The sequence below is a fragment of the Hylobates moloch genome, unplaced genomic scaffold, assembly GCF_009828535.3.
Source record: "Hylobates moloch isolate HMO894 unplaced genomic scaffold, HMol_V3 SCAFFOLD_9, whole genome shotgun sequence".
Classification (NCBI taxonomy): Eukaryota; Metazoa; Chordata; class Mammalia; order Primates; family Hylobatidae; genus Hylobates; species Hylobates moloch.
The window spans coordinates 102954868-103026956 of NW_026652284.1; the positions used below are offsets into that span (position 1 = coordinate 102954868).

Consider the following 72089-nt stretch of genomic DNA (forward strand, 5'->3'; position numbering starts at 1 on the left):
GCCACCAGAACAATAATTAAGGTCGAGCTACAACATGATAAATCCAGGGAAGCACTAGGCCTGCTATGAAAGGACCATAGGCCAAAGAAGATGCTAGTCCTCACCAAGATGCATCAACAGGAGCCAGGAAAGTCTGTATAGGACTGGATCCTGAGGTCCTGGGTCAAGGAGACAGAATATAAAGGTAGATACGAAAGTTTATTGATATAGGAAAATGATGTAACACTCTGGCAACAACCACAGGAGATGGTGTTGATATGCATCTTGGATGGCTCCTGAAAGCTTGAAGAAATTGATGGCTCACCCTAAGTGAGGTACAAATGCCAGAACTTCCTCCAGACAGTAGAGGAAGGGGTCCAAAGGCTCAGAGAAGGAAGTGTATAGCATTGTTATAGTACTTGTGGTGGGCACACTGTTACATGACCCTCAATGAGCCATGCCCTTGTATAATCCCCCTGCCTGAGTGCAGACAGAATCTGTGACTTGGTTCTAGGCAACAGTGTCTGGCAAAGGTAAAGGGACAGTCATTCTGTGATTATGTTACATTATACAATACTCTAGGTTGGCATCCTGGAATGAGAGATTCTCCTACTGGCTTGAAGAAGTGAGCTGCCATGTTGTGAGAGGCCCTGCAGGAAGGAACTGCAGATCACCTCTAGGAATTGAGAGCAGCACCCAGCTGATCATCAGCAAGAAAACAAGGACTTCAGTCCTACAACCACAAGGAACTGAATGCTGCCAATTAGCACATGAGTTTGAAAGAGGATCCTGAGCTCCAGTTAGGAGTGCAACCTGGCCAACACTTTGACTGTAGCCTTATAAGACCCCAAACAAAGAATTTCAGGTAAGCCATGTCCAGACTTCTGACCTCCAGACGCTGTGAGAAAATAATTGTATGTTATTTTAAACTGCTAATTTTGCGGTAAGTTGTTATGCAGCATAGATAACTAATATACCACTTAAGGCTGGAAAACCCACCAGCCAGTAATGTCCATGGGATGGCCCAGAGGGTGCTCATTTACCAAAGTAATGAGAAATATGTCCATGAGGTGGGGCATGAGCATCACTGGGATGTTCAGTGGTGGTCATCCTCTGTGGGTCACAGCTAACGCTATTACAGACCCCCTACTAGCAAAGGGACTGACTGGGTTTCAGAATAATGAAAGCCATGTAGCAAGGTTGAAGTATCAAAAGCAAAGTGGTCACAATTACTGTAATGAGTGACAAGGTTAAAATGTCAGCCATGGGCTGGGCGTGGTGGCTCACACCTGTAATCCCAGCACTTTGGGAGGCAGAGTCAGGCAGATCATGAAGTCAAGAGATTGAGACCATCCTGGCCAACATGGTGAAACCCCATCTCTACTAAAAATACAAAAATTACCTGGGCATGGTGGCATGCAACTGTAATCCCAGCTACTCAGGAGGCTGAGGCAGAAGAATCTCTTAAACCCAGGAGGTGGAGGTTGCAGTGAGCCAAGATCATGCCACTGCACTCCTTCCTGGCTACAGAGCAAGACTCCATCTCAACAACAACAACAAAAAAGTCAACCATGGGGCCTGATCCACAAAGTTCTAGAGGTATTTGGAGTGAAAAAAAAAATGTGTGTAGGGTTTATAAGAAAAATTACTGCATGAAAACTCTAGTGTTCTATGGCAATGGTCCCCAACCCTTTTGGCACCAGGGACCAGTTTGGCACCAGGGAATACAATTTTTCCATGAACAGGGACAGGGGATGGGGGAGGAGTGGGTATGGTTTCGAGATGAGACCGTTCCACCTCAGATCATCAGGCATTGGATTCTCATAAGGAGTGTGCAACTTAGATCCTTCACATGTGCAGTTCACAATACTTCATGCTCCTATGAGAGCCTAATGCTGCTACTGATCTAACAGGAGGCAGAGCTCAGGTGGTAATGCTCACTCGCCCACCACTCACCTCCTGCTGGGCAACCCAGTTCCTAACAGGCCATAGACTGGTACAGGTCCATGGCCCAGGGGTTGGCAACCCCTGTTCTATGGCAGTTCCAGGCTATTCACAGTAAAGAACAACATACCATGCAAAAAATAATCCCTCACATGCTAGTAAAGATGGAGCCTATAACCACGGACATCAAATGATCATGCAGCCATTATAAGCTGTGTTCCCATCGTGAGCTGGATTCCCATCATGAGCTGGGTTCTACCACACCCAAGAAGTTTTAAGGCAAGGCAACCCTGCAGCAATCCACTGCCACTTGGAGGCAGCACATCCATAATCAGGCACTGACAGGGTCAGAGGGCATAAATAAGCCACACAAGCAGTTGGCCCAGTCCCCAGCTACACAAAGGTGCATTAATAAATGGACTACAGCTGTGGGCAACTGGAGCTCAAGCTTCCTGGGTATCCTCTGAGAGCCTCTATAGAATACACCTCAGAAAGTTCCCATCGGGGTAAAGAAACTGGGGTATTTATCCACCAATTGCCTGCTTTCTTTGAAGATTTCTCCCAGGAGTTAACTCCCTGGCACTTCGGATCTCTTCCCCAACCCCAATACATGGGCTGAGCATGATGTTTCCACCAGAGAACTCTCTCAGGCAGCGAGACAAAGATGCCTGAGTTAGAATTCCCTTGGCCTGGATGAAAACTGTCCACCAAAGCTTCTGGTAATCTCCTTGGTGGATGACTGCTGATAACCAAAAAAAAAAAAAAAAAAACCTCTGTAAAATATTTAAGGAGGTTTATTCTGACCACGGCCTGGGAAACAGTCTCAGGAAAGCCTGAGAAAGTGTACCCAAGGTGACTGAATTACAGTTTAGTTTTATACATTTTAGGAAAACAGAAGTTACAGGCAAAGACATAAATGAATACATGTAAGGTATACATTGGTTTAGGCTGGAAAGGCAGGACATCTCGAAGAGGGGGCTTTCAGGTCATAAGTGGGAGATAGATAGATGATAGATGATGATAGATAGATAGATAGATAGATAGATAGATAGATAGATAGATAGATAGATAGATGATAGATAGATAGATAGATAGATAGATAGATAGATAGATAGATAGACAGATATCCCCCATATATTATACATATATTTCTCTCTGCTGTTTTTTTTTTCATATAGATATATGAGAAGGGAGGGAAAGATTTTTAAATCAAGTAGCAATCGGATATTACAGTCCATAAAAGGTAAAATTTACCAGTGTATACACTCTCTTAAAATGTTATCAAGATCGCCTCCTCACTAATATTAAAGGGGCACTTAAATATCAGCAGGGCAGCATTTCTTCTCATTTATCCAACATAAATAGCACTTGCTCTTGCTACTGAGCAATCAGCTTGTTGCAAGATCGTATCATAGCAACATTCAGCCAGAGAACTTTCCAGAGCATTGAAACATCCTTTTGGGTGGCTACAGTTGTCCTAGCAGCAAGATGGAACAGAACAAAAACTCCCAGCTGAGTGATTAGTGTACTGGGCCTTAGAGACCTAAATCTGCCACAAACTGGATGCATGACCAAGTAGCTTGGACTATATCCATTCCTTCATTTATTTAACAGATATTTACTGAGCATCTCCTAGGTGTCCAGGCTCAGAGCCGCTGTGCAGGGGATGATCTCCAAAGTCTTTTTCAAGTCAAACTGGAGACTCAGAATGGCACATTTGTAGAGATATGGAAACATTTATCAAAATCAACATCTCCCAACATAGCCAAACCCTTGATCCCCTTGTAAATGACCCCCTTGCACATCATCTTTCTTTGTAAAAAGAACGCAGTTGTTCTGAGTCCTCTCCTTGCCCACGGAGAAGAGTTCACAATGGAAATGGGAAAGGATGGAAGTGCGTTTGTCTGGGGCTGCTGAGTCAGCCAGACTCCTCCCAGCTCCTAGTCCAGTCTCTCCTCTCTTCTCCAGGGAGGCACGCCCTCTCTGCCACTTTGTGGGCTGTGGAAGCTGATGAGCATTTTGCACACTTCAGCAAACTGAGCTTTGGAATCTCACTTGTCCCCTCAGCAAAATATCAGGTGGAAGAGGAACAGATTTGAATGCAAAGGACAATTGCATAATTTGCCTAAGTCCCAGGACAGAAATGCCACATGACTTTGCTAGTCTGCTTCTTCTCTTTTGCCCTTTTCCCCAGCAAGCCTAGAAAAGTAATCCCACAGCCTAGCAACTAATCCCACACGTGGCCTTTTGGCAACTGAGGATGCTTTCTTCACATGCTGGAAAACTGCGACATGGCTCCAAATTAAAATGCCTTTGGCCTCTCATTACCATATTAAAGGGTTTGAAGTTGTGAAATGACAGTGCACTTAAATTGTCCAGGAAAAAGAAAAGGTCATTCTTTTAGATTCTGTACCTGACCTATGCTTCTTCATGAGCCTCATTTCACAGAGGAGCAAGGGAAAATAATAAACTCACCAACTGAAGGCCTCTCAACCTCTTCCAGTTTAAAACAGCCTCTTTCAAGCTGAGTTGCTGAGAAGCAAATGCTCAGTTTTTCAGGGTTTTTTCATGCCTGGGTGCAAAAGAAAGCTTTTATCTTGCAGTAGCTAGAGACGAGACCTCAGATGTAAGACCTCCTTCATGGAAGGCAAATCTTCCCTAGGAGGCAGCTGAGCTGGGCTGGTCCCTGGGACCAGGTATCTTCTCTGGCACAATGAGTGCCTCCCCATCCTTTGGGGCAATAAGCTGGCACCTGCTGCTGAAATGTGTGGTTCTTGCCCTTTCCTCCAGTTGAGATGTCTCTGTACAATCTATACTGAGCCAGGCCTCTGCTGACCCAGCAGTTATTTCAGGCTCCACATGTCCTCTGCTGGATTCTTTTCCCATGGCTGTCATAACAAATTACCACAAACTACATGGCTGAAAACAGCAGAAATGTATTCTTTCACAGTTCTGGAGGCCAGAAGTCCAAAATCAAGGTGTTGCTAGTGCCACTGTTCCTCCAAAGGCCCTGGAGAAGAATTCTTCCTGGTCACTTCCATCTTTGGATAGCTCCTGGCCTTCCCGGACTGTGGCAGCACCACTCCAATGTCTGCCTCCATCTCCACATGGCCTCCTTCCCTGTGTCTCTGTGCCTCAAATCTCCCTCTCTCTCTTTTTTTTTTCATAAAGACATTACTGCTTGGATACAGGACCCACCCCAAATTCAGAATGATTTGTCTCTGTGCCTCAAATCTCCCCCTCTTTTTTTTTTTCATACACTACTGATTGGATACAGGACCCACCCCAAATTCAGAATGATTTGTCTCTGTGCCTCAAATCTCCCCCCTTTTTTTTCCATAAAGACACTCCTCACTGGATACAAGACCCACCCTAAATTCAGAATGATTTTATTTCAAGATCCTTAATTACGTCTGTAAAGACTTATTTCCAAATAAGGTAACATTCACAGGTACAAAAGATTAGGACTTGGACATATCTTGTGGGGGGCCACGAGTCATCCCAGTATACCCTCCAAGGGCCATCTGGGAACTACTAATTCCTTTACCCCTCTTACCCTAAGTTTGCAGGCTGCAGAGAATCAGGAGTGCTGGTTCATCAATTGAGATGTGTCCCTCAGCTATTTCTTACCCACTGCTTAGGTGCCGTGGTGAGGCTGGACTTCTCTGTACATCCTGGGAAACCTGGACAAGAGTTGTTTCTGCTCTAAAATGCATTAAAATTTATCTGGAGTTTCAAGCAAACTCTCCAACTCCTTGCTTCTCTATCCTGCCTCATCCACCTTTCTCCCCTACATTCAGCCTCATCTTCCCGCTCCCTTGGAGGAATGTCTCGAAAGTAAAATGAACTCAAATTCAGAAAACTTGAGTTTGAACTCCAGGTCAGACATTTATTAACTATCTATCCTTAGGCAAATCAATGCCCCTATTTTGAATTATTCAATGCCAGGCTCCCACCATGACAGAGACACCCAGCCCTTCAATCCCTTCGTTCAAGTCAGTAAGCCCCTTTCCACCAAGGAGAAGTCGGCTGCCACATAATATTCAACGAGCCACGGCTCCAGCTGCCCTGACAGCTCCACCTAAGGGGAAACAGGGCATCCTCCAACCCTGCCTGCAAGGACCACAGCTTGTGAGCTGCCTAAAGGTGCCACCTGCCCAATTCTCATCACAGGACTAAGCAGCTTCCCAGTGGCCCCAGCTCAACACTGAGCCATAACCTTAGCTGATTATCCATCCTCTTCTAAGAGACATCCGAGGCCTTTTTCATCACACTTCGTATCCTCTGTTATCTCAGGCATCATAGGAAGTCCCATAATTATATGTTTTTTGCTTTTGTTTTGTAGAGATGGGGTTTTGTTATGTTGCCCAGGCTTGTCTCAAACTCTTGGACTCAAGTGATCCACCCACCTCAGCCTCCCAAAGTGCTGAGATTGCAGATGTGACCCACCATGCCTCCATCATCATATGGACACTTATTTTCATACTGCTGGTGCATCTGCTAATTAAAACCATCTCCCATCCCTCATCTCCCCTCAAAACCTTTCCACAGAGCCCTCTGGAATTCATGCTTTCACCAGCAAACTCCCCTTCCTCCTCAACCTCTTCTCTGAACATTCCAGTAACCTTCCTCCACTAACTAAAATCGAGCCAGTTCCTGATGGTCCCACAGTCTTCTCAAGCAGAAATTATTATTTTTCTCCCCTAACCCTTAAGCCTCAGGGTGTGGAGGTGGAGCAGTGATACACTTTGAGTGTTGTTCCCACCCAAATCCCATAATGAAATACTATCCCCAGTGTTGGAGATGGGACCTGGTGGGAGGTGATTGGATTATGGAGGCGGGTTTCTCATGAATGGGTTAGCACCCTCCCTTTGACACTGCCCTTGTGATAGTGAGTGGATTCTCAGGAGATCTGGTCATTTAAAAGTGTATGGCACCTCCCCCCTCACTCTTATGCTCCTGCTCTGGCCATCTCATGTGCCTGCTCCTGCTTCACCTTCTGCCATGAGTAAAAACTCCCTGAGGCCTCCCCAGAAGCTGAGCAGATGTCAGCATCATGCTTCCCATACAGCCTGCAGAACTGTGAGCCACTTAAACCTCTTTTCTTTATAAATTACACAGTCTCAGATATTTCTTTAGAGCAATGAGAGAACAAACTAATACAGGCAGGTGACCTCTTGTTTCTTCCAACCTATTTTTCCTCCTTGCTCCATCAAAAACAAAAGGAAACAAAACCCTCACCTCCTTTGAAGTCTACTTTACCCAGTTTTATCATCACTTCCTCTTATCTTCTCATGCCCCTCTTCATAATTCACTGATGACTTCAGTGTCTGACTGCTGGTCCACCACTTCACAATCCCCCTTATCATTCCCAGTGAGCTTAAAATCACATAAATGACACAGCCAACACATCTGTCTTTCAATTCCTTGGCTCCTTAACTCCAGCTATTTTTTTCTTCCACCCCATCCCAGCCATTCATGTGAAATAAATAAATGGTGGGAGAAGCTCATTTAAAAATAAATTAAACAGCCAGGCCTGGTGGCTCACACCCATAATCTCAGCACTTTGGGAGGCTGAGGCAGGCAGATCACCTAAGGCTGGGAGTTTGAGATCACCCTGGCCAACATGGCGAAACCTCATCTCTACTAAAAATACAAAAATTAGCTAGGTGTTGTGGCACATGCCTGTAATCCCAGCTACTCAGGAGGCCGAGGCACAAGAGTGACTTGAATCCAGGAGGCAGAGATTGCAGTGAGCCGAGATCACGCCACTGCACTCCAGCCAGGGCAACAGAGAGAGACTCTGTCTCAAAAAAAAAAGAAAGAAAGAAAGAAAAAAGAATTAAACAATATGGAGAGATGAAGCCTTTTCTTAAGTGAAGTTAGTGCACAGAAATGAGATGGAAGCAGAGTCAGGAAGACCTGTCAGAGGAGGCATCACTGAGGAGAATTTTTGTATGTAAGCCAGAGTTAGAAAGAGGTGGATGAAGGAAGGGGATTTTATTTGGAGATAGTAGATATGCAAAGACAAAAAGCTGGAATGAATTATGGCAAGAGGTTTATTTGATTACAGTGGAAACTTCAGGGAAGGGAGCACTGAGAAAAGAGGCTTGGAGAAACAGGCAGGGACTACATAATCATAGGCCTTGAATGCCAAGCCAAAGAATTTGGACACTAGTCTGAGAATGTTTGGAGCCACAAAGGTTTGTTTTGGGTAGATAGCTTCCAACAATGGTCACCAGTGATTCCTTCCCTCCCTGTGCACATATGATGCTCTACCTATCAAGAGGTAGGATCTTTTTCCATTCCCATTGGACCTTGCCTGGCCTCATGATTTGCGTTGTCCTGTACAGTATGACAGAAATGACACAGTGCAATTTCTGGGGTGAAACTTGAAGATACCAGGCAGCTTGCTATAAAGTAGCCCAGATTCCTGAATGATGTGACACCATGTTGGGAGAAAGGCCATGTAAAGGAGCAGTGAGGTGCCAGACATGTGTGTGAGGTCTTCCTGAACCTCTCAGCCCAGCCAAGCTGCCAGATGGATACAGCAGGATGAGTGATTCCCAGCATATACAAAGCAGAACAGAAGAACTGCCCAGCTGAGCCCTGCCTGCACTCTTGACCCAACGAATCATGAGCAATGGTGAATCATTGTTGCTTTCTGGATGATTTGTTATATAGTAGCAATAGACAACTGAAACACACTTCATTTTATCTTCAAAATAGTACAAGGATATAGTATTCCCTCCATTTAGATATGACGAAAATGAGGCTCAGCAAATCACAGAGCAATAAAGGATTCTAAGAGGCATTCAAGATTGAACTCAACCTTTACCAACTGTAGTACCCATGCTCTTTTCACTAGACATAGGGAATAAGCCTAGTATTTAGCTAAAATTTTGGATACAGTCAGCTTCCATTCTAACTGATCTGGAGGTCCTTCTAATTACTCAGGCCCTTTTCTTTACTTGTTATTAAGTATTTGGAATACTGCCCTTGCCTGGGAGCACAGAATTATGAGACAAGGACCATAACCATCTTTGGAAGATGTTGGAAGTCTTTCCAGTTTATAGAAAATATCCCCCAAGTCTTGTTTTCCTGGCCTTACCAAACTGGCTTATTTTGGATACAATCAGTACCTGAGGGTGAGACTCAGAAGTGCCATCTGGTCCTCCCATGTCTCCATGGCATCTCTCATACACAGCCAGAAATGGCTGTCAGCAGGAATGCCCTACAGGCCAAACAAAAATGCACCCAGTAATAGATGCATATTTATTTTCTTTTCCATTTCCCATCTTTCTCTCACTTTATTTCAGAGCTTTTGCTGTCTGTTTTACTACTTGGGAAAGCCCCTTGGAGAATCATTCTGAAGTAAAATTACTTCATTTAATCCAATGTATTGCTCTTGGAAAAAGGTTTTATTTCCTGTACTTGAAGCTGGACAGTAAACAGTAAGCTTCTATTTTTCCTAATCCTGATTTCCAACATTTTCTTGTGTCTTCATAGTTAAGGGAGCTAACAAATTTGTACCATGCCCCATCATTTAAGGAGACTTTGCCTAGAGCCTGGATGGAAAAACAGATATTTCTGTTCAAATGTTACTCAACACACTCCCAGAAGAAAAGGCAGTGAACCAGTTATGCTCAGGTATTTGCCTTCACATTTTTAGGGAGTTGTTCTCCCAGCTTGAGTGGTTCCAAGAATGAGGTACAAATTCTTTAGTTCTACATTTTCAGTGACTGCATCCTACACACGAGAACTTTCTATGCAGCTTAGCAAAACAAGGCAGGCACTGACTTTGGAATCAGAAGAACATTCAGGCTCTCCTCAACCCATTTCAATCAGACTTTTACCCCCACCATGTAACAAAGTCACCAATGGCCTGTCAAGGTCACTAGTGCCTGCATCTGACCAAGTCCAACAATGGATTTCAATCCTCATCTTACTCAATAGCAGGGACTGACACTGTTGATCCTTCTTTTCATGAAACACTTTTTTTACTGGGTTTCTAGGCAGTCCCACACTCTTTTTTCCCCTCTTCCCAATCTGTCTCTTCCATCTCTCCCTCACTGGATTCCCCTCTTCCTCCTGACCTATATAGACTGACAGGCCCCAGGCTTGCTTTCGGCCTTCTTGTTTCCTCTCTCTGCTCTCATTCTCCATGTGATCTCATCCAGTCCATGGCTTCAAAGTCAGTCTACATGCTGAGGATGCCCACATTTTATCTTTAAATCCATTGTTTCCCTTATTAGAAATGTCCAAAATGGAATTCCTAATTTTTCCCCTTAACCCTGCTCCTCCCTCAGACTTCTACAACTCAGCAAGTGGTACAAATCCTTCACCAAGGTGTTCAGACCAAAACCCTGGAGTCCATCTTAACTCTTCCATTTCTCATACCTCACATTTATTCAATCAGCAAGTCCTTTTACCACCTCAACTGTTTCCACTCTAGACCAAGCCAGCTTCATTATTTTTTATTGAGACAAGGTCTTACTCTGTCACCCAGGCTGGAGTGCAGTGGTAAGATCACAGCTCACTGCAGCCTTGAGCTCCTGGGTTCAAGTGATGCTCTTGCCTCAGCCCCACAAGTAGCTGGGACTACAGGTGTGTGCCACCATGCCTGGCTAATTTTTTTTTTTTTTTGTATTTTTTGTAGAGACAGGGTTTCACCATGTTGCCCAGGCTGGTCTTGAACTCCTAAGCTCAAGTGATCCACCTGCCTTGGCCTCCCAAAGTGCTAAGATTACAGGCATGAGCCACTGCACCCAGCCACTGGCTTCATTTTTGCCTTATTATTGCAATAACCTCCTGTGATTTCCAATAATTTGCTTCTCCTTCCCCACCCCACTGATACTAGGATTACACACATGACTTGCTTTGGTCAGTGAAATGTGGTGGAAATGATGTTTGTCACTTCCGGGCAGAAGAGTTCAGAAGCAGCATGTGATTCACTGTGATCTCTTTTGTCTCTTCCATGAGACCATCAATGGCTCCAGATGGAGCTGCTTCATCAACTTGGGTCCTAGAGTGAAGATAATGTGGAACAGACCTGTGAAACATGGAGCATTGTTCCTTTGGCATTACTCAGCCCATCCCGATGAATACACCTACCCACTTGGTTTTCTACTTCCATGTCACCGCCCTCCCCAACATCCACCCAGTAAATTCTCCACATAGTAGTCAGCGGGATATTTTGCAAGGGTAAATTAGATCATGTCACTTCTCCACTCCAAGTCCTCCAAAGACTTCCACTTAACTTAGAATAAGATCCAGTTTTCTCATCTTGTCTATAAACCCCTTTATGGCTGAGTTCTAGCTCACCACTCTGACCACATCTCTTGTTCCCTTCCTCTCGCTCTTTTCTGACACTGCGAAGTCCACACTGGCTTTCTCTGTTTCCTGAATATGCCAACCTCATTCCAACATCAGGGATCTTGCATTTGCTGAACCCTCTGACTGGGATGTTTGTCCTCTTGATACTTGTATGGCTGACTCCCTCACTTCCAACAGACACCTGCTCAAATGTTGCCCATCTGAGAAGATTTCCTGCATACCTGGTTTAAAATAGTCCATTCCCTCTTGCCACCTGGCTACCTGCTATCTCCTTCCTCTGCTTTATTTTACTTAATAGCACCTATCACTACCAATTAATATATTTTACAATTTTTTTTTATTTGTTGCCTGTCTCTCCTTCTGGAACATAAATTTCACAAGGACAGGAACTTTTTCCTACTTACTGTGAAAATTCACAGAACTTATAACACTGCCAGATACATGGTAGACTTCAAAAAAGTATATTTGTTTTGAATGAATGAATGAATAAATGATGCCTGAGATTTTCACACTTACTGTCTGCACGAATGTGGGCAAATTATTTTAATTTCTGAGTTCAGTTTCGTCATCTGTAAAATGGAGACAGCAGTCCCTGAATTTTCTACTTTACAGGGTTCTTCTGAGGACCAAATCAGATTGTGACTGCAAGTATGCCTTCCAAATGACAAAGAACTATGGAAATATTACATAGGATTATTGATACATTATCCTATTTCAGACACCAGGCAAATTTTTGGCCAAACTCTGAGAGAGAAAACTGTGTCTCTGGTGGACTTTACCTCTTTTTTCTATTACCATGTCCCCAAAATGTGGTATATGCTTTTCTCCTCTTGAATCCAGGCCCTTCCTCTTGTTTGTAGAATAGGAAGAGTAATACAAACATGGGTCATCTCCAAATCTGCCACAGCTGACCTTGGAGAAGTTCCTTAACCTTCTGAGGCTCAGATTCTTTGTCCATTAAATAGTGATTATGAAGAACGGATTTCATAAAGCTATTATGAGGCTGTAATGAGTCATGCATATGAAGAACTTTGAAGATTGGGTGGGATATAGTAATCTTGTAATAAGTGTTAGTTATTATTATTTACTTAACTATTGATTGCCTGTGCAAATGATACTTCATACATTTTTGTATATGAATCAGATGAGAGAAGGTATGCCCATTACTTAGAATGGTGCCGGAAGCCCCATAGGTGCTTAACAAATAGTAGCCACTATAAGTAGTAGCAGTGGTGGTGGTGGTGGTGGTGGTAGTGGTGGTAGCAGTAGTTCACAGCAGTTGTGAATTTCAACAAAATTTTTTTAATGATCCATGGTCTCTTGATATAATTTCGTTCTTCTCCTTTCCCAGCATTGTGGTGCTAATTAGGAAACTTTTATATCAACCTTTTTCCTAACCATTTCAGCAAGTCACAATTCATTACACCCGAAAGCGTCAGTCCAAATGCTAACATAATAAATTCCATGGCTACAGGCCCTACCCCACCCCATCCCTGAAAAAGAGATCAATGATCTGTGGGTGTTGGTTGCAAGGTAAAAGTCAAAACCTGACTACAGTTAAGTTTGTAGGGGCCTGGCATTGCTACCTGCCTAGAAATTGATGACCTATGGTGTTCAAGCTCTCCTATAAATATGAACTGGATTCTTGGCATAGAGTCGCCACAAAATCACCAGTGTACTACTTCCTAAACACAGATATCCCTCATTCTCTTTCTCTAAGTATGAAATGGAATCCAAACTTTGGTCAAGCTTTCAAAAGACATCCTTCTCACTAATTCTTCCCAAGGATCTCTGCTTTAATCTAAGAGAATGATAGGCAGCCATGCCAACTTCCTACATCTATTATCAATTCCGAAAATGCTGTTCCCATTTCCTTTGAGCCACATGCTAAAACATCTTCTCACCCTCACCATAAAATCTTTCAATGCTGTAAGAGGATATTATAGACTTCCACTTAGAAGTGGTGGATGGAACATAAACATTATTTCTGCTCCCTCCCAGAAATTCCAATAAATATTACAGCAAAGGAAATTTTTTTTTTTTTTTTTTTCTTGAGGTGGAGTCTCACTCTGTCACTCAGGCTGGAGGGCAATGGCCCGATCTCGGCTCACTGCAACCTCCACCTCCTGGGTTCAAGCAATTCTCCCGCCTCGGCTTCTCGAGCAGCAGAGATTACAGGCACCCGCCATCATGCCTAGCTAATTTTTGTATTTTTAGTAGAGACGGGGTTTCACTATGTTGACCAGGCTGTTCTCGAACTCCTGACCTCAGGTGATGCACCCGCCTTGGCCTCCCAAAGTGCTGGGATTACAGGTGTGAGCCACTGCGCCCGGCTGGAAAATTTTTTTAAAGCATTAAACGTCAATGAAAAAGATAACCAGAAAGAACATAAACGAATAAAATCTGGAGCTCTAGGAAGCAGATGAACCAGTGATAACTCACTTAGCAGACATGAGGAAGCTGATCCCCAAGCTGACAATAAGAACAAGCCTGATTTTCACTGCAGAATCCCAGGGTACCGCTGGACATAGGTGGGAAGTTGAGTCTGTTGACATGATGACTGGCTGGAAGTATGTTTAAGAAGTGGATAGACCCTCCCCAGGCCTCTCATCCTGCCCCTTCCCCAACCCAGAAAATTGAAGGCTTAATTCCTGGAAAGGATAAAGCATAGTGGGGCGTATACAGCATTGTTGAGGGCAGGGACAGGGTACTGAACACAGGAAGATTAAGTGAGAGGTTACGCACTGAATATGAGGACCTTAGCTCTCAGAGCATAAGAAGCCAGACTTAACAGTCTGCTCGCCAGAGACTGAAGCACGCCTCTCTAGGAAGTCTATATACTCCAAGATATAGCAGCGCTAACAACAGAACACCCCTGGAGAAGCAGATTGGCCAAATCACCTTACAAGTAGTGAGTTCAGAGTTAACAAGTTCCACCCTCACACACTGAGTTTCTAATTCGCTTTTAAGTGTCTCATTTCAAAATGTGAGCCCTTAGTCAATGACCCCCAAAACTCTGAGGAAATTCCCTAACTTGAAAAATACAATTGGCCCTTTAACAACATGGGGTTAAGGGTACCAACCCCCATGCAGTTGAAAATCTACATACAACCTTTGACTCTCCAGAAACTTAACTACTAATAGCCTACTCTTGACTGGAAGACTTACCAATAAGATAAACAATCACTAAACACTTTTTTTATCATGTATGTATTATATATTGTATTCTTACAATAAAGTAAGCCAGAGAAAAGAAAATCTTGTGAAGAAAATCATAAGGAGAAAAAAATATGTATTTTGTATTGAGTGGAAGTGGATCATCACAAAGGTCCTTACCTTAGTCATCTTCATGTTGAATAGGCTAAGGAAAAGAAGCAAGAGGAAGGGTTGGTCTTGCTGTCTCAGGGGTGGCAGAAGCAGAAGATAATCCACATATTAGCAGACTCGGGCAGTTCAAATTCATGTTGTTCAAGGGCCAACTGTAAAGGCCAAAATATTAGGAGGGGGAAAAAAAAGCAACTTATAGAAAACTCTGCAGGAAAATAAAAGCTTCAAAAGGAAACTATTATCAACATCCTCAGACAAATAGGAGAAGTTATTGTAATTTATTCAATAAAAACGATATTCTGGCAAAAGGAAAACAGTTGTAAAACAAGAGAGTAATTATAAACTCAAATTTCACAGCCAGAATGAAAATTTCAGTCAAATACTTAGAAGATAAATTTAGAGAAATCTCTTAGAAAGTAGAATGAAAAATCAAAAAGATGGAAGATATGATATAAAAGATAAGAAATATAGAAAATCATTCTAGGAGTTCATCAACTGAGTAACTAAAATTTTGGAAAAACAACTTGAAAAATAGAAGAAAAAAGACACAAGAAATAATCCAAGAAATTTATCAGTACTGAAGGGCATGAGTTTCTAGACTTAAAAGGTACAGTAAATATTCAGTACAATAGACAAAAATAAACTCACACTAAGTTCCATCATCTTAAACTTTCAGAACAATAGACATAAAAGAGGGAATTTTAATACTTTTCAGAAAAAGGTAAAAATGATTGCTCAAAATACCAAAATGACTGTGGATTTCTCAACAGCCCCACTAGAAGCAAAAAGATAATGTAACAATGACTTTAGAATTCTGCAGAAAAAAAAATTATTTCTAGCCTAGAATTCTACACCTATCAAAGTTAACAATTAAATATTTGGGTGGGATACAAACATTTCAGACATAAGACTCAAAACAATTACTTGCCGTGAGCCCAGACTGGAGATCCTTTTGTAGTTCATAAGCATGATGATTGGGTTTTCATGTCCGTGCGTGAGATGTGCCTCCCTCAAACCTTGTTGTGACGTTGGCACATTTCCCATCTGATGTGAAAAAGGAAAAAAAAAAAAGGAAGCTACTAGATAATTCCAAAATTAGGAGGCAAAGCAAGAAAGAGGAAGACATGGAGTCTGGGAAATGAAAACATCAATCTAAGAAAGAGCAAAGGCAATCCCAGAGATAAAGGCAAAGGGAGATCCAAGTACAGCCATGTACTCAGCCTAGGAATAAACCAGTCCACATTGGAGCAGCTCAGTAGGGCACAGGAAAGATGATCGAAAGATGGCTTTGTTAGAATACCTGATGTGAGCGAGTGTATTGAGAGGAAATTTAAACAACCGAGGAGAAAGTTTGGAGTGAATTAGTGATAGAAAACAAAACAAAGGAAGAGAAAACAGTCGGGAAAACCTAAAGATTGTGCAAGAAAATAAAAGTAAGCACGGTTCAGCTGTGAAGAGTATCTATAGGGACAGGAAAATACACACACTGAATATTAACCTAAGCAAAATTATGAAATAACAGTAGTGGGATAATGGGAGCATGGGGGTCCGGGGGTTCAGGAACCTTGCATGATGGGGCATGGTAGAAGTGGTAAAAGAGGGCTAAAATAATGAGAGGCTAACAGTTAATGCTTAAAGCATTAGGCAAAAAAGAAGGAGCACTATAAGCATATACCAGTGACATGGAGGCAATACCAGAACAACCAGCTGCAAGAGCTGAATATGTTGATTCTAGGAAGCAGGAAATGATGAGTCAAGAGAAGAGTCTATTGTTTTTCACTATGCCTTCTAAAATTATTTAACCCTGAAAATCATGTATGTGTATAAAGTTAATCAAAATTAAAACTAAATTTTAAAATAATCATGCATCAACGATAAATTAAAAGGATGATTTTAATTTGGCTTCTCTTTTTTATGTGCACACATAGACATACAGTGCCATTTGGGCAATACATTTTGCAAAGCATCTAAATGCATGAAAATATTCCAGAAAAGTGTTAATGATGGCCTAGGCCAATCTGTCTTTTGTAAATAATTTCTCAGGCAAGTATACTAATTAGAGCTAAGATAGGCAAATGATACAACAACCCACCAATCAAGAGCATTTGCTGCTCATCTATTGAATACATAGCAATAAATATTCAACATTCTGTGGGGTAAACAACCAAGTGTAAGATATGGTTTCTGGCATTATGGATTTTATGATCCAATTAAAGACATGAAACATAAACTTTGTAAAGTTAAATGACAGTACAAAATGTATGAATAAGGTTTTATTTAAAAAGTAAAAGATGCTGCAAGATAATACATGAGTTTTGCTAAGTCAATGCCACAAACGAAAGAAGTGTTATTGTTTAGAACAAAGAAAAGTCAGGATGCAGGGAAGGGATCTCAGAGAAAAGAGATTAGAAATAGGTCTTGAAAAAATGGGCTGGATTTGAATGAATGGAGGCATGGGGGAATTCCAAATGTGGATCCAGGAAAGGAAGATGTCATCTTGGCACTGTGAGGAGATTACAGGTTTCAGAGCCGAGGCGTTTGAGTGACAGCCTGCTCATCAGAATGGGACAGCAATTAGCCTTTGGCCTGAGGAAAGCAACTTGTTCAGAATAAAGTATTTCTATCCCCCACAGTGAGGCCAAGAATCCAGTCAGATATCCTGTTGGAATGTGTATCCGTCATTTTACGAGCTCAAAAAACCCCAGGAATGGCTTCGAATCCATGTTACAGGTCCGAGTTCCCTGAAAACAGCAATTGCCTCTTAGCAAAATCATTAATTAGGGCATTGCCTTAATTCCATTGTGAATAATAAAAACATGTGCACAGACTTCTGTACTTTGATGAAAGCATCAGGGTGTGATTTATGGGGGAAGATGCTCTCCGGGGAATATAAATATGTAAGACTTAAATACTTATAAAGTTCAAACACATTACCTCTTCAATGGCTTTCAAAACTAAAGTGATCTCAGTTCAGTCAAATAAATAGGACAGACATGTAAATTAGCAAAAGAAGTGCTCTGACATTTATGCAAGGCTTATATCCCACGATGAACAATATCTAGATCGGTGGGAAGTCGGAAGCATTCTATATGTAGCTATCGCCAGACAAATCTAAACACTTGGTAGGCATTCAGAAAAAATCTTACTGATTTTAAGTAATTAAAGGGGATCTGGTGGGCAGATACAAAAAGACAGAAGTCGCATCATGAGGCAAGGCTGCGACCCGAGTCTTTCTAGCCAGTTCCAGAAGAGCAGGTGGTTATATCCATCAGTACCCAGAAGAGGGCAGCCAAGAGCTGCTCAAACGGAACCTTCCTGGGAAGGACACCCACTTGGCACTAGCCAGGGTAAACTGTTCTCTCCCCTGCACAGAGAACAGAAACAGCCCAGAACTGATTGGTGAAGAAGTTTGGGGAGAAAAAAAGCAGGGGTGGGAAACATGGACTAAAGGTGTTCAAGACAGGTGAAGAACCAGACCAAGAAGAATCATGGAGAAGCCAGAGAATGGAAAAGAAAGACAGCAGCCAGGGGTCAAAGGAACAAGGCACAGGAGTGCAGCAGCCCTGACCTTGCCACTCCCCTGCTCAAAAGAGTTCAATGACTCCCTACTGTCCATCGCACAAACTTCGTAGCCTGACATTCAGGGTCCCACTCTAATCTAACCCTAACCCCACCTTAAGAATCTTGGGATTTGCTAGGTTTTTAAGCATACACTCAAGATTCCAAGCAAACCGAAGTCTTTCTTGTGACTTTCTTCCTCTGTGTCTTTGTTCCTCCTGTCCCTTCACTCACTGCTCTAAACAAGGAGTGGCCGCCACATGCTAGTGATGGGAGGAAGGGATACAGGATCGACCAGAAGTGCCCACCTTCAAAGCTGCCAGGAAGAGACCACTGTCTCATGTACTACCGTGAGGGAAGCAAGAGTGGATGAGGTGGAGAGAGAAGTGGCTAAGTCAGGCTGTCCGAAAAGGCTTCTTGGAGGAGGTGACCGTCCCCCTGAATCACCTTGCCTTTCCTCTCCACTCATGTAAACCTTCAGCGCCTGCTGAAGGACCATCTGTTGTTTTCATCTGCCTGCCTGCTTTTTCCCACTCCTGGTAAAATATTCCATCTCCTCCTTTAAGAAACTGCTCCCTACTCCATCTGCCAGGTAGGCTGATCTGATAATGTGGTTGATCATATTACCCCATCCTCTGATCCACAGAGGTTGGTTCAAGGAAGATCCTTCAAGACAGACTAATCAGATGTCTTCCCTGGAGTTTTCCTCTCCATTTTGGAATCAAAGGAATAGCTAGCTTTCTCTTTCCCCTGGATTGGAAGCTGACAAGATAGATTCCAGAGTTGCTGATGCTATGTCCCTTGCCTCATGGAGGATTCTGAGAGAATAAACTGGAAAGAGATGGGGAGAATTGACACTATACAAATGCCAGAATTCAGTTGCCCTGAATTAGGGCAAAGCCTCCACTCCACTGTGAGCAGCAAAAGCCCAATTCCAGAGCTTAGCCAAAGGAGTTTGTTTTTCTTGGGTAGCAGATATTTAAAAGGCCAGTGGACAAGCTCTGCTGCTCTGGCTCCATGATGACGTCAAAGACCACTTTCCCCCGCCATCCCCATCACATGACTCTCCTCATGCTCCAAGATGCGTGCTACATCTCTGGGGTTATATCCACATTCCACACTGGAAGGGCAGAAAGCAAAATTAATATATTCCCAGAAAACCCAACCTGTATCCTTCTGCTTACATCTCAATATTCAGCAGTGTCACATGGCCACCCCTCACTGCAAGGAAGTGCAAAGAGCTGAGTATTTTTAACTGGCATACTGAGACAACAGAGGAAATACACATTGTGTAAGTAACTGGTGGTATCTGCTACAAGTCCTAAATGTCTTTGTTTGCCTGCATAAACCCATAAATTCTCCTTTTTTGCTTAAGCTAGTTGGAGATGGGTGTTTGTAACTTTCAATCAAAAAGCCATGGCTAAGACACCTGCCAAATGCCACCACCACCATAGAGCCTCCCTGATCTCACTATATCAGAATAATCTTGATGTCTTCAACTTCCAGCAGGTCCTTTTCCCACCAGCAACCTGAGGAAGGGAAATCACAGGGACAAGGCCGTCGCACCTAGGCAGCCAAACCCCACCCCAGCAGCCAAAGCAGGCAGAAGAACCCTGCCAGCAGGATTCCTGGAATCTAGCTCTCTTCTCTCTCTCACTTCACCTGCGAAGGGCCACAAAAGAGCTGTTTCAAAGCCATCAGCATCATGAACCCAGCCACTGCTATTGACCCCATACCCTGAACCCAGCAATAAACACTATCCAGGGCTTGTTGCTGGCAAGAAAGTGGGAGACAGCAACAGCCCTGATTTGCCACTAAAACACTTAAACATAATAGGATACATCTACAGGATGAAGCACTAGAAAGGAATAAAAAGAGAATGAGGAAGCTCTGGATGCATTAATGTGAAACACTTCTAAAACCGTTACTAAGAGGAAAAAAGCTAATTGCAAAATGGTGCCCATATATATATATGAGATATATAGATAGGATACGTACATACACACATAAAATAATCATTTGTGATAAAAGAAAGAAAAATAATATCTGCACCAATATTTGTACCTGCAGAAAATATCTCTAGAAGGATATACAATGCAAGAGACTGGTACTTTTGGCTGCCTACAGGGTGAAGAACAGGAAGGCTACAAATAGGAGGGCAATGTTTCTCTGTACGCTCTTTAAACCTTTTGAATTTTGGACCCTAGGAGTTAACCACCTATTTGAAAAAGAATGAAAATATGTTTCTGTAAGTAAACACATTACAGTTTGTGCTGGTATGTCTGGTATGTTTTGTTTAGTTAAGGCAAAACAATAGGAAGGATGAAATTGGCAAACTGGGCTGGGAGGAGAAAAGGAAAACAGAAAAATTAGCATCCATTTAACAATAAAATAGAAATAGCGTTTTGGGTGAAGGGATGCTTTTCTCATATCTTGCTTGAAGCATTTACAGACATCAGCTCATTCATCCTGTCTTTTCTACAAGCTGTGGAAAAATTGATTCAATTCCTTCCAGCTTAGAGCTGAGGAAAGTCCTAAAGAGCTGAGTCTCCGACACCGCCCCATTTCCCCAATCCTCCAACCTGGCCAGGCCACTCCGTCCTTGCTCAGTCTGTTTCCTGTGTCTGGAATTGCTCCCCTTTCTACTCTCTCCATTCCAAGGAGCCGCTCCAACACCTACCCAGCTTCTCCATTGAAAATAGCTGTTCCATTAGACCAGGCATTGGCCTTTTCTGAAAAGAGTCAGGTGGTAAATATTTTAGGCTTTTTTTTCATGGCTGTTCTGTCTCTATCATAACCAGCCAACTCTGCTGTTGTAGCATGAAAGCAGTGATAGATAATACATAAACAAATGGGCATGGCTGTATTCCAATAAAACTTTATTTACAAAAACAAACAGGCTGTAATCCAGAACACTGACAACACCAAATGCTGGCAGGGATGTGGAGCAACAGGAACTCTCATTCATGGCTGGTTGAAATGCAACATGGTACAGCCACTTTGGAAGACAGCTTGGCGGTTTCTTACAACACTAAACATACTCTTGCCATATGATCCAGCAATTGCTGTCTTTGGTATTTACCCAAAACCGTTGAAAACTTATGTCCACACAAAAACCTGCACATGGATGTTTAGAGCAGCTTTATTCATAATTGCCAACACTTGGAAGCAACCAAGATGCCCTTCAGTAGGTGAATGAATAAATAAACTGGTCTATCCAGACAATGGAATAGTATTTAGCACTAAAAAGAAATGAGCTATCGAACCATGAAAAGACGTGGAGGAAACATAAATGCATATTACAAAATAAAGAAGCCAGTGTGAAAAGACTACATACTGTATGATTCCAGCTATGTGACACTCAAGAAAAGGCAAAACTATGGAGACAGTAAAAAGATCAGTGGTTGCCAGGGGTTGGTGGGGAGAAAGGGATGAAGAGGCAGAGCATAGAGGATTTTTAGGGCAGTGAAACCACCCTGATGAAACTACAATGGTGGATACACATCAGTATACATTTGTCCAAACCCATAGAATGTATATCATGAATGATCCAGAATGTAAACTATAGACTCCATGAGTGACAATCATGTGCCAATCATTTATGTTCCTCTGGGGAACATTTATTTATGTTCCTCTGGCTCCCAGGAGGGGGAGCAGCTGTTCCCTTTGTCGGCTCAAGGGGCCTCTGCACCCTGTAGGCATTCTCTGGGGTCCCTGGACCTAGGAGACTCTCCCCAGAGTACCAGTCCTCCCAGTCTCCCTGGCAAAATCAGTGCTGCCCAAACCTCCCACTCAGTGTTGCTGTGAACCTAAAACTCCTCTAAAAATAAAGTCTATTAAAAAAACAAACAAATAGGTGGTGGCCCTATTTGGCCTGTGGGCCATTGTTTGCTGACCCTTCCTTTGGACTCCAGGGAAATTTGCCATCAGCGACCATCATTCTTTGCATTACTTTATAGTAGGTGGATTTGTTGCCATTTGTTGCCCTCAGATGCAAACGCTTTGAAGATAAAAACTGTCTCTTCTTATCCCATCCACTAGCCTGAATGTTGGTTGGATTAAATTGGCCTAAAGTGATGTAACCCAGCTGCCAAAGACAGAACACAGCTCATAGCTTTCTCTTTCCTGGGGCAGGTCTGTCGCATCCAAGACTAGCCCTTTCACCACTTGCCCGCCATAGGCCCTGAAAAATAATGTCCCTGCCTGCCCGACTACCCTGGGCACCCTGTTTCCAGAAGCTTCCAGATGGGCACAATCAGAGAGCCTTCTCTAAGTGTTTGGTAGAGGGTGTGGATTAAATAACTTTTAAAGCAAAATTCAAAAACAACAGCAATCAAAAGCACCAAATTCCAAAGCAGCATTGCTCAACCTGGCTGCCACATCTCCGTTTCTCACACATGGCCCCACTGGTTTGCAGTTTAATTGAATATTTATGTTGCTGTTAGTTTTTTGGTCCACCTACAACATTCGAATGTAGCAAACTAGCATTTATTGAGCAGCTACTATCTGCTGGTTGCTCTGAACATTTTAAAGAGATGTCCAGGGGAGGAAGAGGGGATGTTTACTTTCCATTGCATAACTTACGGTGTGCTTTGAATTTTTACTATGTACATTATTGTACTATGTACATAATTTCAGCTTATAGAGTAAGTGACTGGAGGATTTGATATGTCATTTCTGAAAATGTATATTTTCACATGTGAAGTCTTTCTGAAGGTGATTGCAGATTCCTAACAGAATCTGGAGAAAAATAATTTTTGTTTAGTACTTGAAAATTGCCAAACTGCATTAAATAATCTTACTCTCTAAGATTCCTTTCTGTACTCATGTCATTGTACTTCCAAAGTCAAGGGCCTCTGTGTTCTGAGACTTGGAAGTTCAAAAAAGATGCAGCTTTTCCTCAGCCCTTTGTCCACCCGCCTCCACCCTGGAACAGGCTGCCTTCAGCCCTGCTATGATCACTTGCAGCCCGGCAGGACTGGTGTTCCTCTGGCTCCCAGGAGGGGGAGCAGCTGTTCCCCTTGTCCGCTCAAGGGCCTCCACACCCTGCAGGCATTCTCTGGGGTCCCTGGACCCAGGAGACTCTCCCCAGAGTACGAATCCTCCCAGTCTCCCTGGCAAAATCAGTGCTGCCCAAACTTCCCCGTGCTGCTGAAAATGCGGAGCCGTGAAAGCCCACTGAAGACTGTGCTGGAAGCTAGCCCAGCCTTCACCATGACAGCGACCGGCCTTCAATCCCTAAAACTTTGAGGAAAATAAGTGAGACGTGTATTTTAAGACACCAAAACAATGAGCGAAGCTGCCCCCACCCCTGAGGGCCATTGGGCTTTCTCCCCTGATGATATGTGTCCCGTCAAAATCTCATGTTGAGATGTAAATCCCCAGTGTTGGAGGTGGGAGCTGGTGGAAGGTGAATGGATGACGGCGGGTGGATCCCTCAAGGCTTGGTGCTGTCCTTGCACCTAGGACAATAATGAGTGAGTTCTCAATAAGATCTGGTTGTTTGAGGGTGTGGCACTCCCCCCAACACACACTGTCTCTTGCTCCCGCTCCTGCCATGTGAGACGCCTGCTCCCCCTTTGCCTTCCACCCTGATTGAAAGCTTCCCGAGGCCTCCCAGAAGCCAAGCAGATGCAGGCACCATGCTTCCTAAACAGCCTGCAGAACCGCGAGCCAATTAAACCTCTTTCCTTTATAAATTACCCAGTCTTGTATGGGCACGGTGGCTCACGCCTATAATCCTAGCACTTTGGGAGGCCGAGGCAGGTGGATCACTTGATGTCAGGAGTTCGAGACCAGCCTGACCATCATGGCAAAACCCAGTCTCTATTAAAAATACAAAAATTAGCTTGGCGCAGTGGGGCACACCTGTAATTCCAGCTACTCCAGAGGCTGAGGCACAAGGATCATTTGAACCCAGGAGGCAGAGGTTGCAGTGAGCCAAGATTATGCCACTGAACTCCAGCCTAGGTGACAGAGCAAGACTCTGTCTCAAAAACAAACAAACAAAAAGCAAACAAACAACCCTGGTCTCAGGTATTTCTTTATAATGGTGCAAGAACAGCCTAACACACCTGATTCAGTCACGTTCTGACAGAGCTCCCTCCGCACCTTCTTGAGCCTGTGTTTGACCCTCAAGAAGTGACCAGTGTGACTGAGGAACTGCCTTTTTAAATTTTTACTTTAATTAATGTAAATGTAAATTTTTAAATAGACAAGTCAGTTATTGAAAAAACTTTATGTTTAGAACAATGCAGAGAGATGGCTCTATTGTTTCAATTGTAAGTTTTATGAAATTGAAATGCAGATCAAATATTTTCTATGAAAATTTAGAGTTCAGATTGAGATGTGCCATAAGTATAAAATACATACCAGATTTTGAACACTCAATATAAAAAATGCAAAGTATCTCATTCATAATTATTTATATTGATTACATGCAGAAATGATGTTTTAGATATCTTAGGTTAAATAGAATATGTTATTAAACTCAATTTCACCTGTGTCTTTTTTCTTTGTTTAATGTGGCTACTAGAAAGTTTTTAATTAATGTATAGTTTACATTACATTTCTATTGGACAGCACTGTTCTAGGCCATTTCCCAGTTGTCCTTTGCATTGGGAAATGGGCCAGAAATTTTGCTGCTCCTGGCAGGCTGCCCTCCTAGAATGAACAGGATGGTATCCTCCACAGAAACTGCTCAGCTTTCTGAGGTTCAGGAGATGAAAGGAGAGAGAAAGGAAGCGCATTGGCAGGAAGAGCTGGGCCTGACTTCTTTGGAAAAGCCAGCCCTGGTGCCAGTGCCCCACCCACCCTGGGATCCCTGTGGGCCCACAATGGGCCCTCTCTTGGTAATCCAGGGATGATAAACACATGGTGCGGGCTCTCCAGGGACACGTGGCTCACAGAGGGATACATGCAGAGGCAGGATGTGCAGAAGCATCTATTATAATTTACCCGAGAAGGCCGGGAGCTCTCCGAAGTTGAGGTGGCACTGAACAAGGTTGGCAGGGATTCAGACCCCTCTCCAGCTGGCCTCTGTAGTGGCTCTGCAGAGTCTAGTGGTGACTGAATCTACTGCTAAGCCAGATGCATAAACTTGGGCATCAGAACCCCTCTCTGAGCCTTGGTTTCCACCCATAAAATGAGAGAGTTTACAGCCTCTACTTTGAAATGCGGTAACTCAACACAACTGCCTTTTTCTCTACATAGCATTGGCAGAGTCGTGGGGCTCCAATCAGGCCCAAGGCCAGGCCTTTATTTTTCTCCTAGAGAGCTCACTCAGGAGTTCATTTCCATACCCCATGCCCAAGGCCAGGTCTCCTTGAAACACAGCCAAAAGCTCATTAAATGTACACAGAAGGGAGGGCCACTGGGACGGGAGGGCCTGCTCTGCTCAGCATGACCAGCGCCGGCTGTGTAGCTTTCTGTGACCCTTCTCCTCCGGCTGCATTTTCCCCACCTCTGGGGAGCACCTCCGTTCCAGAAGGCTCTGAGTTGGAAATGCACAGGACGAATTTGGGCACATGTCCTCAGTCACAAATGCCAATAGAATTGGAATATCCAGCAAAGTGCTTTCCAGCCTCCTGGTGCACAGAGACCTGGGAAGCCAGAGATTGGAGAGTCCAGGGGAGGAGATAGAAAGAGCTGTGCAGTGGAAACCCAGAAACCCAGCTCCAACCCTGACTCAGCCAACCGCTAACTCAGTGCTGTGGACAAAAGAATAATATCAACGTGCTCATGTGCATGTGTGTGCATGTGTGTGCGTGTGTGTGTGTGCGTATGCATGTGCACGTGTGTGCGTGCGTGCATGTGTGCGCGTGTGTGTGTGCGTGTGCACATGCATGTGTGTGTGCGTGTGCTTGTGTGTGTGTGCATGTATGTGTGTGTCCCCATGTGCCAGGCCCAGAGAAGAAATATCACTGTGAGTAAAGAAAGAAGCCCTTGTCCTTCTGAGGCTTCCACTCAATTATAAGACAAGATGCACAAAAGGAGTGTAAAGTGCAATGGCAAAAAGTAGATGACAACTTTACCTCCAACTACAGGGACTGGGACTGATTTCCTGGCAAGGAGGCATTTGGGAGAACAAACAAGTGCAAATTGCCCAGGAGGAGAGGCCAAGGAGGTTTAAAGTTGTCCTCTCAGAACACCAAGTTTAGTTGACATCTACCTCCTCTCAGCAACTTTCTACAGCAGTGAGTTGACTCCTCCCTATTCTCTGAGACATAAAGCTCGTTCCAAACGGTTCAAGGCTTGACTGTTCATACTTATTGTTATTGCATTTATATTACCATCAAGAGCATTTGTGATGGTCTGCTACCAGGGTGCTTAGTGCATGTCTTATCTAATAGCACAGTCAGGGAACATGTCCAGTGCTTTCTCTTTTTCCCTGCCAGCCTGCCATACAATCTCTGGGTTGGAAGGAACCCTGGAAATCATGCTATCCAGTTCCCCATCTTCTCTTTCCCGGACGCCTCTGCAAGACTGACAGGCATATCGCCTGCCTCTTCATTCTGTGTTTGTGCAAAACAGGGTGTTAAAACAGGTTCTGTTTTAGTATCAGCCAAGGCTCCAAGACACCAAGAATGACTGCACCCCATTTCTAAGGAAAGGTGAAAGACCACAAAGACTTACATAGGAGGTAGTCAGAAACAGGTTTTAGGACCCCAATCTATCCACGACCCGAACTTCAAAGATTTTGGAGGCCGGGTGTGGTGACTTATGCATGTAATCCCAGCACTTTGGGAGGCCGAGGCGGGCGGATCACGAGGTCAGGAGATCGAGACCATCCTGGCTAACATGGTGAAACCCCGTCTCTACTAAAAAAAAATACAAAAAAATTAGCCGGGCGTGGTGGTGGACGTCTGTCGTCCCAGCTACTTGGGAGGGTGAGGCAGGAGAATAGCGTGAACCCAGGAGGCGGAGCTTGAAGTGAGCCGAGATTGCGCCACTGCACTCCAGCCTGGGCAACAGAGCAAGACTCCGTCTCAAAAAAAAAAAAAAAAAAAGAATTTGGAGCTGGGCTGGGATTAGACAAGGATTTGGAGAGAGAGCTGCCAATCCTTACACTCCCCAACCTCCTGAGGAGAGGCTGTTTCTTCCCACCTCAAGCCTAGGTGAAGGGGCTTCCATGAGACCTCCTGGAAGGCTTGCAGCATGTTCCCTGGATCATGGGAGACTCCATAGATTGATGTCTGGCTCACTCTGAGAAATCTAAAGGGCGAGAGATGGCGGCAGGCCAGTTGCGCTGAAGGTGGAGTGGGACGAGGTGATTGTGTTGAGGGAGACTTGCTTTTCCCGAGTTTGTCAGGGCAAAGCAAGTGTGAGTTTCCCATGGAGCAGGACTGGCCTGGGAGGTGTGGCGCCAGATGCTAGGGGGTGAGGGAGAAGCAGTGGAGGAACGATCAGAAGAGGTGCATGCTCCCAGCCAAGCAAAAGGCAGAAAGAGGCGGTTGCTGCAAATTACCCATGAAGGAACCCATGAGGTGAGTCATCTGTCAACCCCAGATGGCTGGACCACCACCAGCGGAGTGAGTCTCTTCCCACCCGCTTCCCTCCTCTCTTCCCCTCTTGCCCTGGCCAATCCTGGAGAAGCCAAGGGGTGGGGGGAGTATGGAGGGAAAATGGAAGCACCAGGTGAAGCAGATAAGAGGCGCACAGCCCCACAACCCCTTCTCACTGCAGGCGCCAGCCTGATGCAGCAAAGCTGGGAGAGGGAGGAAATTTTCATTTGCAGTGTCGATGGGAGGATTTGGGTCCTTATCCTGAAATGGGCATATGAATTACCAGTGGAGACTGGGTTTTCGTGGAAGAAGTAACTGGATCATGTTTTCTTAGATAAGAGCGACAAAAGACGTCGTAGAACTTGCCCCACTTTTATCAAGGAGCAGAATAAATACTGCAGAACAAGCTTGACAAGACAGTGGGAGACCAAAAATACGATTCGTTTCTGTTGCATCCTACAAGTCCCTGCTTGTTCAATATGATGGTGTAATATATACACAATTTCCAAAATTGGGATCATATGCTACATGGTATTCGAATCTTTTTTTTTCCTCAAAGAATAATATATCATGAAGTTTTTCCCTTGGAAGAAAATATTCATCTACAAGTCGAACATACCACCATCTGGACATGCTGTAATTTATTTGCCCAATATCGTATTCAATGTTTGCTCTTGCAAATCACACTAAAATCAAATATCCTATGCATAACTCTTTGTTTGATTTGACATATTTGATTCCTTCCTAAGGATAAATTCCAAGAAGTGGAATTGCTAGACTAATGGGTAGAAACCCTTTTAAGGCTTTTTATCTCTATCATCAAAGAGGTGCAGGATCTCGAAACACGTTTTCACTAAGTAGGACTGAGTTGTTCAGAAAAGGCCTGAAGAGGCTGGATACGTCCCGCAGTCTGTGTAGCCCCACTCAGGTAGGCAGGGAAGCACGACAGTGACTATCGAGGTTATTCCACAGCTATGTAAGGGGAGCGAGAATCGCAGCTGAACAAGCCCACACTGTTTTTGCTACTATAAGACACACATACAGAATTCAAGTGATATTCACAAGAGTAACACTTGTGTCGATGCATCTTTTCCTGACTCACTCAAGGGGTTAGTTTCTGGGGGAGGCAGTATGGAGTATGGTCAAGAGCATGAATCCTGGAGTCCGGCAGCTTGGCCTTAGCTCCACCATGGACTAAACGTGTTACTGGAGCAAGTTACTTCTCTCGGTCCTGAGCTTCCTCATTCATAAACCTTCCAACTTCAATTAATCCCTGAAAATGCTTAACCAAGTGCCTGGAATTCATTACATGCTCAATAAGTGGTGTCATTAGTTATCATTTTCTGGTCATATCAGAAGAACTGACGCCGGATCAGCTAAATCTGTGGTTCTCAGCTGGGAGTGATTTTGCCACACGGGGTATATTTGGCAATGTCTGGAGACATTTTTGATTGTCACAGCATAGGAGGGAGGAGGTGCCACTGGTATCTAGTGGGTGGAGGCCAGGGACACTTCTTAACTTCCATGCACCAGACAGACCCCCACAGCAGAATGTCAGTAGTGCTGAGTTTGAGAGTCCCTGAGCTAAACCATCCCTGGTGCTCACCTGAGTGCCAGCTGTCACATGCACATGAGCACTGCATTTCTCTTTTGTGCAATGACATTTCTGTATGGCACATCCCTCCCACAATCTCTGAGGTCACCTGGTATACCGAACAGGCAGGACTGGCCACATCCCCTGTCTAGCACTCACAGTATGAGAGAATAGAGAGGAATCTAGTTACCAGGGGCATTCGCAGGCTTCTGCTACAATGATGCTGTATATCAATTACAAATCTCTGAGGCACACAAAATTAGCATTTATTTGTTGCTCATAGCTTTAAGAGATGGTTTGGACAGTTTGGCTTCAGGTGATGGGTCAAGTTCAGATCTGCCCCATCTTCATGTTCAGAATGCATCTCATTCTGGAACCCAGGCTGAAAAAGGCCCCAAGACTGTGGGTTCTTCCCATGGTGAAAGTCCCAGAAGGGCAAGAAGAAACAGCAGTGCCTCCTGAGGCTCAGAACTGGCACAGTCCCTTCAGCCATGTTCCATTAGCCACAACCTATCTGTGGCCCCTGTTACCCACAGGATAACATGCACATGCCTTAGGCTGCACTCAATCCTTTATTAAAATCAGGTAGACTATAAATACATACTTTTTTTTCTTTTTGTCTTTAGCAGAACATAAAAAGCAGGACAAAAAAGCCTCATTGTTCATCTCTGCCAAGTTCTGGCCAGTGATCAATAAGCAGAGATGTTGTATGGAACATGCTGAATGGCATTGTCTCAGGGACAGGACAGGTCTTCTTCCATTTCTCCTTCCTGCTGCCTGGGATCCAGATGTAGTGGCAGGAATTTTAGCAGCCATTTTGGACCTTGAGGATGGAAAGTACATATGGCGAAGCAGAAAGCGTAAGGCTCTTGGATCTCTGATAATGCATGGAGCTGCCTTAGCAGCCTTGTACTTACTACCCATCTCCAAAATATTTTATATGAGACAACAGACTCTTGTATGTTTAAGGCTTTGGAGTTGAACCTCTCATTTATAAACAAACTTGATTTTAAAACATACCTCAAGGATTCCCTGAGTTCACTGGCTGAACACACCTTCATTTCAGTGTGTTATACATTCACTTCCTATCAGCAATGCTGATGTTCCCTACCCAGCCTAAAAGGACCGAATAAAAAACCTCTCACATCCAGGTCAGTCTTTGCATTATGGCTGCCAGTCTCTTTCTTCTGAAAACTTGGGGGGTGGGGGAGGGAGAGATAAAGTTTTACCACCAAAGAAGTCACTAACAAAGTGCCAGGAAATTTTTATACATTCAGTAACCAATCACCAGTAACAGGTGAATTCTAGCATTTTTCTTCTGGGCAATATTAATATTTTGCATTTTGAAACTGAAGTCCTTGAGCACAGCTGTTATCCTCCACTGCCTCTGGAAACTCCTCTCTGGTTCACACAGAAGGCTACCCTTTACCTCCCACTCCCTCCCCAAAACTTAGCGCTCACAGCCATCCTTTGTCCATTTCTGTCTGTTTGATATATGCCAGTTCCTCTGGCTGCTGTCCAACTGCAGGGCTTCTGAGCTTAGCGTGAAAAGCCCCCAAATGATCCTGCCCCACCCTCTCTACCAGAGTCCATGCTTCAAGTCCTTTAATCACTTACTCTAATTCCCCTTATCTACACCTGCCTCACACTAATCCAGTATCTCAGTGGAACAATGAGGCTTCCAAATAGAGGTAATTTCTTCCACTGCCCATTCTCTGCATGGCCAGTGAACTGAGAGAGTCATAAAACAGGGCAGAGATCACAGAGTGCCTCCGGGGCAGTGGTTTCCAGAGTGTTTTTCTTTTAAACCTGGAACTCTTTGTTCACATGAAATCGTAGGTAAAGCCAAATATGCAAAGCGGTTAAAGACAGAGCCTTCCAAATGGAAGGGAGATGGTGGGAGCAAGTTGGAAGGGACCCAGCCCCACTGCCGCCCCTCAGCAGTTTTGAAGGGAACCCGGAGAAACCCAAGTCTCTGAGTGGATGAATGCTCTTCCTTCTTCCCTCTGCTGTAAACGCTCCTCCCCCCAGGGGTTTGCTCTGATCATTTCCTCATTCCAATCAAGTCTCTAGACGATGTCACCTTCCCTGGCCACTTATCTAAAGTAGCCCCCACTCCATATCACTCTCTATTCTTGCAGGCTGCATTAGTCTTGTGTCAGCTTGAGAATGGAATAAGAAATGTAAACTTTGCTGGGTGCGGTGGCTCACGCCTGTAATCTCAGCACTTTAAGAAGCCAAGGCAGGCAGATCACCTGACATCAGGAGTTCGAGACCAGCCTGGTCAACATGGTGAAACCCTGTCTCTATTAAAAACACAAAAAATTAGCCAGGCATGGTGGCAGGTGCCTGTAGTCCCAGCTACTTGGGAGGCTGTGGCAGGAGAATCTCTTGAACCCAGGAGGCAGAGGCTTCAGTGAACTGAGATCATGACACTGCACTCCAGCCTGGGTGGCAGAGTGAAACTCCATCTCAAAAAAAAAAAAAATATGTAAACTTTTATTAGAGTTTCTCATATGTGAGAAAACGAAGGGAGTGAACTGGGACTGGTTGGGAGAGCTGCCAAACTGCAGTGAAGATCTGCCCCTAAGTGAAGGAGAGAGGGAAGGAAAGGAGGGTGGGAGAGAGGAAGGATTTCAGACTAGAATACACTTCTACAAAAATTCCAGCAAGGCCTTCAGAGAGTACTCAAGCCAAACTTTCCCATCAAGAAATCCCAAGTCTGCCTCAGTGTCCCTGCCACACTGGGACATTGAGGGGAACCAGTCCCAGTGCAAACACAGTGGTGCATTCCCAAATGCAGCTGCCGAGGTTCTCAGTTGCTTTCACGCTCTGCAGCATGAGATCCCAGAGGCTCGTTCTCGCGGCCACCACAATTTTCCTTCATATTGCTTTCACTATCTGACATTATATTTAGTATTTATTTATTATTGTCCCCAAGCTAAAATGTAAACTCTATGCCGACAGGGGTGTGCCTGGCTTGTTCCCTACGGTATCCTCAGCTCCTAGAACAATATCTGGCAAATAAAAAGCAAATATCTGTTGGATGAATGGGCAGGCAGAGGGATGTTTAATGGGCTGCAAAGGAGTTATAACATGAAGAAAACAGTGTAAAGATCTCAGAGTTGTATTGTTCATCAAAAAGGAAAACGACAGCATCTTTTCATCTTGGGAAACATCTTGGAGAAAGAACAGACTGCAGTTGAGAGGGCTTCAGGAACGCTGCTGCCCGGGGGAAGAGATAGGATTCACAAAAGTGAGGGCAATTCGGCCAAGAACTTGAGTATATCAGGTAGTTCGTTGGTCAGGGTTGCAATTCATCCAGGCTGAGAGACTAAAATTTACTTTCCTGAAGCTAAAGGGAAGCCAGTGGCCATGAAAAACTGAAAATACAATCTAATCTCCTCCTCTTTAGAAAACAGAGAGACAGAGACAGAGAGAGACTGGCCTTCTTTTGTGTGTGATCATTAGTGATCTAGGTATGATGCTATCCCCATAACATCCTTCACCCCGCCCCACACAAACTCTCCACCCTGAGAGCACCTGTTCTTTCAAACTCTGAGATCTAGATCATGTGAAGGTCTGATTCCACTACCTAAATTTCAGAGTCAGAAGATCTGAGAAGACTCAGACTTATGTTAACAATGTGTAGAAATGTGAAAGAGGAATGTCTTCTCTGTGAGTCCATATTGGAACCTCAAGTGATTTTTTCCCCTTTATTAAGAACAAAAGAGGTCAGGCACAGTGACTCATGCCTGTAATCCCAGCATTTGGGGAGGCCAAGGTGGGAGAATGGCTTGAAGCTAGGAATTTGAGACCAGCCTGAGCAACATAGTGAAACCCACCCCCCATCTCCAAAAAAATTTTTTTTTAATTAGCTGGGTGTGGTGGTGCACACCTGTAGTCCCAGCTACTCTGGAGGCTGAGGTGGGAGGACCGCTTGAACCAGGAGTTGAAGGCTGCAGTGGGCCATGTTAGCACCACTGCACTCTACCCTGGATGACAGAGCAAGACCCTGTCTCAAAAAAAAAAAGAACAAAAGAGCCCAAATGCCATATAAGAATGTCTGCTCTTAGTTTACAGAGCTTTCCAAAATACGAAGACTTCCTTTGGTATGAAAAATTCAACAAATTTGTGGAACAAACCATAAAATTAAATGTATATACTTGAAGGACTGGGACTGCCAAATGGAGTCTTCGAAATGGCTTTGCCTTTTTGATTTGCTGCACCAGTTTTAGCCAAAGCTGGTTCAGTTCTCTAAATATCCCAATAAAATTGGAATCTCATAGACCTCCAAAAGGCTAATGGTGACCTCCAACTTTTAATAAAAGAGCTGAAGACCAAGGGAAAACCAAGGGGTTTGATGGATTCGAGATCATAAAAGCAGCATTAACTGTCTGCCCACTGACCCAGGGGAGGAGGTCAGAAAAGGGGCTGCAAGGATCACACCAAGAAAGGAGACAGGCCCAGCATGGATGAGGGGGACTGTAAGCACCTCATCATCCCTTCCCTTCTCTAACCAATGCACCACACTTTTATCTGACATACACGCTGGGCTTGGTAGTAAGCTTTCACATAAAGAAAAGTCTGAGTAAACAATTTGAGTAGCACTAGTCGATTCTACTGAGATGATGTAACACTTGTATCAGATTCTTCATTCCCATAAATCCTGGGGTGTTAGTCATGTAACATTCCCTGACATATTTTCCACTCACCAACACTCAGGGGCTATCACCAAAATGGGACAGATGTTATCTGGCACTCACCCTTTACTGGAGCTCTCAGTGGAAAAATTATGCAAAAAAAAAGTATTTCTGTGAACATTTACTGACTTCTGACTCTATGCTAGACCAGAGATTATAAGATCATCTATCCCCACAAATAACTTACAGAATAATGGAAGAGAAAGTGCACAGGCAATGTGAACATTGCTGAATGCTGAATCATTTAGAATGTGTTTGCCTGCAAGTAAGAGAATACCACCCCCTCTCCCCACCCACACACACACACAAAATGTGACTTAGGCATCGGGGGTTATTACTATATCTCACATATCCAAAAATCTGGGGGAGAATGTTCCCAGGTTGGTTTGGCAGTTCAGGAATGGCAGGGATCCAGTGCACCACCTCTATGATTCTCTTGGCTTTCCCCTCATAGCTTCAAGGTGGCTGCCGTAGCTCCAACCATCACATCCTCACAAAACTACATCTAATGGCAGACATGAAAAAGATCACTCCTTTGTAGTCATGGAGGAAACTTCCCCAAGAATTCCTTGGCAGATTTCCCATCATATCTCTTTGAGAAGAATTAAATCACATCCCCAGACTTTAGCTATAAGGCAGGTTGGGAAAGAAAATATCAGGTGTTTTCAGCTTTGGTTGAGAGAGGCAAATTCTGCCAGCAAGTAAGCAGGAGGAGGAATGGTTGTAGGTGAGTAATCAACATGGTCTGCCATGTATGTCAGAGGCAATGACAGAGAGGCATAAAGCAGGCCATGAGAGCATGGAGGAGGGGCACCTGTCTCATCAAGAGGAGGCTTCCTGGAGCTGGTGACACCTGAGATGAATATTAAAGAACAGATAGGATTTAGTGAGATGAAGATCATGATAGAAAGGATGGAGTGGGCCAAGGTCCCAGGTAAGGGGCCAACATGAGCAAAAGCATAGGACTGTAAAAGAACACGATGTGGGCACCAACTTAGTGTCACTACAGCATCTAATGACAGGAAACGAATATTGTGAAGTGTTAGAGGCCTGGTCACAAAGGCCTCCAGGGCTGTCTGCAGGAGCTTAAACTTGCAACATAAGCCAAAGCTTGCAAACTTGGAGGCTGGAGGCCAAATCCAACCTCCAGACATGTTCTGATTGGCAGGCACTTGGGGTTTGCATTCTGAGTATGAATGACTGGAGGCAGGGCATACTCCAGGGCTGAACACTGGATCTCCCCCTTTCTATTATCTTACACATGGACTGTTTCCCTCAGTTATGCCATCAGCCTGCTCCCTCAAGGCTTTTGAGTTCACGCTCCTGAATAGGCTCCAGAGAGCCATTGAAAGGTCTTACACAGGGCAATGGCACTACCTGTTCTGTATCTCATATCATTCCTTCTGGCAGCATCAAGTTGGAGTTACGAGATTGGAAATAGGAAGACTGAGTAGAGGTATCTTTTTCAGGACTGTTGGTTGCAAGTGTCAGAAACTTTACTCAAACCTGCTTAAATTATTTAAAAAGATATGTTAGTTCCATATCTTTAGAGTCCAGGAAAGTTTAAGCCTCAAATATGGCTAGATCCAGGGGTAACATGATGACAGTGTGTCTCTCCATCCTGCTTTCCCATGTTTTGACTTTATTCTCAGCCAGGCTCTCTGCTAATGGAGAACATGGTCCCTGGCAGCCCCAGACTACTGTGACCCTAAAAGTCAACTGTTGCCAAGAAAGAAGAATGTCTTTCCTGATAATTCTGACAAAAGTCCCAGGTTAAATGAGATGGCATGTGGAAGAATAAATAAATTAATAAATAAACAAACAAAAGTCTCATGGAAGACTTTGATTGGCCTGGATAGGTCATGTGACCATTCATAAGCTAAAACACAATGCTCATATAAGGAGAATGTATGGAACAGGACAATCACCAGAGGATGGAACTCCAAGGATGTGAAAGGCTGAACAAAGGAAGAGAAATCTACGAAGAAAGGGTGGTCAGAGAATTAGGAATAGAATCAGAATCGAATGATATCCCAGACACAAGGAAAGAAATATTTAACACAAGTAGGCAACTCTTTCAAATTCAACTAAAGTATATTTCTTAAGTTTTTTATAAAAAACTGTGATGGATTGGTAAAATGTTAGAATTACTTTTGGTGGAGTTGTGGGGACTTGGGGCAGGTTGAGGAGTTGGCAATGGATTGAGGCATGCATAGAAAAAGTAGAAACAAAATTGTAGATGACCTAAGAAATTTGATTGAAAGAAACAGAAATAAAGAGGTTATAGAGAAAGAAACAGGATCAAGGTAAGATATTTTTGGCTGTAAACTGTTTGAATTAGCAGGTGGGAAGGAAGCCTGAAAATAAAGAAAAGGGAGTTACTTTTTAATTTTTTTATTATTTATTTAATTTTTTAGAGACAGGGTCTTTCTCTGTCACCCAGGCTGGAGTGCAGAGATGCAATCAAAGCTCACTACAGCCCCAACCTCCCAGGCTCAAGCGATCCTCCACCTCAGCCTCTAGAGTAGCTGGGACCACAGGTGGGCACTACCACACCCAGCTAATTTTTTTTTTTTAAGAGATGAGGTCTCACTATGTTGCCCAAGCTGGTCTCAAATTCCTGGGCTCAGGTGATCCTTCTGCCTCAACCTCCCAAAGTGCTGGGACTACATGCATGAGCCACCACACTTGGTCAACTATTTAAAAAGAAAGATTGAATTACAAATAAATACTAGAAGCATCAAGTCAAGATATATGGCAGCTGAAAATTTCTGAGGATTGCCTAAATTCCTGTTTATGATGTCTTTCACCTTTATGGTGATGGAAGAAATAGGAAGCCCTGCCAGCATCTGCTACAGCTGTTCATTCATTCATTCTTTGATTCACTCAACAAATGATTATCAAGCCACCACCTGGCCAGGCACCAGTCCAGGTGTTAGTGATCCAGCAGTGAACGGAATTGACAAAAACCTGCTTCCATGGGTAATAAATGTCCCCTGACACCTGATTCCTGGCTCGCCCACCTTCCTACAGACCTGATCCATGCACTTGGCTTCCAGCTCTTTCTGGGCCCTACAGGTAGATGTACCCAGGATACCAGGTGCCATCTCTGGCAGCTGAAAGTTTGGTTCTCTGGATTGTTCCAAACTTCATTGCTTTTGCAAGCTGCTTACTCATCACCCGACAAAGGGTGAATAGTGAATACAGTCACATCTTTCTACGCTCACCATCTTTTTTCCCTTTCTTTTAGAACATAGAGGAGGATAGAAAATAACAAAATTTTCCCCACCTGAAGCTGCCAGTAGAATTCCCAAAATAATATTAACTTCTCTAGATGACTCACCTAAAAATCTCTCCATACTTCTCTTGTGCTGCTGAGAAAACAACCAAAAGTAGCTATTATTCTGGAATGTAGGTGAAGATCAAAAGTGGACATCAAACTTGCCAGAAGCAGAGAGCAGGAAGACTTGAAAATAGAGATTCTGGACTCAGACTACCCAGGTTCCAATCCTGGTGTCCTCACTTACCAGCTTTCGACACTGAAAAGGAGACACAGATGGAAATCCACCCTGCCCAAGAAGCAGCTTCCCACTGGAAAATGGTAATAAGAGTAATAATAGCAGGTGCATCAAATAGCTGTGAAAATGAGGTGCAGTCATTCATTAAAGTGCTCAGCAAGGGGACCACATGGGCGGAGGGCTGAGGTGAGGGTGCATTGCCACGTGAAAGTTGGGGACTACAGCCAGAATGCCAAAGGACAAATCCAGTGTTCAATAAATAATACTGATAAATTTTCTTACCTAATACACTCTCCTTCTGACCCACTCAGCCTGAACATAGAGAGGCAGGAAGGTAAGATTTCCCTGTCCACTTCAGAAACTGAGGTTAGTACAATTAGTTCTTCATTCTTCATATCTGAGGCCAATTGGCTTCAAGAAAATCTATCTTTCTCTTAAAAACAACTCAGTGTAACCATTAGGTCAAAATTACAGCTAAAGATTGAGTTTCTGCAAAATGTCAAATAAAATGTCTTACCATTTGTGACAAACAGCTGTTGCCTTCTTCTCCACGATGGGATCAAAGGATCTTATTACCTTAAAGGAAAATGACTAAAGCAGAATTATTTTCCTTTTAATCTTTTTTCCCCTCCATGGAAATTTACATAAGAAGGAGCTATAATCCATTCCTTTCCATGTGTCAGAAAATCTCCACTCTTGCGGTCTCCATGGCAGCAACTCCCAACCTGAGGCAGAGGCTGTTTCACCCCACAGAGTGCATTGAACTTTTATCTGGTGAATGCAGTCAATGTAGACAAGCACATTAGATGACTCAAATTTGGAGTTATTTCTGATTTTGAATTCCATATGTGTTTTGGCTCCCTGTGTTGGTCAACGGCGCCAGATGAATTCAAGTCTGCCTGTTACTTTACGTTGTGGTGAAATGGCCTGATAAGCCCCCTGGCGTTTTGAATGCTGGCTCTCGCTCTACACCGATGATGATGCATTTTCCAGGTTTCTAAGGGGGTGATGCAACTGACTCACTTTCTGGGTCAGTGGGGACTTGCCCCTCAAGCTGTTCTGGCAGCAGTGCGCCACTCTTTCTCAGCTTATCTTTTTGTGATGTCCTGAAACACACTCACCTGTGGCCACTGAAAAGCGTTAAGCCCATGGTGGGTGAGCTATTGTGAAGCTGAATTAGCGCACCCAAATGGGATTTAAACCCGTGATCTGCCCTCGTGAGCAGGAACCAGTGGAGTGACGGTGTCCGATGCTCTCAAGCCTAGGTCAGGCTTTTCTGAAATGGCCATTTAAAGCCTCCATTTGTTTCATGCTGTGAAAGACTCTGTTTAGAGGGTGAAAAGACAACCTGCAGACTGGGAGAAAATATTTGCAAGCCACATATCTGACAAATGTTTTGCATCTTCTAGAATATATAAAGAACTCTCAAAACTCAACAGTAAAAAAAAAAAATCCAATTTAAAAAATGGCTGAAAGACATGAACTGATAGTTCGCCAAAAAGGATAGGCAGATGGCAAATAAGCAAGAAAAGTTGTTCAATATCATTAGTCATTAGGAAACTGCAAATTAAAACCACAAAAATATATGCCTACGCACCACTTAGAATAGCAAAAATGTAAATAGTGATAATATCAAATGGTGGTAAGGATGCAGAGAAACTAGATCTCTTATACATTGCCTGTGGACATGGAAAATGGTACAGCCACCATGGAAAACAATTTGGCAGTTTCTTACAAAATTAAACACTTACCGTATGACCCAACAGTCATACTCCTGGCATTGATCCCAGAGAAATCAAAACTTATATTTACACAAAAACCTGCATATAAATATTCGTAGTGGCTTTATTCATAATGGCAAAATACTCGAGAAAAAAAAAGCAAATGTCCAACAGGCAAAGGATGGAACAAACTGTGGTACCTCCATACAATGGAATACTACTTAGCAACAAAAGCAAATGAACTCTTGGTACATGCAACAACCTGGACGGACCTCAGGCATTATGCTGAGTGAAGAAAGCCAGTCTCAAAAGGTTACATACCTTTTGGATCTGTTTCCACTTATCGAACATTCTCGAAACGATGACAGAAAGAGCATCAAAAGCATTTTCAAGTCTCTGACCTATCACTCATGAACATATCTGACCCATCACTCTTGACCCATCACTCATGAACATATCCAAATTCTTAAAGGATTTTATATTTTCAAACAGTGCTACTTCTAAAGGTAATAAATTCCATGCCAGGTACTCAGAGTGCTAATTCTAGCACTCTGAGAAGCTGAGGTGGGGGGATTACTTGAGGCCTGGAGTTCAAAATGAGCCTAGCAACATAGTAAGACCCCTGTCTGTACAAAAAAAAAAAAAAACATTTTAATTAGCCAAGTGTGATGGTACACACCTGAAGTCCCAGCTACTTGGGAGGCTGAGACAGAAGGATTCCTTGAGCCCAGGAGTTTGAGGTTACAGTGAATCGCGATCATGCCACTGCACTCACAGCCCGGGCAACAGAGAAAGACCCTGTCTCAAAAATAAATAGATAAACGAGACAAGCCTGGCCAACATGGTGAAACCCAGTCTTTACTAAAAACACAAAAATTAGCCTGGTGTGGTGGCGCATGCCTGTAATCTCAGCTACTCAAGAGGCTGAGACAGAAGAATCGCTTGAACTGGGAGACGAAGGTTGCAGTGAGCCAAAATCGTGCCTGGGCAACAAGAACGAAACTTTGTCTCCAAAAAATAAATAAATATATAAAGCATAGTATAGTATAGTATAGTATAGTATAGTATAGTATAGTATAGTACAGTACAGTATAGTATAGTATAATATAGTAAATACTAGACAATAGGAACTTTTCAGCTCCATTATAATCTTAGGAGACCACCGTCGAGATATGCAATCCATTGTTGACTGAAAGGTCATTATGCAGTGCATGACTGTATTGTGCTACAATTGCTCTGTCATTCTCTCTTACATATTTATAGATGTTTTTTTCTAATTCATTTGAAAATCAGCTACAAAATCCAGCCATGTTTCCCCCAACATTTCACCGTGCATCTTGAATGAATATGGACATTCTCCTAAATAAGCACAACACCACCGTCATACCTAAGAAAGCTAACATTTATTCGGTTAAATGGTGCCGTTTAATATGTGACTTACCTGTAAATTCTACCAATTGTCCCCAATATACCTTTTAAAGCTCTTTTTATTAAGTCCAAGATTGTGTCTCTAAAACATAAAAATTAGTTTGAATTTCATGTTTGCCACCATCGCTTAAAGCCACTTACACTTAATATTTGTACAACTTTGACCCTTTTGAAACCCCATGGGTGCCCCTCTTATTTGATTCTATTGAAATTTGGTGAATAAGTTTATTTACAGGCATCTTTTCTATGCCCTTCATGAATTCATGGCATGTACTTATTTCTTCTTAAAGCTTTGGTCTCTCCATGCTGGAGTCCACCTCCTTTGAGCTCATGCTCAAATGTAGGTTCCAATTAATAATTTAGTTTGCCTCTTTCTATGTATCCTTTATAGGTCCTTCCTCAAGCAGTGTAATGACTAAAATTGCATACATCCCTCCAAGTGCCAACCCACATAGGCTTCATACAAGATATACAGAGCCACACTTTTAGGATTTAGGACCAACGAAAGGTTCTTTTACATGCTAACAATTTTAGGAGCTATAAATTTTCTTCCAGACTTTTTCCTTGCCTTAAACTTTTTTACCAGTTGAGAGCTGCATAAAATGAACATCAAGGGCAGAACATCAAAGGAACTAAGAGTCTATGTCCAAGAACACCAGACAACAGGGAGAAGTGTTTCCCAGGTGCCTACAGCAGGCTGCAACAGAGACCATGGAGGGCTGAGGGTGGCAGATATTTACATAATGACATCGACATATTTTAGCTGCCAGCTGTGAGCTGTCTCCATTTCTTCTTTCACTTGCTCCTCAAAGTGTGAGGCCCAGAGTGACCCTGGTTTGTTGACACCCCCCAGGGACAACTCCGAAATGAACTGCAACTTCAGATTTTGTGTCTAATGTTTCTCTGAATAATGAGCAGGATTTTCTTGGCCTGATATGAAACACACTGGACAAATATTTTTAGCAAGTCATCTATAGTGAATATTATGTCTCTTTTTGGATTGGCAACTGAGAGCTAGCATTTCATTGTTTGATTTACTTGGATTTGTCCCCTTTTCATGTGTTTTTACACATTTGCCTTTCATGAACTTTCTCTCTCTGTGGTTTATTTACTGTTGTTCACTCGTTTGATGTCACTTCTCATGTGCTTATTATGGACAAGCCCTTGGGTTATGCTTTGTGGACACATCACAAACATAACTGTGACATAGTCCTGGCACTCAAAAAGAGACCTGCATTCTGTTTTTGAAAGAATGCCCAGGCTGAAGTGCAGCGGCGTCATCTTGGTTCACTGCAACATCCGCCTCCCAGGTTCAAGCGATTCTCCTGCCTCAGACTCCTGAGTAGCTGGGATCACAGGCACCCAGCATCACACCTGGCTAATGTTTGTATTTTTAGTAAAGACAGGGTTTCACCATGTTGGCCAGACTGGTCTCGAACCCCTGACCTCAGGCAATCCGCCTGCCTTGGCTGGGATTACAGGCGTGAGCCACCACGCCTGGCCTGAGGCTTGCATTCTTTAAGTGGGGCACATGACCCAGCACATCGCGTACTCTTGGCTACAATGATTGGCTCACAGATTACACATGGCCAAAAACAGTCACGTCAGAGCCCAAGAAGACTCAAGTAAGCTCCATGATGACAGGAACCTCTTCTCTCTGTCCACTTCAGTATCCCCGGCATGTAGAAGAATATCTGGTGCATACTAGGACCTCAATAAATATTTTTGCATTAATTAATTCCATGACTTTCATTTGTGTTATTGAGAAACAGGCTACCTCTTTCCTGCTGCACCAGAGAATTCAGAAGCTGAAGCTGCCATCTTGCTACCAAATAGAGTCTGAGACTGGAGTCAACAGATTGCAAAGCAAGCAGAAAGGAGAAACACGTGATTGCATCATGTGAGCCCTGAATCTTACTATGCCTGCAGCCAGGGCTGCCTTGGTCTTGTTACAAGAGCCAAGTTTGCAGTTTGCTTATGCCACATTTGATCAGGTTTGTCCCTGTTTGCTGACCAAGTCCTAACTAAGAACATTAAAAGAAGTATCCTGCCTACCCTTAAACCAGAGCATTTCAACCCCTTGACAAGGGAAACACAGGGCCCAGACACAGACAATCAGAGTTTAATGGGGCTGATTTTCACGATGGTTTGCTCCTGATAGGAAGGAAGAGCAGGCTCAGATAGTGGGGCTGTCCTTAGCCCAGCCTCCAGGGCTGATGGGCTGGGATGAAGTCATGTGGGCCAATAGAAAGAAAGAAAATGTGAGGCCAAAAAATAGGATCTTTGGACTTAGTTTTCTGTTTAAGAGCTCCATAGGCTTGAATAAGTCAGTTGACCTCTCTGAACTTCAGTTTCCTCCAGTACAAAATTAATAACTTTGTGTAAGTGATCAGTTCTACAATGGGTGTGACTGCCTATGTCTCTCTATTGGCATGGGGCTCACTGCTGCTGCAGCTGCTGCCATTACAGTTGCCCCTGTGATAACTGTGGTGGGTGCAGTCACAATCCTGGAGGCCAGAGATCCGAGTGTTGGCAGTGTTGGTTTCCCTGAGGCTTCCTTCCTTGGCTGGTAAGATGGCTGTCCTCTCCCTGTGTCTATCCCCGGATTGCTGCAGGGATAGAGAAGGCAGGGGTGATGATAAGGCTTGTGATGGTGGTGGTGGGTCCTGTGGTGCTAGTGAGGTTCCTAATGGGAAGAATTGGGGAAATAGGGGAAGGCTTATAAGAAAATAATATTCAGACATGGACAGTAACAAAGGAAAGACCATCTGAAGATACAAGGAGAGGACGGCCATCTACAAATCAAGGAAAGAGGCCTCAGGAGAAACCAACACTGCCAACACTTTGATCTCTAGCCTCCAGCATTGTGAGAAAATTAATTTCTGTTGCTTAAGTCACCGATTCTATGGTACTTTGTTATGGCAGCCTCAGTAGATGAATACAGGGTCGCATTCATATTTCTTAAATCTTACCAGTTTAGGCCAGGCGCGGTGGCTCACACTTGTAATCCCAGCACTTTGGGAGGCCAAGGCGGGCGGATCACGAGGTCAGGAGATCGAGACCATGGTGAAACCCCGTCTCTACTAAAAATACAAAAAATTAGCCGGGCGTGGTGGCGGGCGCCTGTAGTCCCAGCTACTCGGAGAGGCTGAGGCAGGAGAATGGCGTGAACCCGGGAGGCGGAGCTTGCAGTGAGCCGAGATCGCGCCACCGCACTCCAGCCTGGGTGAAAGAGCAAGACTCCGTCTCAAAAAAAAAAAAAAAATCTTACCAGTTTATTCTAACGTTCAGCTTCAAGAATGATTGCTCTATAAGGTAAACCTACACTGCCCAGCCCCCATTCAAGACTCTGGCCACATTCCACCTGTCTAACCAGAGACCCCACTTTCCCATAAAGGTTCCCAACTGCAGTGGGACGCTTCAACCCATGACTCTTTTTTTTTTTTTTTTTTTTTATTTTTTGAGACTGAGTCTTGCTCTGTCGCCCAGACTGGAGTGCAGTGGCACAATCTCGGCTCACTGCAAGCTCCGCTTCCTGGGTTCAAGCGATTCTCCTGCCTCAGCCTCCTGAGTAGTTGGGATTACAGGCAAGTGCCACCACACCTGGCTAATTTTTGTATTTTTAGTAGAGACGGGGTTTCACCATGTTGGTTAGGCTGGTCTCAGACTCCTGACCTTGTGAGCCGCCCACCTCAGCTTCCCAAAGTGCTGGGATTACAGGCGTGAGTCACCGCACCCAGCCTGCATGACTCTTAAGAATGCCATGCTGGTTCCTGACACAACTCACTCATTTGTCCCTCCTGACTTTTCTCACTCCCAAAGTCTACTTTGCCCTTCCACCAAACCAAATGCAATGCAAACCTTTTTCAAGCATTTACTAGGCAAGGTGTTTTGATGTCTCACCAAGTAACATAGTTTTAAAGAAGGGACTGTCAAGGCCATTTACTCTTGAGCAGGGAAGGGAACAGTTGTGGGGAGGTGAATTTTAGCTTCCCACCCCAGCCTTCAAGTTACTCCAACCAGGAACTTATCTAAACCACCTACTAAAAGCTTGGCTCTAAGTTTTCAGAGAGCTAGTGTAGGAATTTCCATGTTAAGGAGGGAGAAGGTTCTTTCTGTGGTCCTCTGTTTGGGGGAAGCACCATGAAGGAGTTGGTGAATCAAACTGGCAACCTTTCTTTTAATTATTATTCTTTAGAGACAGGGTCTTGCTCTGTCACCCAGGCTAGAGTGCAATCATAGCTCACTATAACCTTGAACACTTGGACTCACGAAATCCTCCCACCTCCACCTCCTGAGTAGCTAGGACTACAGGCACACACCACCACACTTCGCTATTTTTTTTTTATTTGTTGTAAAGATGGAGATCTCATCCTGTTGCCCAGGCTGCTCTTGAACTCCTAGCCTCAAGCAATCCTCCCACCTCAGCCTCCCAAAACACTGGAATTAAAGGTGTGAGCCACCAGGCCCAAACCTGGCAATCTTTAAGCTGTGTTCTCAGTTTCCATGGACAATCTTCTTTGCCACTGATTGTCCTGCTAGTCTATGAAATAATGCTAATAAAAAAATATGTTCCTTAGTGACTAAGAGCACAGATTCTGGACTTAGAAGAGCCTGGTTCAAATCTCAGCGCTTTGACCTCCTCACTATCCAAAAGAGTATTCTAAACTTGGGAAAGTGCAGAAGAGATTATTGAGTGACCTGCCAGTGCAGAGCTGGGCTTTCTACTGACTAGTCAATTTTCATCTCCGTAACGGTAGAGGTTTACTTGTAAATTTTGGTCCCGCAAAGAAGCAAATAATTTAACTCTGGTAGAAGAATTAGCTCCAAGGTTTATAGTTGATAGCCCTGTTGGACATTAACTAGCTTTCTATCTCACTCAGTAATCTTTTGGTATTAAATTTCTACTGCCGATATAACAATGTAACACATTTTAGGGTGTAAAAATCATGTAAATTTATTATCTTACAGTACTAGATGTCAGAAGTTCAAAATCAGTTTCACTGGGCTAAAATCAAGGTGTAAGCAGAGCCCTTTTCTTCTGGAGGCTCTAGAAAAGGATTCGTTTTCTTGTCTTTTCCAGCTTCTAGGGATAACCTATATTCCTTGGCTTATGGTCTCTTCCTCCATCTTCAAAGCACATCATTCCAACCTCCGCTTTCGTTCTTATATCTTCTCTCTCAGCTGACACTCCTGTCTCCCTCTTATAAGAATGCATATGATTACACTGGACCTACCCAGATAATCCAGAATAATCTCCCCATCTCAAAACCCATAATTTAATCACATCTGTAAAGTCCTTTCTACTTATAAAGTAACATAAGTAACATATTCAGAAATTCCAGGGATCAGGATAGATTTTTTTTCCAGAGGGAACATTATTTAGCCTATCATACTTGCCTTATTTTTTTTGTTGTTAAATTGCCTGTATATATCTAAATTCTCTAATGCTCTTTGAATAAGTTTAAACTTCTTATTGTTTCTCTCATTGATTATTGAGTTAAATAAAATCTTTTACGTGGTATCATTTTATATTTTCCTGAGAATTGTGATTTACATTTTTGAAAATTACACTTAACATAGCTCTGTGGCCCTAAGCAAGTTGCTTACTTAATCTCTCTAAGTTTCAGTTTACATATCTGTAAATGAGGATGTTAACAATAATAATACTTAACTTTGGGGGCTGTCATTGTTAGAAACAAGTGAGACAATGCATGTAAAGAAATCAGCCCAGTGCCTTGTGCATTTGAAGCCCTCAAAAAATGTTAGATGGTGATCCTGCTGCTGATAATGGTGGTGATGCTGCTGATGATGCTGATGTTACTGATGATGATGAGGGTGGTGATGCTGATGATGCTGATGCCGATAATGCTGATTATGGTGACAATGATGCTGATGCTGATGATGATGCTGATGAGAACAAGTGCTCTGGCCCTCAGTGCCTTAACATCCCTAAAATGAAAATATTGTGTTCAGTGCTCTCTATTTTCCTTTGTAGCTCTTTCTAGCTTTATGATCAAGGCCATCAAACATCAGGTACTTTTATTCAGTTTGCTACATGAAAAAGGCAATGCAACCCCAACCAGAGCACTTGTCTTGGCAAAGGGGTGCTTGCTAGTTTGGGGTCTTGTTGGCCCAACTGGACTTTTTTGTGGCACACACAAACCAAACAAACTCTACAGGGAGGCCCTGACTATGATTTTTAAACAAACTGATGACAGTGACGATCACTCCACACTGTTCTCTAGACCAAAGCAGAGTGATATAACAATAATCTGAAAAGAAAGGCAAAACTTGCCTTTGCACTGATTTCATGCCAAAACATGGCTAATTGCATCAGGCAATTGCTAGGAAACTTATTAGCATCAACAATCATATTCTTACACACATATACACACATGCACAGAAAACCTAATTCTGCCCAGAACAAATGGACAGTCATCATTTAACAGCCTAACTAGACAACAGTTCCTCCATGGCATACAGTGATGGATGAAGCTCTCCATGCAAATGTTGTAACCTGCAGATATAGAAGCACTTACCACACAATTACTTGAACTCAGGGTCATATTTACACTGTAAATATGTAAATGTTCTATGTAAATATTTATTCTCACTCTATTTAAAAAAGAAAGGAGAAGACAATGAGGCTTAAGATGACCAAAGCAGACTTGCTATTCAAAACACATTCTGAATCAACAGCATCTGAATCACCTGGGAGCTTGTCAGAACTGCAGAATCTCAGGCCCCACCCCAGCCCTGCTAAACCATCATCTGCCTATAGCAAAATCCCTAGGTGATTCAAATGCACATTGAAGTGTGAGGAGCATTGCACTAAGAACTTCTGAATAAGAGCAGTGGGTAGTAATATCATTTGGAATAGCTGTTCATTTGGAAAAATCACACCATTGCAGCAAACCATAAGGAATATCAGAAAAGGGAAGTCACTGAATGGTTCTTTCAACAAACATTTATTGAGGGCCTATTATGTGCCAGATAGTATTCTAGATGCTGGGGTTACAGCAATAAGAACGAAAATGAAAGACCCCTCCCCTTGAGGATCAAATGAATAAATAAAACAGAGTATATAGAGTGTCAGATGTTGGAAGCTCCTATGAAGAAAAATGAAATAGGACAGGGAGGAGGGAAATTTTGCAATTTTAAATAATATAGTTAGGAGGTGATATTGATACAGAGACTCAAAGGAAGTGAAGAGACAAGCTATGTGGATATTTCTTGGAACAGCATGACAGGTAAAGGGAACAGCAAAATCAAAGCCCTGAGGAGGAGAAATTACAGCATGTCTATGTTGAGGAGAAGGATCCATTGAGGATTGCTTGAAGGAGAAGACAGAATTGCCAGTGATGTTCTTGACAGGTGGAAAGGGATGAGATGTAGCACAAAAGAGGAGAGGCCAGCCCAGAAAAGGAGCATGGAGAGTATGACCATTATCATGTGAGAGAAAGCAATGCCTATTGTGTCCAAATGTGAGTAAGCTGATGGATAAAGTGGTGGGAGCACCTGGAAGTCTCCTCTATTGTTTGAGATTTTTCCCTGAAATAGGAATCCATTGAGGGAGAGGAAAGGAAGGTTATTAAAAGTACGGGAAGAGAAGATAAGGTTTAAAATAGCTGTCTAAAAGAGGGAACAACTATCAAAATGTGTGCTTGTTGGGCAGCCTTGAGTCCGCCTTTGTGATATGTCAGCATCCCTTTGTTTTTCTCCAGCCATGTTCACTTTCAAGCCTGGAGATGGGGAAAGAGAGGAGAGTTGGATTTAACAAGGGTTGAGGTTTTGCCAGGCACCTACAATGAAGTAAGATGGGGGAAAATATGTTGAGGCTGCATGTAAGGAAGTCATTTATAATGAAAGGTCATGGAATTAAGGCTAGATTTTAAAAAGACATGAGGGCTCAAACAAAATAAGGGACGATGAATACATAACAGGATCATTGGATGGCAGGTCCCAGTAAAGTCAAGCAAACATCGAGGTCAGGGAACTGGAAGAATTAAACTGGAAAGTTAGAAGATGACAGAGAATGGGATTCTTGAAACTGGGATTGTGAAGGTGATACAATTAGCCGTCATTCCATGATCCAGGCTGCGCAATTCATTATGGCAGCCACTAGCCACCTGAGGCTATTTAAAATTTATTAAAATTAAAGAAAGTTAAAACTCCAGTTCTCAACTGAACTAGCCTCATTTTGGGTATTCAATGGCTCCATGTGGCTAGTGGCTACTCTATTGGACAGTGGAAGTAAAGGCCGTCTCCATTGTCACAGAAGGTTCTGCTGGGCAGTGCTATTCTAGGGTTTAACTATGGGGATTCATTGCTGAGGTAAGGCGATGGGTGAGGTCATCAGAGGGCCCTGGATTATCTATACAGATATGGAAATCATCAAAAATTGGAACAGGAACAATTTTGGAAAGAGTGCCAGTGGTGCAGGAGCTAAAATCTTCAAGGTGTCAGGAGAGTGAGGTCAGCAGACAATTACTACTGGGATGATTTAAAACTTCATTTTTAGTGAGAATAGGGGTCATGAGAGAGCATGTCTAGGCCTATTAGTCAATCAGGATAGTAGGTCAGGGCTACAGGGAAAATGATGTCCCCATCATTTTGATGATGATGAAAGAGAGTGAAGAGGACATTCAAAGATGGTTGAGGAAAGAAGAGATTTTGCTCATGGCTAACCACGTGTCCCAGAGTGACAGCGGAAGGGTTTGAGGAGACAGGGAACAGTGAGCAATCAGTTCATGGAAGGGGCTGTGCAGAGCTGCATGGGAAGGCGATCCAGGAGATGAGCAGTCCTAAGAAGCAGCGCTTTGTGTATAAGCTGGGGTAAACAGCAATAAAGGGCACAGGGAGATGGATCCTCACAGCCCCAAAGCATGAACTAGGGAAGCTGTGAGTGTTCAAGGAGAAACAAGACTCTTGCCAGGAGCACAAAGAATTCTAGAACACCCTCTTCATTTCTGTTCAAGGTAGCATGGAGGCTAGAAAATGACCCAGAGCTCTGGATATCGTGGCTGCCGGCAGGGGAGGATAGAGGCCTGGGAGGGGTGATGTTCCCCAGAGAACATGGAGCTCCCTCTTGACTCCTTAAACCTGCCCCAGACTAGAAATGTCTTTGTGTTGGAGTTTTCCTGGAGAAGGGGTTGCTGTAAGCCAGAAGGCAACCTTCCAAGTCCCTGCACTGGAGACCTACACAAGCTCAAAGCCTGACTCTGATATGCACTTCTCTAAGTCTCCATGCCCAGATCCTCAGGCTTTCCATGTTCTGTCACCTCTACCTAGAAGTCTCCTCTCCCTTTTCCGAGCCAAGGGAACAGTCACAGTCTGCTACTTGAAGATATTCTCTTCAAACATTCAAACAACTGATTTTGTTCATGCATTCATTCATTTGTTCAATAAATACTAATTGAATACAAAATACTAGTTATCAGTATTTATTAATACTCAAGAAATACTGATAACTAGTATTAAGAAAACAAATCTCATAAACTAGGGCTCAAAAACAAGTTCTACCACTTATCATTTACATGAGGTCCTTAGATGTTTCTTTAACCTCTCTGAGGCTGTTTTCTCTCCTGCAAAATTTAGACATAAAACCTTCCTTATAGGGCTAAGGGAGAAGTAAGTAAAATCATCAAACTAATTCATGAAAGTACTTAGTGCAATGCCTGGCACAGATAAGAATTCATTGTGTTTGTCATTATTAGTCATAAATGTTTTGCCTGTGCTGCGCTAAGTGCCAAGGATGCAAAGACTCATATTCTAGCTTAGGAGATAGGATCAAAACCAATAAATTTTCATTATAATGTGATTTCTTAAGAGCCACTCAAAAGAGATATATACAAATATTATTGGAGTGTCATGAAGTGAAGGATTCCCAGGAGTGATACCTGGAAAGGTCTTCCAATGACTAGGAGTCTTAATCAGCTTGGGTTGCTATCACAGAATACCATTGACTGAGTGGCTTATAAACAACAGATATTTATTTCTCACAATTCTGGAGGCTGTAAAATCCAAGTTCAAGGCACCAGCAGAATCAGTATCTGGTAAGGACCCACTTCTTCGTTCTTAGATGGCCGTCTTCTCATTGTGTCCTCACGTGGCAGAAGGGATGAGGGAGCTCTCAGGTTCCTTTTATAAGAACATTAGTCCCATTCGTGAGAGCCCTGCCCTTGTGACCTAATCACCTCCCAAAGGCCCCACTTTGGGGGTTAGGACTTCAGCATATGAATTTTGGAAAACACAAGCATTCAGTCTACAGCAGAGTCGTTCTCCAGATGGAGAAGGGGAAAGCATCCCAGGTTGAAAGAAGAGTATGGTGCCTTGAAAGGGCCTGGTGTGTCCACAAACCTGTGAGAAGCCATGGAGTGGAGAGTGCATAGAACAGAATAACAGGAGGTGAAGCTTGAGAAGCAAAGGGTCCCTTATAGTGCAGGGTACATTTGTTTTCCCAGCCCTTCTGACTTGATCTTGTGAGCAATGGCAGTTTTTAAGCAGAAGAGCACCATGATCAGGATATTGGCATTAGAGTGGAAGACAGGTCGGGGGAGGAATGAGACTGGAGGCAGGGAGACTTTTAAGAGGCTGCCGAAATAATGCAGGTGAGACATGGTAAGAACCTGGACAAGGGCATTGGCAGAGGAACTGGAAAACCATGGATAGGAGAGACAGTTCTGAAGTAAAACCCACAGGACTCAGGGATGTGTTGGGCTGGATGCAGGGACAGGAAGTTAAGGGAGTCATTCACCACCAGCCCATGAACTCACATAGTTGCAGGTTGCTGAGACACAACTTCAAAATGTCTTAGTGAGTGAGAGCCCCAAGTCCAAGGAAGCTTGAAAGTTACTTGGAATATATCTTGACTCCCTACTGAACACTTGAGCATTTCCTGACAATCATGTAATGATTAAGCAAATAGTCATTCCTCGTTCTCAGAAAAGACTGTAAGACTATGTATCTCTAACGCAAATATAACATTATATTGTTATAATATTAACCATTATGCAATTTGCATGCTGCAAGAAATATAAAGCAAAGAGTATGATGAGACTTAGCCGAAGAAAAGGTCTACTTCATGGAGGAGCTTATCCTTGCACAAAGCCTTAAAGGATGAGCAAATTTTTGATGTATAAAAATGGGCACTCCAAAATGAGGGAGAGCTGCCTGAGCTGAGACAGGTGAGCAGGAAAGCATTTCTCAGGTGGGTTCTGAAAGCCCCTCATCTTGTAAGATGCTCCAGGATGAAAGGATCCATGATCAAATAAACCTGGGGTAATAACCCGCTATGCAGCCCCTCCCTTGAAGCATCGCAATACTTTTGACATATTAAAGATCTTTAGAAGTCCTGTAATTAAAAGTAATTTGCCTAGTGACAAAAAGCAAATCATCGGTTGCCCGGGGCTGGAGGTGGGAATAGGAGGATTGGTGGCAAAGGGGCACAAGGAAACACTCTAGGTAATGGCCATATTCTATATGATAATTGTGATGGTAGGTTACAAGGGTATATACATATGCCAAAACCCATCAAACTGTACACATAAGATATGTACATTATGCCTCATTTAACATGATTAAAAATAAAAATTGTTTTTTATTTGACTTTGGATAATTTTTTTTATTTTTCTCATTAGCATTCCCTCAAAAGGCCTATCTATTGAAACAGCATCTGGAGAAACACCACTGCTTTAGTTTCCTGTTGCTGCTCTAACATATGATCACAAACTTAGTGGCTTAAAGCAACACATATTTATTATCTTACAGCTCTGGAGGTCAGAAATCTGCAATGGGTCTCACTGTGCTAAAATCAAATGTCAAAAGAGCAGTGTTCTTTCCGTAGGGGATAACCTGTTTCCTTGCCTTTCCATCTTTCAGAGGCCACCTGCACTTCTTGGCTCACGGCCTCTTCCTCCATATTCTAAGTCTGCCATCACATCACTCCAACTTTTACTCCCATCCTCCAATCTTCCTTTTTTTTCCTTTTTTGAGATAGAGTCTTGCTCCCTGCCCAGGCTGGAGTACAGTAGCATGATCTCAGCTCACTGCAACCTCCACCTCCTGGGTTCAAGTGATTCTCATGCCTCAGCCTTCAGAGTAGGCATTCTTGTGCCTCAGCCTCCAGATCCCATGCCTGGGATCACAGATGTGTGCCACTATGCCCAGCTAATTTTTTGTTGTTGTTGTATTTTTGGCAGAGACAGGGTTTCACCATGTTGGCCAGGCTTGTCTCGAACTCCTGACCTCAAGTGATCTGCCCACCTCAGCCTCCCAAAATGTTGGGATTACAGGCTTGAGCCACTGCACCTGGCCCCATTCTCCTTTTCTGACTCTGACTCTTCTACTTCCCTCTTTTACTTATTAGGACACTTATGATTTCACTAGTCCCACTCAGAAAATCCAGGACAATCTCCTCATCTCAAGATCCTTAGCTTAATCACATCTGCAAAGTCCTTTTTTCTGTGTAAGGTAACACTCACAGGTTCCAAGAATTAGGATGTGGCCATCTTTGAGGGCCATTACTCTGCTTATTACAACTATTTTTTAGTATAAAGTATGAGAAATGAATATTAAGCCTGGAAATGAAGACTGAGGCCATATCAAGATAAATGACCTGGACTTTTCCAGTTAAGAAACAGGCAGAATTTATTTACTTTTGAACTGGTACATTCACATGTCTTAACATTTGAAAGCTGTCTTAAGGTATTAAGTAGAAATTTTCCCCTGTTCTCCAGACCTCCAGTTTCCCTCTCTGGAGCCAACAAATGTTACTTACCACTGTTTAATGTATTACTTCAGACGTTATTCATATCTATATATTTTTACTTTTTTACACAAATGGTAGCATAGTATTAAAAAAATTTGTAACTTTCTATTTTGGCCTCAACAATATAAACTTGTAGATCATCCCACAGCAGAACTAAAAGACCTTCTTTATTCATCTCTGTGGATACATAGCATTTGATTTTATAGACTACTGGTTCTCAACATGGTTGTTCATTAGAATGACATGGGAGAATCTTGGAAAATCCCCAGGAGTTCCAGTTATCTATTTTTCTGTAATAAACCACCCCAAAACTTAGAAGCATAAAACCATAATCATTTTATTATGCTTGCAATTTCTGGAGTCAATAATTTGGTCAGGGTATAGTAGGGACAAATTGTCTCTGCTCCACAGTGACTGAGGCCCTCAGCTATGGTAGTTGAGATGGCAGATGGCAGGAATGGCTCAGTTAGAGCTATATATATGGGGCCCTGGTTCTACAGCAGCTGAAGTCCTTGGTGACTCTCTATATCATGTCGGCTGTGGGTGCAATGTCCAAGAACGCTTCTGATATGGTTTGGCTGCGTCCCCATCCAAATCTCAACTTGAACTGTATCTCCCAGAGTTCCTACGTGTTGTGGGGGGGACCCAGGAAGAGATACTTGAATCATGAGGGCCAGTCTTTCTCATGCTGTTCTAATGACAGTTAGTAAGTCTCATGAGATCTGATGGGTTTATCAGGAGTTTCTGCTTTTGCTTCTTCCACATTTTGTCTTGCCACCACCATGTAAGAAGTGCCTTTCATCTCCCGACATGATTCCGAGGCTTCTCCAGTCATGTGGAAATGTAAGTCCCATTAAACCATTTTTCCTTTCCAGTCTTGGGTATGTCTTTATCAGTAGCATGAAAATAGACTACTACAGTAAATTGGTACCAGTAGAATGGGGTGTTGCTGAAAAGATACCCAAAAATGTGGAAGCGACTTTGGAACTGAGTAACAGGCAAAGTTTGGAACAGTTTGGAAGGCTCAGAAGGAGACAGGAAAATGTGGGAAAGTTTGGAACCTCCTAGAGACTTGTTGAATGGCTTTGCCCAAAATGCTAATGGCGATATGGACAATAAGGTCCAGGCCAAAGTGGTCTCAGATGGACATAAAAAACTAGTTGGGAACTGGAGTAAAGGTAACTCTTGCTATGTTTTAGCAAAGAGACTGATGGCATTTTGCCTCTGCCCTAGAGATTTGTGGAACTTTGAAAGATAATTTAGGGTATCTGGTGGAAGAAATTTCTTTTTCTTTCTTTTTTTTTTTTTTTTGAGATGGACTTTTGCTCTTGTTGCCCAGGCTGTAGTGCAATGGCACAATCTAGGCTCACCTCTAGAGTTCAAGTGATTCTTCTGCCTCAGCCGCCCAAGTAGCTGAGATTACAGGTATGCACCACCAAGCCCAGCTAATTTTGTATTTTTAGTACAGATGGGGTTTCTCCATGTTGGTCAGGCTGGTCTCAAACTCCCGACCTCAGGTGATCCACCCACCTCAGCCTTCCAAAGTGCTGGGATCACAGGCATGAGCCACTGTGCCCAGTCAGGTGGAAGAAATTTCTAAGCAGCAAAGCATTCAAGAGGTGACTTGGGTTCTGTTAAAGGCATTCTGTTTTATAAGGAAAGCAGAACATAAAAGTTTGGAAAATTTGCAGCCTGACTATGCGATAAAAAAGAAAAACCCATTTTCTGGAGAGAAATTCAAGCCAGCTGCAGAAATTTGCTAAGTAGCAAGGAGCCTAATGTTAATCCCCAAGACCGTGGGGAAATGTCTTCAGGCCATGTCAGAGACCTTCATGGCAGCCCCTCCCATCACAGAGGACTCCTCCTCCCAGAGGCCCAGGGGAAAAAGTGCTTTCATGAGCCGGGCCCAGGGTCCCAGTGCTGTGTGCAGCCTAGAGACCTGTGTCCCAGCCGCTCCATCCATGGCTGAAAGGAGCCAGCGTAGAACTCAGGCTGCGGCTTCAGAGGGTGGAAGCCCCTAGCCTTGGCAGCTTCCACTTGGTGTTGAGACTGTGGGTGCACAAAAGTAGAGAATTGAGGTTTAGGAACCTCTGCCTAGATTTCAGAGGATGTATGGAAATGCCTGGATGCCCAAGCAAAAGTTTGCTGCAGGGATGGGGCCCTCATGGATAGCCTCTGCTAGGGCAGTGCAGAAGGGAAACGGGGGGTCGGAGCCCCCACACAGAGTCCCTACTGGGGCACTGCCTAATGGAGCTGTGAGAAGACGGCCACCATCCTCCAGACCCCAGAATGGTAGATCCACTGACAGTTTGCACTGTATGCCTGGAAAAGCTGCAGATACTAAATGCCAGCCTGTGAAAGCAGCCGGGAGGGAGGCTGTACCCTGCAAGGCCACAGGGGCAGAGCTGCCCAAGACCATGGGAACCAGCCTCTTGCATCAGTGTGATCTGGATGTGAGACCTGGAGTCAAAGGAGATCATTTTGGAGCCTTAAAATGTGACTGCCCCACTGGATTTTGGACTTGCATGGGCCCTGTAACCCCTTTGTTGTGGCCAATTTCTCCCATTTGGAATGGCTGCATTTACCCAATACCTGTACCCCTATTGTATCTAGGAAGTAACTAGCTTGATTTTGATATTACAGGCTCATAGGAAGAAGGGACTTGCCTTGTCTCAGATGAGATTTTGGACTGTGGACTTTTGGGTTAATGCTCAAATGAATTAAGACTTTGGGGGGCTGTTGGGAAGGCATGATTGGTTTTGAAATGTGAGGACATGAGATTTGGAGGGGCCACGGCAGAATGATATGGTTTGGCTGTGTCCCCATCCAAATCTCAACTTTAATTGTATCTCCCAGAATTCCCAGGTGTTGTGGAAGGGACCCAGGGGTAGGTAATTGAATCATGGGGGCCAGTCTTTCCCGTGCTATTCTGGTGATAGTTAAGAAGCCTCACAAGATCCGATGGGTTTATCAGGGGTTTCTGCTTTTGCTTCTTCCTCATTTTCTCTTGCTGCCATCATGTAAGAAGTGCCTTTCACCTCCTGCCATGATTCTGAGGCCTCCCCAGTCATATGGAACTGTAAGTCCTATGAAACCGTTTTTACTTCCCAGTCTTGGGTATGTCTTTATCAGCAGCATGTAAACAGACTAATACAGCTTCCTTACTCACTTGCCTGCTGCCTGGACCACTGGGCTATGTGGGCTGTAACAGCTGGGGATAGATGGGTCTCTCTTTTCTCTTTATCTCTCTCTGTCTCTCTCTCTCTCTCTGTCTCTCTCTCTCTGTGTCTCTGTGTGTGTGTGTGTGTGTTTCTCTGTGTGTGTGTGTGTGTGTGTGTGTCTCCCTCTCCCTCGGCAGCTAACTTGGGCTTCCTCACAGCGTGGTGGTCTCAGGGTAGTTGAATTTATTACATAGCAGCTGACTCACCCCAGAGCTAAAGTTTCGAGAGGCCAGTGCAGAAGCTACAAAGCTTCTTATGCCTTAGCCTTGGAGGTCCCAGACCATCTCTTCAACCACATTCTGTTAGTCAAGCAAATCCCTAAACAAGCCCAGATTCGAGGGAAAGGAAATTAGACTACACTTCCGAATAGGAGGAAAATCTGTAATCATCTTAATGTACCACACCCAGGTGACCTGAATGTGCAGCCAGGCTTGAAAACCACAGTTATAGATCCACCATAACTTATTGTCCATCAAGACACCATTGATGGATATGCAGGCTGCTTCAGGTTTTTTGCTATTGTAAGCAACACAGCACTCAACAAGTACTCCAATCATCACTTCACACATGAGCAAGTAGGTCTGGAGGGTACATTGGGAGAAGTGAAATTGGTGGATTAAAGACTTGGTACTGGAAGTTTCTGAGCTGTAAAGTGGCACAATCAGGGCTGAACTTTAGGAATTCCAATCTGTCTGCACCACCCAGGGCTGAGCAGTGGGACGGGGTGGCTGCTGGCAGACAGACCAGGCTTCATGTTGTCAGTCTAGTTGGGATAGAGATCATAAAGTGGAAGCACAGATAGGAAGGGACAGATGGAAGGGATCGTCAAAATGCAGTCATCCTCATTAGCAAGTGGTGGAAGACAGAAGTTAATTTGGTGATGAACTTGATGATACTGATATGTATCATGACCACTGCAGTGGTCATGACAGGTTTCTTGGAAGAGGTGAGACTGGAGATGGAGCATTCAGGATGAGGAGAATTTTAATAGCAAGAAAAAAGGAAGACAGCCTTTTCATTGGCATTTCATTTGGTGCTGTTGGAAGATATGGAGAAAGCTCTGTTTTGAGATAGATTATCCAACTCAAGCACATCAGGTTTGGCCAGTGCCTGTCACACAGCAAGTGCTCAAAAACGGGATGCACTATTCCTACGAATAGCAAGTAATTCCTATTAAAATTCCTTAATATATTAGAAGACGATTTTTGGTGACAATTATGATTGCTCTCGTTGTTTCTAAACAGATGCATGTGCCATGGGAAAAGCTTTGGCTGGGCCGTAGACTTGTCACCCATTGGCCCAATCTGGAGCAGATGGTGGTTTCTCCTGCATAATGACCTACAGCCACCATTGGTCTCTCTCCCTTACATGGGAACATTAGAGGGAATTGATGCTGGCTGGACAGAGACATCCCTAGAATTCCATTCTTGACCTACTATCACCTTTCCAGCCCTAGTACTTATCTCCATGTCACCCCAAAGCTGAGAACAGGAGCTGATTTTCTTTGGGAATGCATTAACAGAAGAGTCTTCAGAGCAAGTATCAAATGAGTCCTACTGTATTCTGGGCTGGAAAGACCTTAACTAATAAATTGTTTCCATTCTAGGTGATATAAAATAACAACAAAAAAACCTAATATCTGGATAGTACATTGTGATATAGCTAATCCTACTCAACTTTTGGGTGTCCGTTAAAAGTCACTTCTTCCAGGAAGTCCTCCCTGACAACCCTGAGACTGTTCACATGCCCCAGTATGCACTTTCTCATACGCTGGAGCTCCCTTGCCATAGCAATTAACACACTATTGTTATTTTTGCTTAATGTGTCCACCTCTGCAGTGGAGAAACTCTAAGGTAACCCCCAGTAATTTGTGCCCCCTATTCTTCGTGCCTTGATATATTCCCCCCCAGAGGGTGGAGAGGACCTGTGTCTTGATTCTAACCAATAAGGTGATGGAATGTCATCCCCAGTATTATGATATGTTAGACTCCATTTCAGGAGACTGGAGCAAGAGACCCTCCTTGCTGGCTGATTGAAGTAAGTGGTCAGGTTGGAGAAGCCCATGTGGCAAGGAAGTGCAAGAGGCCTCTTTGTTTCTGTGGGTGGTCTCCAGGACCTGAGGGTGGAATCCAGCCAACAGCTATCCAGAAGCTGGGACCTACAGGCTATGGTAGGAAAGTCAATTCTGCTAACAGCCTAAATGAACATGGAAGCAGACTTTTTCCCCAGGCAAGCTTCTAGTTGAGAACTCAGCTCAATGACACCCTGACTACAACCCTATAAGATCCTGAACAGAGAAGCCAGCTAAGCCAGACCCAGGCTCCTGCCTCACAGAAACTGTGAGACAATAGAGTGTGTTGTTTTAAGCCTCTAAGTTTGTGGTCATTTGTGATGCAGCAACAAAAAACTAACACATTCCCCCACTAGATGCATGCTCTCTGAGGGTGAGACCACATCTACATTACCCCTCACTGTACTCCCAGCAGGTCACACCTTGCCTGGCACATAGTAGGTACTCAAGAAATATTTTCTGGATGAATGATTGAATGAATGAAGCTGCATCAGTCTTACAATATTTACAATCACTCCATAAGGAGGATTATTTTAATTCAGGTTTTACTAAGACTGAGAAAAAATAAGCGACACATCCAAGAATATCCAAGATTTACATAGAAAGAGAAGAGGTGGGACCTAAACTAGCATCTCCTGGGACCAAATCCCAAGTTCATTCATTAAAATCACAGCTATAAGAACAGTGTTGGCTTTCCACCTTGACAGAGCCAATAGAAGCCTACACAAATAATTGTACCTCACTCATACCCAGAACAGACATCACTAATCAATCACAATACTCTTTTAGGTGAAGTTCATCTTCTAAACCAAACCTTCTCAACTCAGGATTTCAGTAGCCACAGCAATTGACCACATCTGGCCAAGGAGAGGAAACCTACTCGTCATCCAAATGCTAACCTGCTAGTTAAAATCTATACCTCCATGTAACTGAATGTAGAATCCATTCCCAGCAATGTCTGGGAAAACTATGAAAGAAACAAGGATTTGGGAGAAGAAAAGTCAAGAAAAGAGGTTGGGGTAGGGAAAAACAAAACAAGAAACAGTGTTTCTAGAACCTTCTCTGCAGAGGAAAGCCTCTCACCGTTTTCAGGCAGGAAATTCCACTAATGATGCATGCTACAGCTGGATTCTCTTGTGGCTGAATTCCCTGAGTCAGCTGATGAATTCTTCCTTGTACAGTAATTGGCTACAACAATTAGATTCCCTTTTTTATTATTCGTATTGCCGTGACATACCCCAACTTCTCTCTAAAAATCCAGCTGATGACCGCAACAAGAGTGCAATGGATTGAACATTTGCCATGAATGATATTTTCATTGTTTTGACAATTAATGTGTATGTTTGCCTGAGGGACTACAGTTATGATATATTAAACATTAATCTCCAGAAACAAAAGCCAACTGTTTGAACAAGAAGTACGTATGCTGCCACAAAAGTGATGGAGCCTAAAAGTAAAAACAGATTGAAAAGTGAGGAAAACAGTCAATGAATTAGTTGTTTGGTTTTTACTTTCTTTGTTAGTAAATTGATTAAATCCATTTTTCCCTAGGCATTGCATAGACCAGGGTTATCAAATACATTGTGCTGACAGTACCATCTATCTTGGCCATGGCAGGCATTACTAATTAATCACATCTTTCTTTTCTCCCTGAGCCCCAGCTTGGTCTTGGAAACCATCCCACTATGGAGCTCCAGGCAGCCAATACCAATCTATCATTTTGGATCTCAGGGCAGAACTCCTTGCCATCCAAGACTACAAACACCGCCCCAACTCAAAAGTTATCAAGCAGAAAGCAGTAAAGTTTTAGGATTAAGATGGGCACAGACACTGGACTCAGAGTGCCTGGATTTGAAGCCCACTTCTGCTATTTACCAGCCCTTCCATTCCTGTGTTGTCATCTGTAAAATGGGGATACTAATAGCACCTGCATCATAGAACTACAATGACGATTAAATGAATGAAAATACAAGTGTTGGAAGAGTAGCTGGCAAACATAAGCACTGATCTTTCTTATATTTGGATAGTTTGATTTCCTTCATTCTCTGTGCAAAATCTAGCTCTCCTACGAGGCTATAAGCTCTTCAAAAGCAAGTGCCATGATTTTTCCTTCTTTGCATCTCCACCACTTAATACACAATAGGAGCTGAGTCTTTGTTTGTTAAATTGTTGAATCAGACTCTTCCAGCCAGACTGGCACACTCACTATCCCATCCCCTTTTATTGGAGATTTCTCCCTCCTTCCATCACTCTCTTCCATCACTTCCCACCTCCTCCATTCCTTTAAGGCTCCACGTTATCTCTTCCCTTCTTCCACTCTCCCCACCTCAGTCCCATCCCACAAATATTCACCTGTTTCCTACCCATCCTTTAGAGCCTACCTGGCTGGAGTAGTCATTATTTCATTCACCAAACAGTTCCAGCTCTCTGCATTCTAGGCACACAGCAGAATTTTACTTCCTGCTTTTCTCCCTATGGTCAGCTGAGGCCATAGGAAGAGTCTGACACATGAGTGGAGAATTTGGTTGCTGGTGTGAGGCCCTGCCAATCTCAAATCTCTCTTCTGTCACCAACAGTGCTCCCATCGGCAGCTGCCCCATCAGTTTGGTTTATAGTGATAATGAATTGAGTGATATTGTTTGGCTGTGTTCCCACCCAAATCTCAACTTGAATTGTATCTCTCAGAATTCCCACGTGCTGTGGGAGGGAACCAGGAAGAGGTAATTGAATCATGGAGGCCAGTTTTCCCCCTGCTAATAGTGAATAAGTTTCACAAGATCTGACGGGGTTTATCAGGAGTTTCTGCTTTTGCTTCTTCCTCGTTTTCTCTTGCCACTGCCGTGTAAGCAGAGCTTTTTGCCTCCCACCATGATTTTGAGGCCTCCCCAGCCATGTGGAACTGTAAGTCCAGTTAAGCCTCTTTTTCTTTCCCAGTCTTGGATATGTTTCAGCAGTGTGAAAGTGGACTAATACAGTAAATTGGTACCAGTAGAGTGGGGCGCTGCTGAAAAGATATCCGAAAATGTGGAAGCAACTTTGGGACTAGGTAAGAGGCAGAGGTCGGAACAGTTTGGAGGGCTCAGAAGAAACAGGAAAATGTGGGAAAGTTTCAAACCTCCTAGAGACTTGTTGAATGGCTTTGACCAAAATGCTGATAGTAATATGAACAATAATGTCCAGCTGAGGTGGTCTCAGATGGAAATGAGGAACTTGTTGGGAACTGGAGCAAAGGTGATTCTTGTTATGTTTTAGCCAAGAGACTGCTATTCTCGTGATAGTAAATTTCACAAAATCTGATAGGTTTATCAGGGGTTTCTGCTTTTGCTTCTTCCTCATTTTCTCTTGCTGCCGCCATGTTAGAAGAGTCTTTCATCTCCCAACATGATTCTGAGGCCACCCAGGCCATGCGGAACTATAAGTCCAATTAAACCTCTTTTTCCTTCTCAAGTCTCGAGTACGTCTTTATCAGCAGTGTGAAAATGGACTAATACAGTGGGGCAGAGCCGCTAGTACACCAATCATGGGCTAATCACATGAATGAGAAATAAATCTTTGTTTCTTAAGCCACCAAAGTTTGTTATTGTTGTTTTTCTGCACCATCATTTAATCTATCCTGATGGATACATTACCTGAAGTTCAGCATCCTCCTTTAAGCCCATTCCAGCTACCCTGACCCACAACAATTTCTTCCAAAGGGTAGTAAAAAAAAAATCTTAATTCACTTTTATCCCAGAACCTAACATAGAGTCTTGCACATAGTTAGTGCTCATTAAACGACTGTTGTAGAAATGAGCAGCTGTTAAAGTCTAAGCCTCCAGTTTCCCACCTGTAAAACAGGAAAATCAATTTCTTGCATTCCATACTTTGCAGACCTATTGTGGGGGCTCAGCTGGAATTATGTGTAACAAAGTACTCTGTGAACTATAAAATGACGGACATCTCAAACATTATTATTAGATGATAAACTACTGAGAAATATTCTCAGAATTCATTCGTCATATACCTGGCACTATTCCAATTTGATAATGAATTGCCTCCACACACACAATTCTTGAACTCTGTTGTTGTTTTTAAACTCAGGAATGGTGATAATAGCCAACCCCTATTGAATGGTCAATATACAGGCACTGGCCTGGGTGCTTCCGATGCCGTTATCACTTACAAGCCTCAGTCATAGTAAAAAGAAACGATTTGGATAGTTTGATTCCCTTGTTCTCTACAACAGTAACCCCTCAACATTGATTCTCTTTGTCCTCTACTACAGTAACTCCTCAACATTGTCAATAGGTTCTTGGAAACTGCGACTTTAAGCGAAACAGCAAAACAGCGTATAATGAAACCAATTTCATCATAGGCTAACTGATATAAACAAGAGTTATGTTCCTATGCCATATTTCTGGACACAGAAATCTCACCAAACTTATAAATAAAGACCTAAAACACTTGTAATATTAAACATTGTAATAAATGTGAGCTATACGGCCAGGAGCAGTGGCTTACACCTGCAATCCCAGCACTTTGGGAGGCTGAGGCTGGCAAATTGCTTGAGCCCAGGAGCTCAAGAGCAACCTGGGCAACATAGCAAAACCCCACCCCTACAAAAAAAAAATATATATGTATATATATATATATATATACACAAAAAAAATTAGCTGGGCATGGTGGTGCACACCTAGAGTCCCAGCTACCCAGGAGGCTGAGATAAGAGGACCGCTTGAACCTGGGAGGTCAAGGCTGTAGTGAGATATGATTGTGCCACTGCACTCCAGCCTGGGCGATGAAGAGACCCTGTCTCAACAACAACGACAACAAAATGTGAGCTATAGATATATTTAAGAAGCTTAATAAAAACAAGTAAGATAATTGTTTGGCCAATTGTTCCAGCTCAGAGTCACCAGTAGGCAGTTGAGGGCATAAGACAGGAACCAGGCCTGGACAGGGCACTATTCCCTCACAGTATACAGTCACACCCACACCCAAACCCACTCACACTGGGACCATGTAGACACACCAACTCACCCCATGTGCACATCTTTAGGATGTGGGAGGAAACCCTAGTACCTGGAGAAAACCCACATAGTCATTGGGAAAATATGCAAATTCCACACAAACAGTGGCCCCAGCCAGGAATCGATTTTTTTTTCCCATCAATGTTATAACAAAACAACGTTGAACAAATGAAACGAAGTTAGTGGAGAACCTGCTGTATGTGGCTATTTTACAGACAGCAAAACCAAGGTTTAAAAGTGCTAAATTGCCGGGCATGGTGGCTTATGCCTGTAATCCCAGCACTTTGGGAGGCCCAGGCAGGTGGATCACTTGAGGTCAGGAGTTCAAGAGCAACCTGGCCAACATGGTGAAATCCCGTCTCTACCAAAACCACAATAATTAGCTGGGCCTGGTAGTGTGCACCTGTAGTCCCAGCTACTCAGGAGGCTGAGGCAGGAGAATCCCTTGAATCCAGGAGGCAGAGGCTTGTGAGCTGAGATTGCACCACTGCACTCCAGCCTGGGTGACAGAGCAAGACTCGTCTCAAAATAAATGAATAAATAAATAAATAAAAGTGCTAAGTATTTTGCCCAATGTCAAATGGCTAGAAAGTGGTAGAGACAGGAACTTGGTAAACAAATCTAAATATTTTGACTCCTTGGAATGGAAGCTCTTAGCTACATCACTGTTCTATTTCCCAAGGAAAGTGTAAACCAAACACTCTTCAAACTGGGCATGGTGGAGAAGTGCAAGCTCAGGTGCCCTCCGCGGAGCCACTGAAGGGATAGGGAACACTGTGTAAAGTAGACTGCCGGGACACTCACTGTCCCTGAATCATATGGGCTGAGCTGGTGCCAGGTGTTTTCAAATGCACATCCATGCAGATGAGTCCACTCCCAATTTACGAAACTCAATATAGAGAAAGAGTCACAAAAAAAACAAAGTAAGCATCTACTTTTCACTTTGGAAAAATTCATGCCATAAAAAGCATTGAATGAGCGTCAGCTTCCTGGACATTCAACCAGGGCAGCCACGTGGGGTCCGAGCCCAGAATGCCTCATGCTTGGGCTGTAAGGCTCTGCAGTCGCCATCTTGAAATTCTCAAATTTTATCTCGGAGTTTATGTTTTGGAAGTAAAGTTCGATAGGAAAATGTAGCATGCTTTGGAAGCCAAGAGCCTTGGCTCATGCAGTCTTAACTCCTGGCATCTCCCTACTTCCCAAGGGAGGACACTCAGTTACCTGAGCCCCCACCCCTGTGCTCATGCCCCTCCTTCCCTCTTCTCACCTGAGCACAGGCATGGGGAAAGTCTGGGGAGATTGCTGGCATTTAAATCCCCTCTTCTACATTTGCCAGCTGTATCATTTTGGACATAGTTAACCTCTCTAAGCCTCCATTTCCTTATCTGTCCAATGAGGATAAGAATGATATCTGTTTCATGAGGTGGTTGTGAGGATTAAATTTGAAAAACCTCTACAGAGCATTTAGCATGGTGCCTGCCATGTAGCAACAGCTCAATAAATGGAGGGTATTACGTTTCTTACAACAATCCACGAGGTTGATATTGTGATCCCACTTCACAGATGAGAAACTGAGACCCGAGAAGATTAGGTTATGCCCCCAGGAGGCTCCCAAGTGGAAGATCCCAGGTGCAAACCTAGAGCTGCTGTACTCTAAAACCCATGTGCTTGGCCACCCTGTCACACTGCCACTCTCATGGAAGAGGGCCTGGAGGCCTGCTTCTGAAGTCTTTAAACCACAGCCCTCTAAACTTGGGATCTGACAGGGCCTTGAGGCTCTCAGAGCCCTAGTGGGGAACAACATAACCCTACCAGGTAATAACTGTGGCCACCATTGTGGACGAGCCCCAAGACACCACTCATGTCTATTTAACTTCCCTGTCACAGAGCGTCATACAGTGCCAGGCCCAGACAGACACTTAATATGTCCCTGTGATGAAAATCTGTGTAGCTGTTAAGGCTGGAAAAGTATTCATTTTCCCTGCACCTACCTAATATTTGATGCCGACACTGAGCGGTTGGAGGCAAGCAACGAGAATGATTTAATAAAAGTGCAATTGAAACGAAAGGCAAAGGAGAGAAAGTGAGAAAGGCAGGCCAGGCAGCAGCTAAATGTTTGAAACCAAGGCTTTTATGTCTTTGAAACGGAATCCAGGAAAATTGCTGCACCCTCTGTAGATGGCTGGAGGGCTTTTTCCTCTGGATGGTTGCATTGTTTGGGAGCCTCCAATCTCTTGTCTCACAGGTTGGGAGTGTAGCCCTGAAGTCTCTGTGCAGCAGGGTGTGTGTGAATCAGTCTTGGGAGCTGGCACGGCCCTGGGCCTCGCGTGGAGTCCAGGCCAGGCTCTGACACACTGGGGAGAGTTGAAACGAGAGTGGGTGTTTGCTGACAAGCAGCTTCATGGGAACGCTCGCCTTGGCATTTCTCAGTGCTGAATCAGGGAGAAAAGTTGGGCAGAGTGCCTTTGAGGCTCAACACACACACATAAACACACACACACACACACACACACACACACACACACACACACACATAGAGGCAGGAAGGCAGGACAGAGGGAGGAAGAACAGAGTCAGAGTTAGGAGAGCAAACAACACACAGCACACTAATGGCAGTAGCAAAATTATCACTTCCTGAAGGCCTCCTGGGTGCTTTCAGTGAACTCTCCCTGGGTGTCCTGGGGAAAGCTTTATGCATAAAGAAACCCCTGGGGGAAATTTATATACATATATATGTGTATATAAAGTTTATACGGCACATGAAAAATCTCACACCTCTAATCCTAGCACTGTGGGAGGCTGCGGCAGGTGAATCACCTGAGGTAGGGGGTTCAAGACCAGGCTGGCCAACATAGCGAAACCCTGTCTCTACCAAAAATACAAAAATTAGCTGGGCATAGTGGTGGGAAGCTGAAGCAGGAGAATCGCTTGAACCTGGAAGGCAGAGGTTGCAGTGAGCCGAGATCGCGCACTCCAACCTGGGTGACAGAGCGAGACTCCGTCTCAAAAAAAAAGAAAAAAAGAAAGAAAGAAAGATTCAGAGCTGCTCAGCTACCTGGTGGCTGAAACAGAATTCAAGTGCAAATCTAACAGCAAAGCTTGATGCTCTTACAGGTCTAAACCCTCATCCTACCCCACCTTGTATGACCCTCATCCTCCCCTCACCTTCTTCTTCCACAAAAGTTAGGGGAAGCCAACCAAATGGGAAATAAAGCAGATGTTGTAAGTGGCTTTCACCTCCTCAGACAAACTGGGCGGAAGTGAGCAGCCCCCAAACACAGGAGTCCAGGTGGGCCTCGGTCAGCACTGCATGGGGCAGCCTGACTCTAATGGAGTGAGAAAAATCCAGATTTCCCTATTCTTCCCCAATTGTTTCATCTGGAGCAGTGCTGTTCCATAAAAATATAGCATAAGCCACATATTGTAATTATGACTTTCTAGTAACCACATTTTTAAAAGGAAGTGGAAAAAGGTGAAATTAATTTTAATAATACGTTTCATTTAATCCAATATATTCAAAATAGTATATTTTCATTATTTAAAATGTATTTAGAAGTATTATTATTTAAAAGTATCATTTTATTTATTTAAAGGTATCATTATTTAAAAATTAATGAGCTATTTTACATTCTTTTTTCATTATAAGTCTTCAAAATCCAGTATCCACTTTGCAATTAGAACATACCTCAGTTCAGACTAGCCTAGGTACATGTGGCTAGTGGCTACTGTGTTGGACAGGGCAGGTCTATGGAATACCAAAATATCCAGGTAAACACAAGGGCAAATCACATAACCACGAAGGATTCTGCATAACCAACAAAGGACTCCACATAACCAACAAACGACTCTACATAATGAAAAGGGTTTTTAAATTACCATGTAGGAAAATTGACATATTGATGTATAGTTCTATGAATTCTAACACATGTAGATTCATATATCCTCCATCATAATCAGGATACAGAGCAGTTCCATCACCCCAAAGAATTCTCTTGTGCCATCTTTTTACAGTCAAACCTTACACCTTCCTCTAATGCCCTCATTCCCTAATGTCTAATCCCTGATCTGTTCCATACAAATGGGATCATACACTATGCAACGTTTTGAGGCAGGCTTTCTTCACTCAGCATATGCTTTTGATATTCCTGCAAGTTTATTGTGGGCATCAACAGTTCATTCCTTTTTATACTGAGTAGCATTACGTGGTGTATAGATCACAGTTTATCCATTCACCTGCTGGAGGACATTTAAATTGCTTGGGATGATTATAAGTAGAGTTGCTATGAATATGTGTACAGGTTTTTCTGTGAACATAAGTATTCATTTCTTTAGGGTAAATACCCAAGAGTAGGATTGCTGGGTCATATGGCAAATGTATGCTTTACTTTTTAAGAAATTATCAAATTGTCTTCCAGAGCAATTGACCTATTTTTTATTCCCACCAGTAACATGTGAGAGTTTCATCTGCTCTGTATCCTTGTTAGCACTTGGTATTATCAGTATTATTTATTTTAGCCATTCTTATAGGTAGGTAGTTGTATCTCATTATGGCTTTAAATCACTTTTCCCTAATGACTAATGATTTTGAGCATCTTTAATATGCTTTTTTGTCCCCCATATGTTCTCTTTGATTATATCTCTAAATATTTTACCTATTTTTAGTTAGGTTATATATTTTCTGAGTTATGAAAGCGTTTTGATATTCTAGATAGAAGTCCTTTGTTAGCTATCTGATGTGCAAATATTTTCTCCCAGTCTGTAGCTTGATTTTTATTCTCTTAACATTGTCTCTCACAGAGCATAAGTTTTTATTTTGATTATGTCCAATATATTGATTTTTTTTCTTTTATGGATTGTGCTTTTGTTATTATGTGTAAGAACTCTTTTGTCTAACCTCACACCATGTATATTTTCTTATGTTTTTGAACAATAAATCACATGTGTAATAAACAAGAGGTTGTAAATATCTAAAGAAATTCAACCGTGGGTTTTAGTTGTAAAAATCCACATTGTCATGAGGACTCATTAATTTTCCACATAGATATGGAAAATAAGTAAAAAGTAATCATTAGTAAAACAAAGATGAATAAGATATGGCCCAGAATAGTGGCTGCCATCAGTTGAACGTCTAGGGCCAATGGCTACATAAACATCATCAATAACCTTCAGCCTGGCATTTCTATCCCCATTTTACAAGACAGGAACCTGAAGCTTGCAGAGGTTAAGTAATTTTCCACAGCCAGGAAGTAGTAGAGTCAGGATCAACTAACTCCAAAGCCCTCACACATGGGAAGGTTCTTTGATTTCTGGAAAGAGAAAACAGCTCTACCTTCCTAAGGGTGGGGAAATAAAGCAGTAGTCCGCAGGTATTTTGTGGAAGCAACCCAACAACTGAACCACCAGATGCTGACAGGGAAAAAAAATCAAAGAAGTTCAAGGATCCGGGGAGCAGGGGAAAAAAATAGATACTGTCTTCCAGACTTCCCTTTTGAATGAAGCATCTTCAACTCTTTTCAGCTCTTGTGTTTCTCCTTCTGGTTCCCTAGAGCAATCACCTGACTGACCTATCATGAGTCATGTGATCATCTTTTGACCAACGAACAACAGAACACCATGACTGACAGTCCAGTCAAGACTGCGGAATGAGGAACACAGGCTTCTTTCCTTGTTGAAAGGAATACTGAGGTGCTGTTACCAGAGGGAAAGGGAAGAATGGATTCTGGGATTTAAAAAAACACAGAGACCCACTAAAGCAGTGGCTTCCAAATTTTTTTACCGTGTTGCACGTTAAGAAATATATTTCACCAACACGTGATCATCTACACACACAACTGAAATGAAATTTTCATATAACAATATGCACTTTGCAATGTGTAATACACTCTGACACACATCCATTTCCTTTCATTTTTAGTAAGTGGATTTTTAAATCCACAGTGGGTCACAACCTGCAGAGTGGAAAGCACTGCCCTCAGCTGTGAAAGATGTGTGTTCAACAATGAAGACACATATAAGGTGGGGAACTCCGTAATGTATCCCCTCAGAGAACACTGGCAGGGCCATCTCACGAGGCGGATGTATGAAGAGAGATGCAAAAACCCCTGAGTAAGTAAAGGCTGATGAAAGGTGGGTATTTTCCCACAGAAGTGGACCCTAAGACAAGGATTTGAGTCCAAATAGCTTATTTTCAAGGTGATACCAGGATGCACAGGAAGCAGGGAATGAGGCAGGGGACAGAGGAAAGCCAGAAAAAGGGCACGTGGATGTGCTATCACTGGGCATCTAGGGCTTGGCCACATAGGAGACCTCTGAGAAACTGTGTGGAACATGCCTCAGGACTGTCCCTCTAAGAAACAAGTAAGTCGGGTGTTCATCCACTGTGATGGTTAATATTGACCATCAACTTGATTGGATTGCAGGATGCAAAGTTTGGTTCCTGGGTGTGTCTGTGAGGGTGTTGCCAAGGGAGATTAACATTTGAGTCAGTGGACTGGGAAAGGCAGACACACCCTCAATCTGGGTGGGCACAATCTGATCAGCTGCCAGCACAGCCAGAATAAAAGCAGGCAGAAGAACGTGGGAAGACTAGACTGGTTTATTCTTCTGGCCTACATCTTTCTCCCATGCTGGATACTTCCTGCCCTCGAACACTGGACTCCAAGTTCTTCAGCTTTGGGACTCAGACTGGCTTCCTTGCTCCTCAGCTTGCAGATGGCCTATTGTGGGACCTTGTGATCATGTGAGTTAATACTCCTTAATAAACTCCCCCTTATATATGCATCTATCCTATTAGTTCTGTCCCTCTAGAGAACCCCAGCTAATACATCCACCCACTGTCATCCCTCCGTAATGAAGGTAGAAACAAACCCATTAACTTCCTGATACTTCCAGCATGCCCCATGTGAGGGCCAAATGCCCATGGCCACAGAACACCCTCAGGCAGAGAGACACCAGAAGCTTTGGGCTGGAAGGGAATTGTCTGTAGATAACCTCTGGGCTGGGCTAAGAGGATATAGTTCAAAGGTCTCCTGCAAGATGTAACTAGGAAGCAGGAGGAGTAGCTCATTGTCAGCCATTTCAGGAACTGATTTCAGCCCTAAACACCTGTCTCCCTTCCCAGACTACACCTCATGGTCTGGCATACCCTAGCTGTCCATTGCACATTGGAATCACCAATTCCCTGATTTCTAAATTTACCAAGTGCTTTTCAGCCTGTTTTCCTGCCTCAGTATTGCTGAAAGAAGACAGAAAATCTGGCCAACTGGCTCACTGGTCCTACCTGGGCCCTCTGGTTCTCTACCAGTGTGCCAGAGAACATCTCATTCTACACCAAAGATCTCTGCCACAACATTTCAGTAAATCTTTTATTCATCCTTTCCCTCATCTTAGAGAAGATGGCCCTACTCTTGTCAAGGTGCCAAGGAAAACAAATATCCAGGCAGAGGGAAGGGATCTGGTGCACCTACTGTTGTTCCGATTGAAATACAGAAGATAGATTGACTTTGGGAATCAAATCCAAGGGGATGGTAACAGAAACAGTGTTGAGAGTAGAGGAGCAAACCCTTAATCAGCAATTCCCGAGGGCAGTGTGTCTTAGCCCAGGCTGCACAGGGTCATCTGAGGAGCTTTTAAAGAGGACCGGTTCCCAGCAGGTGATGAGGCAGATCCCAGGCATCAGTAAATTTTTAAGTTCTCCAAATGCTAATGTGCAGGAGCTATAAGATGGGACAGGAAGGAAGAAATAGCATTTCCTGTGTGTGTGTCTTGTTTTCTGTTTGTTTAGATGAGCTTTGTATCTCATCCAATTCTGTCAACACTGCTGTACGTTAGATTTTACTGTACCCATCTCAAAGGCAAGAAAACAGGATAACCAAAGAACTGGCCTAAGTTCTCATTGTCATGAGCAAAGGAGCCAAGATTTCCATTGAAGACTGCCTGAGTCCAAAGACAATGACTCTTTCTACCCTCATCATAATATCCCCCAAGTAAAATTTTAATAAGATTGAAGATGAAAGGGGAAAGAAAAAAAATCTAAAAACAGGGTGTCACTGGATAAGACAAGGCTGGTCTGGGTAAGGTGATAGGAGAGGGCTCTGTAGGCAGCAAGAAACCCTAGATATCCCAAGCTGTTCACAGCACCAAGAAAAATGGGGCAAAACCACTAAAGAGGGGTGGAGTGTCATCTAACCCTGTCAATGTTTCCTGAGCCTCGTCCTGCTCTCAAGGATGTCTCACATCCACAGTTAACTCAATGGGCCATATTCCTATCAGACTCTGAACTGTGACTTGGAACATCACGCCCATCAGCTCGGGTTTGAGAGCCTCTCAGCGTGGTTAATCTTCATCTTCTTTCTGGCTTCCAGACTGACTATATTCAGCTGTGAGAATAAACTGACATCACGGTA

At 43.4% G+C, this 72089-nt stretch overlaps 1 long non-coding RNA gene and 1 other non-coding gene across 2 annotated transcripts; one reads left to right on the forward strand and one right to left on the reverse strand.

Annotated features, from left to right (window-relative positions):
- Window positions 1-14620: 14620 nt before the first annotated feature.
- Window positions 14621-38205, reverse strand: LOC116813787 (uncharacterized). Its single transcript, XR_004371049.1, has 4 exons — window positions 37980-38205; window positions 37472-37580; window positions 15511-15630; window positions 14621-14738 (listed from the first exon to the last, which is right to left on the reverse strand). It is a non-coding gene; the product is annotated as an uncharacterized LOC116813787 (long non-coding RNA).
- Window positions 15533-15636, forward strand: LOC116814023 (small nucleolar RNA U13). The gene has a single exon (XR_004371126.1). It is a non-coding gene; the product is annotated as a small nucleolar RNA U13 (small nucleolar RNA).
- Window positions 38206-72089: the final 33884 nt, after the last annotated feature.